Genomic DNA, 72,089 nt, shown 5'->3' on the forward strand with positions numbered 1-72,089 from the left:
ACATATATGCATACACCCACATACCCAAAATAAAATAGTTTTACATTATTATTTAAACACAAAATATTATTATTGTTATTTTAAAAATTAAGGTATGTTAAGATTTTGTTTTAAAATGATTTTTGTTATTATGGCCCCAAGGACAAAAAAATAATATTTTCCATTGCTTTTTTTTCTTGTCGAAGATTTTAAATGATTTTAAAGACCAGCATGTTTTGTCAAAATCATTTTCTGAGAGACATTTAATACTATCATAAATATTATTGTTAATGCTGGCATAACTTTACCGGCTTGGCCCCCCTGCATGCTGACAGCCGGTGCACCGATAAAGACACATCATCACTGTGTCTGTGTCGATGACCTGTCCACGTGAGGCGCTCGTTACTCAGACATCAGCCGGCTCGTGATGAGGTAGATCTGCGGCGTGTAGATCTGCGCGGCACCGCGGCGCTCACCGCTCGTCTACCCGCTGTGTTTCTGTGTGGGGCGGTGAGCTCGGCAGCGTCGCGCCTTCCCACCAGCTCCAGGAATGGACTGACTTTCCAGCTTCACCGCTGCTGACAAATCCACTCTGTTTCTCCACGACTCCTCGGATAAACGTTCAGAGTTTAACTCCAGCCTGGGGGTCATTTTAATCTGAAGTTGCCATCTGAGCGACAACACAGATTTTCCTCTGCCGTGCGCGACTTGTTTGTAGCCGTTGGACGACACGAACTTAAACGAACCCGCAGACATTTTGTTATTTCTGAGAATTACACCGTTTTTTTTTTCGCCTCTCCTCTTACTTTTCATCAGTGTAGTCGCAGCTGGCTGAAGCAACTGTTAAAGGACCACCACAAGGCGAGGAGGAAACCATCGCGTCCCTCTCTGCTCCTCGCTAGCTAAACCCAAGCACCGCTGTGTGTTTTTAATTTACATGCGTTGAGGTCGCTTCGCTGCCGCTCGTGCGTTAAAGCGGAAGGCTCGCGCTGGAACAACGATGGATCATTTTGACTGACAGCTTTTGAAGAATTAGCTAGCTTAGCACCGATGGTGGTTTCCTGTTCACACACACAGTAAATACGGGGTCGGGACAGGTACAGCTGAATGGTCTTGCATCACCCAGACAAGACAGCGACTCTTTTACCTCGCGAAGTGCATCACTTATATTCGGCTTAAATTTTTTTTTTAGGGGGGGTCGCTAGCTACCGTTAGCTAGTCATCCTGCTAACGCTGGACAGCTCCGGTGTAAGGCAGGGCTAGCTTTGGACAAAGGACCAACGCAAGGAAAAATATAAACACAGAGCACTCAGTTGATCGTGTTTGGGAAGGAAAGCAACAAACAAGGAATTGACATGATGTTTCCACAATCAAGACACTCAGTAAGTGGCTTTTAATTTGATATTTGTCCAGAATTTTTGCTCTACAGGAAACTGATATACCCAGGCAGGTTAGTTAGGTAGGGGAAATTATGCATGCAACTTGTTTTTGGCACTCATTAAATAAGAAGTATTGCATATTTCTTGCATTTTAGTAAAGTTGTTTTACAACTGCAGTGTTTAGCTTGGGTAAATTCTGCAGAAGATGTGTGATTTGGGATTATAAAGATTCGATGTGAAGGAAATCTTTTTTTCCCCCTCTTTGGATTTAAACTATGAAACTTTTTCCAGATGAAGGCAAATCAAACACCAGTAACAAATGCAGTCATATTTCGCAACCATATGATTTTTTACACCCGTTAGTGGTGGCTGTAGCCCAAATGACACACAGAGACAATGATTCATTTTTAAGACTAGTATGTTTTGTCACTATCATTTTGTAAAAGGCATTAAACACTCATAAAGCCATAAACTGTTAAAGCCATAAACCTATGAAAGGTGTATAATATTATATAAAATAAGATTTTATTAATTCCACACTGGGGGAAGTCAGGCATTACAGCAGCTCTAGAGTCAGAAAAAGAAAAATGCAAAAAAAAAAAAGTGATTTGAGTGCAAGCAAAAAGGACGTAATATTACAAAATACAAACGAGTTAAAAATAAAATCTATACACTATATACTTTTTACTTACACAGATACTGCAAGTCCATGATAGATAGTTGCAAAGGATGACTGAAATATACACACATGGTGTGTGGTATATTTACTGTAAAAATATAGAAATGCAGCCTCTAAATATTATTGCACAGTAAATAGTAAGAAAAAAATATAAACGCAGGTCACCCAGTTGATGGTGTTTGGGAAGGAAAGCAACAAACAAGGAATTTACATAATGCTCCACATTCAAGACACTCAGAAAGTGGCTTTTAATTTGACATTTGCCCAGAATCTTTGCTACACAGTAAACTGATATACCCAGGCAGGTTAGTTATTTTTTCACACACACACACACACACACACACACACACACACACACACACATATATTTAACTTTTTACTAACAGTTTGGAAAACAATGCATTTAGTGGTAAATATAAAATAAAATAGACAAATATAAACACACATGGGGGTTTACCTAATTAGTTTTATATTAAAGCTGTATGATTTTAATAAGTTAATAGTTTCAATACATTTTTTTAATTACATACTTTAAGGTTAGATATTGTTTTAAGATACAGTATATATTTAGATCGTATTTTTTGAAAGTAGTATGTGAGGGCAATTTCTACAAAAACTTTATCTTATAAATGTGAAATATATAATTATTATATAAATATAATAATAAGCAAACTGTTAATTCAGTCTATCCTAACACTGGATTTTTGAATATCAGTAACAAATCAAGTTCTTTGAGTGAAGTGACCCAAGCAGGATAGTTAGGTGTGGATTTTATGCATGCAACTTGTTTTTTGGTCGTCAGTTAATTAGAGGTATGATAAGAAATAGGGTTTTCTTGGATATTACAATGTTTTCTTGTAACTGCCGTGTTTAGTTTGGGTAAATTCTGCAAAAGATGTGTGATTTTGGATTATAGAGACAGGATGGGAAGGAAATCTTTTGTATTTGGGATCTTAACTGTAAAACTTTTTCAAGATGATGACGTCCTCCAAATCAAACAACTCCAATGAATGCTGTCATATTTCACAACCACAGTATTTTCACACCCTTATGTGAGTGTCTTTCCCCACAATGCCAAAACCACATATTTATTTTTATGGTTTTGGCTGTGGTCCTGTTATAACATGGCTCAGAGGGGACAAAATACAGTGGTGTTGTCACAGTCCTGGTGTGGTTACTGAACCACTCAAAATTCACTGTACACTATTATGTGCAGGTGGGTGTTTTTATGACTGTAAAAAAAAGCGCACATCTCCTCTATTCCCCTAAATCTCAGGTTTCCATGGTAACAGAAACTCAGTCCAGGGCATGTATTCATCAGTGATGAGGGCGCTCAGCCCATTGGTCCAGCGTTTATGTTAACTGACTGGCAGAACTGTGTTTCTTGTCACTGTAGAAATACCAAGTTGTGTGAGTGCTGCTTTCAACCAAGGTCCCAATTTTAAAAACAATGTTTTTTAAAGTGTTGGTTTGGATCTTGCTGTGTGAACCAGACTCTGATACAGATTGACTGGATACAGAGTTGGGTATTGGCTCACTGATAAATCAGTTGGAATAGAGGCACTTAATCTGTCCCAGTATTCTCAAAAAACTCATCATGGACAGTGTGAAGCATTTATAGTTAACAAGTTAAATAACATTTTTTTCCCCAAAGTAAACAGTTTGTTCTCACATGCATCTACCCAATTTGGACATTTGCAACATTTTCTCATCCCCAGTTGTCACATATTGCAGCTTTTCAATGGACCTCTGCGTCAAAATATCGTGTTTAAGGTATCCTCCTGGGATGTCAATGAATGCACATGGTGGGATTATAGTGCACGTGGTTATGTTTAGGCAACAACAGCACATGGAAACCAATGCCAGGACGTCAACAAACTGCTTGGACGGATGGTTGGGTTTAGGCGACAAAGTCATGGATGGTGAGGTTTAGGGGAATAAAGCACATAGATAGGTGTTAAAAAAAAAAAAAAAATCACATGCCGCCCTGCCGTGTTTCGTGTGAATGCGACAGGTTCCATTCAGGCACGTCTGCAAGTGACGCTGCCTGTGCGTGCGTCTGGCAGATGTGGCAGGTGCAGTCCGCCAGCATATAATAACACCGCCACTGGTTATTTCTGGCCGCATTCTCACCTGATGGTCTCCTGCGGCGTTTCATGTGCACACGAATAGTGCCAATTGACCTCGCACTCTTACGCCAAAAGCACTGACAAACGCCGCTATTTTATGAGTTTGGAATGAGAACAGACTGGCATTTGCCGCAGCACTCACCACACCTGGTGAAATACTCGCTCCCGACTCCACCCTCACTGTTTACATGCACCTAGCTTCACACGTGCCTGCTGGCTAAACAGTATGAAAGAGGGGCACAGGCGCAATGTTGGTGTCATTGAAAACAAACTTTGTGATGCTTTTGAGAACAAAGATTGATATGACAGAGATAGGTGGTTAGATAGAGAGATATTTGGCCAAATAGCATGCACAAAGCTAGGTGCATGCAGTCAGCAAAGGTGGAGTCGAGAGCGAGCCTTACACCATCTGTGGTAAGTGCTGTGACCAATGCACATGTCCGAATTGTTTAGAAGCATGTGTGGTCATGGAAATGCAGAACTGGAGAACAGACAAATTAGAGAGATGTATTTCATTATGTACTAAACTATGCAATTATATTTGGAGAGAGGAAGCTTCGGACTGTCTGTGGTGAGTTTTTCAAGAAAACTGGAATAGATTTAGTGCCTCTGGGCACATTACAATTGATTTGTAAATGAATCGATACCTGACTCTACCCAGCCAATCTGTATCAGAGTTGTGTTCACATGACTATTTGGGATCCAGGTTCAAATTAAAAATGAGGGCAAGAAACCTGCCTTAAAACCAGAAAAGGTGGCTTACCTGTATTCTTCTAGTTTTGGCTGCCATTTCACCTCGCCCCAGCAAGGGCAAATCGAACAAAAAGGCGTTTGTGTCAGTCTGGCTCAGGTAAACACAACCACAAGATGACTGTTATGTTGCCAGGGACGGTGCCCTCTGCTTCTCCCTGGTAACTTGTCGCCAACATGAATTCTTTTACCGCTTAAAGTGGAAGAGTTGTTTGCTGAAGCTAGAACCTGAATGTCTTTTGTGACATGAATGGGTTTGCCCTTTGGCAGTCAGTCTGTGTGGCAGCCCGATTGTGGTGCTGCTGCTGATGTGTGTTCTCAGACTAGGGAGCAGGATGTGAGGATTTGGGAACCTCTGGCCCGGCTTGTCAGATGAGTGAAATCCTGTATAAGCTGTGCGTCCCACAGAGTTCAACCAAAGTGTTCTGAAACTGATGATCTAAAAGGATGTGTTTTTTTTCTGCAAAAAAAAAAAAAAAACCCACTGCAGCTTTGACTTTATTCTCTGTAAACATATCCCCAATCAAATATATGTCACTATATTAAATAAAATCTTATCATGGCTACTTTTTAGATTTAAAAAAAGGGGAAACCCAGTTGGAATACAAACATTTTCAGGGACTCTATTTTGCACTTTTCATACCTCTGAGCAGCAACTCAACTGTGACCATTTCATATTAGCAGTTATAGAGTATATTTTTTTATAAAGTAAAAAGTAGCTATCTCCTTTTTTTGGTGCCCAAAGTCCATTTTTACTTTTACTTTTACAAATTATTTCATTTACCAGCAATTATCAAATAAGAACAAAGACTTAAGTCAGTTGTCATGTCTAATTTTTTGCAAGTAAATTAATCAAAACAAGGACACAGTGTGTCATAGATACAAACATACATTGTTGCATATCAAAAGTGTTAGGACGATCCCCCCCACTCTCCCAGAGATGGATTCATTTGACGCTCACAGACATTCCTTAAGGCCACCCAACTAAACTCCTCTTTCCAGGATAACTGAAATTCTTGCTCCGCCCTCAGCTCATAAAGTTTGACTTTATCCACCGTCGTTTTCATGCGAGTGCCTAATCGGTACAGCACAGGTGCAACTCTCCTCAGAAATGAGAAGGAGGCAAGATGGCTCACTCCTTCGCTACTTTTTTATTTAAAAAGTAGCCGTTATCAGCTCTGGGAAAAACTGTTTTTAATTCTTTGAGTTGCTAGATGTACTTGCACCAACATGGCATTTTAGTCCTTATTGTTGAGCATGACAGTATTCGCAATTGCCTCCCCAAAGCATTGTTGAATATCCGGTGAATAAAGGGCAAATTCACCCAGAAGCTTTGTAGGGCTTTGAAGAAAAAATAGTTTTAGTAGTGGAAAAGGAATTGAAGTCATCACCAGGTACACTGTAAAAATGAAAAAGCTGGAACAACTTAAAATAATTTGTAACCTGGCGGGAAAAAACAAATCTATTGAATATATGTCTTAGTTCCTTACACTTAGAATAAATAGTCGGTAGCTGATGAATTAGTCTATTCATGGCATGTGGATAAATGCCGTCATTATAGATTGTTGGATCGCTCTTTTGATTAAAAGTACATTATTGGAGAGAGTTGTAGGTTGCTCATTTATACAATGCTTTCTTCAGGATGTGACACACCGAGCTGATGGTTGGCTGTTCGCCCATGTTGGCCCGTCAGCGAGTGTCTGTGGCCCTCTTTGTCACGCTGTGTCCTGCACTGTTGGCCCGCGTCAACCCTCATCACCTTTTTTTCCCGCTGATTCGGCACGTTGAATCGGCGGCCGTGCAGCCTGTCGGTAAATTGAATCACTCTGATTGTCTGTTCAGCTCAGCGCGTGAGAAGAAAACTGTTAGTGACAAATGTAAACAAAGGGTAAAGTTACGAGAGAGTGAGGTCAAAATAAACTTCTTTCATGAGGTAAGATTGCTTTCCTTCTGCCAGTGAGCTCTTAATATTAACATTTCCTGTTGGTTTGTGTTGTTTACTGCTGTATGGTAAATATGCTTTGTTCTTTCAATATTGTGTTGTTAATGTGCTAATTGGCTAACCAGCGTTATGACGGTCTTCTGGTTTCCCAGTTTTGAATGATGAATATGGATGACTGCCGTCTGCTCGTGTAGAGGGGTATTTCCTCTCAAGCAGGTGCAGGACATTCATGTTGGTCGTCGTTTTTTTTTGTGTGTTCCTATGCAAGTTTTTGGTCGAGACATGGCGACATAAGGCAACACAGCACAGGACTTTCATTGGAGCTTTGTTCTCTGACGTCGGTTGGGTGTGTTAACAAGTAAGCCACAGACTAGTTGACATGCCCACATGAATGAATAAGAAGTGGCAGAGCTGAAGTCATGTGATTTGTGCTGTTCCAGTGGGTCTTCACCTTGTGGCCTAAAGGAGGAAACCTTTTGTGTTGATAATATTTACCTGCACTTAATTTCAGTGAATTGATGGGACGAAATGTCACTTTAGAGCCCTGTTTTCACCACCTTCCGTCCTGTGGGTGAGGTGGTGAAGCAGTCACCTCCTGATGGGGTGAGAATTCAGTCACCTTCTGCAAGGTGAGAGCAGCTGGGCCACTTCACTCCTGTCTGCCTGCCTGTCTGATAGGAGGTTATTTTTCTAATCCAATTGAGTGCCCTTATGCCGCTTGATTGGACTATTAAGACCCAACACACAGGATTAAAAATGGGGTTTGGGAATTTAGGATGTCTCTTCGCTCGTTCTGCAGCTGCTTCATTCTTAACCTGCTACAACAAGCCATTTCCAACCCTCCACAAATACACCTGTGCACTGACCCCCCACCTTCTACTGCGGCTTTAAACTTAAACATACGGTACACACACACGTCTTCCCTCTTGAAATCCCTCTTCCTCCTCAGCTGCTGCTGTCACCGGGGCCCGCGGATGGGGAGAATGTGTGACACTCATATAGATATGAGTGTCAGAGATAAGGAGCTGGAGGATGAGAGAGTAACGGTACTGCCTCGTTATGACAGTTGATGGATCTCTCAAACTGACTCAGTCAGCAGTGAATCTGCTTTCCTTCTATTTTCCATTGTTCTCCCTGTAGTAACATTAGTGTTAATGTTCATATGATGTGAACAAAAGCATTGCATTCCCACTATGGATATGCACAATCAAGGATTCTCTCATTTATGATTGGTCTTATTTAAAGTGGCAGGGGACTTGCAGAGAAAGCTGGTCGCACTGCATTAAAATAATGTTAAGGCGTTTCCTGTACAAATCATAGAAAATGTTGGCTTCTCCAGGACTCTTGGGGAGATTTATATCCTTATGTAAAGCGTATGTGAAAGGACCTTATGACTTCTAGCTGATTCATAAAAGCAAGAGAACGACTTTCCCATCTAACACTTTGTCAGACAATTTTTCCCCATGGTAACTGCTTTGTTTCCACATCTTCCAAAGTGTGACTTTTTGTTTTTGTGATATGGGTACATATTGTGTGATAAAACATAAGTCCTGTCAAGTGGAGGTGTGTACTATATATATATATATATATATATATATATATATATATATATATATATATATATATATATATATATATATATATATATATATATATATATATATAAGCCGTTTGTCACAAACTGTAGTAAAAACCCTAATTGAGACGCGTATTCCAATTGTGCTGCATACATGTCTAAACAATTATATTGAAACCCAAATCATACAGGCAAAACCCACATGTATTTACAGGAAAAAAGATACATTCGGAAGAAGTGCTGATTTAGAATATCCAAACGAAATTGATCAAACCTGTATCAAATACAGAATATTGTCTTATCTGGAATAATAGTCGGATATTAATGTGCATGTAAGCCTAGCCATTGTTATTTTATGCAGAAAACAATAAGCAGTGGTTTTGTATTTTTCAGATAGCTGTCCTATTTAGACACAAATAAGTCCACGTTTTAACAAGGATTGATGTGTCTCTTAAGTCAATGGGTGTATTTTAATCCACAGTCACAAGTTACGGGCACAGTTCATTGGTTTAATAGGAAAAAGCCTCATTTGATAGTGGCACAGTGCCTGACCCAGTTGATAGCATTTGCCATATTGTTTGGGTGTTGATTAATCCTAATGCAGCTTCAACAAAGCTGGCTGTGGCATGAAAGTGGAGCAACAGAAAGGCCTAGTGCCAAAGCCGGAGAGTAGCACAAGTAATATGGAGGCGAAATCCCCTGAGCCCATGCTCCACTGTAGAGATGGCCACAGGTTGTACATGCACACACAGAAACACACACACACAGACACACTCCCTCCTCCTCCTCCTTGTCTCCCTTTATCATGCGTTTCCTCCCAGATCTGATGTAGTGGTGGGAGGGTCAGGGGCAGAGGGTGCACAGGCATTATTAAGCCCACTTGAATTAACAGGACAGCCCCCAGCCTTTCCTCTAAAGCCTCCAGCTGGGGGGAGCTTAATCCCCATGGTCCCCTGTCTCGCCCATTAAACAAACTCCCCCCACCCCTTCTCCGTCGCTCTGCTGCACACACATACACACGTGTTTGTGTGTGCGCGAGCAACAAGCCTGACTGTGTGTTGGTGGGGGGCACTAGACATTGAAGCATGCACACACACAGACACACACACACGCACTCACACACAGAAGAAAGCATAAGCATCAAACACACGAACATACACTTTAGCTCTCTTCTCTGCTGGTAATTATTGCTCTAGTACATGCATAGAAATGAAAGGATTTTTCCCTTTCACCCATCAACAACAAGGGCACACACACACACACACACACAGACATTCTTACCAGCCTCAAGGGTCTTATCTGCTTTTTGTATCTGGGGAACAAATTGAATGTGGGGCTTGACACACGCAGGCCAGCAGATGTCTGGGTCGTTAAGGTTAGGCCAGCTGATTAGCATGACAAACAGAGCCCCGCGGAGCCCACAAACACCCCCACCCCGCAGGAGGCCCTGCCTTTGAATGGCCGAGTTGAGGCCACGGGTCACAGGTGATGTTGATTTTTGTGAAGGGCCACAGTGGATGATTGTCAAAATGCTTTGGGGTTTGCTGAAAAGGAGGGGGGCAGACTGGTGCAGCCCTTCTCTTTTTGAACACACACACTGACTTGGACTTAAGTAGTCAGAGAAGATAGCAGACATTTAAATACACATTCAAACACTGACTTATACCCTCTTTATACAGAGGACCCGTGAAACCTAGAATGCACACTTCTGTCTAAGTAGTTTTTTAATGAATTTTATTAAATAGCGTTTAGAAATGACACAAAATGCTGAGGAGAGAGGAATCCACGCAACAAAAGTCCTCAGGTGGACCCTTGATTTTCAGGAACATTGTGTTTCACAATTGGCATCTTTACCCCTAAAACACAGGGTTCACCTGGTACCTGCACTCTGAACCTTTTTACATCATGTTCGCAAAAAATTGAATAACTGTGTTATTCTGACTAAAACTGAACTTTTAAAATACATGTAAGCATGTTAGTCTCGCTGAAATCGTAGTAGGTCGAATTTCTCAAAGGTGGACTCACGCTTACATAATACCTTTGGGGATCAATTTACTCTTTCACGTTTACCCCTCAACCAGACCTGAAATGGCATAGGCGCTCTGCGCATGTTCCATAGTCCCGGTGCCGGGCTTTGACCCAGAAATCAATCAACACAATTTGTAGAAGAAAGCTGGGAAAACAAAATGAAGAAGGGAAGAAAACAAAACAAGACGAAGTGATCAACAAAAAGTAGTAGAATATGGCGACATGTACAGCGCCGAAAAAAGTTATCCATGGTTACACCATTCAACATGCAACCTGACTGCTACGTGCTACGTTATGTGACAAAATAGGTCAACTGGAAGAAGGTCCAGTAACATCTAGCTGAAAGAGGACATATCGCCATCTAGCATGCTGGAGTTGGAGATACTTCTGTTAATAAATCGATTAATCGATCGATCGCTGCTTGTACACTGGTAGAAGGACAGTCATCTTATCAAATGGCCTAATCGAGGTATAACCGCAGCTTGACTTAATTTTGCATGCAAACGTACTAGCCACTTTTACACAGAGATTGCGTTGTAGGCCCGCAGCAAAGTCCCTCCTTCTTACCACCCCTGCATTTTTACAAAGAACCGAACGATGGCGGTATCAGTTTGTTCCAGTGTGTGATTATACGCTGCATCACAGCATCCCGTGATCAAAAGATGCATGACAGACATGATGTTTAACACAAAAGCATCGCCTGTTGCGTGAAAGATAACCTAATGGTTGCATCAACAGCACTTTCTAATCAATAACAAAGACATAACATGTCATTGACAAGTTATGCCATGACAATGAAGACACAAAGGTCCTAAATCCCATTGTTTTCCCAGTTTGTGGACATTAATGGCCACTGTTTTTCTTCTGTATCAGCTGCTATGCCAACAGCTGCTTTTTAAATCCATGTTTTACACAGAGTTCATTACAGCGCTGTTACTACCTCCGTTCCCGGCTATGAGGCAAGACCACTCTGCCCCCCCCCCCCCTTTCTGCGTTTGGACGTTTCATACAGAACTGCATGGCAATATAACATTGTGATATTCCCGCCTTGAACAGGCAGTGTAAATGTGTCTACTGACTATCCTCACAGGTCCTCATTAGTCACGTTTCATCCTAAGTTTTTACAAACTGGATTCAAGAGAAACCTCAAAAGAAAATGATACTTAGTGTGTGTTTCCGTCCTCAGCTATTGAGTGAATATTAGGAGCTGGTTTCATCAAGATCAGTAAGGTTATAGTCCTCTCATCTGTCCACACAGATCTTTATGTCTGCAGCAGTTTTTCATTTCTTCAGTGGAGCCGAGGCTTGAGTGGAAGTCGCATACTTTTTGTAGGTCGTAATATATTTGCCATGTCTGTTTCCATTGCACTTTGTTGTACTTTGCTTTTACCCATGGGCAGAGTATGAGACAATGAGCACCTGGGTAAAGATATGAAAAAGGCATCTTTTTGTGGTTTTGTGTCTCTTCATGGTCATTTTGTGTATCTTTTACTTTATTTTGGGTCTCTTTTGGTAGTTTTTTGTCTCATTGTGCTCATTTGTGATTTATTGAGGTCATTTTGTTTCTATGGTAGTTTTGTGTCTTTTTTGGTTCTTTTGTTTGTAGTCATTTTATGTCTGTGGGTGTTTTGCCAGTATTAGTATTTTTGTGTCTCTTTGCTGTTCCTTTGCATCTGTTTGTGGTAATTTTGAGTCTCTTCCAGGTCAATGTTACATGTTGATTTGAGTGGCATTTTGCAGGTAAAGGCCAGGTGGGCCTCTAAAACTTTGGGCACCATGGCCTGTGCCTCAGTAGTCAGTTCAGTAATGCATGCATTTATCAATATACTAATGTTTTCATCTCAACCAATTGTTAAAACATTTTTGCTAAATTTTTAGCTTTATTTGATTTCTGGCATTTCCACTCAGGCAAGCTTTTTACGATTTCTGTCAAGTGACAGCCTACTTCTTGCAACTTGTAATTCATCTTTTATAAAGCAATCATGATGAAGTGAATGTGTCAGCAAGTGGGGATTCTCAGATTTGGATCATATTGACTCTGAGATGCCTTATATGACAGTCTTATGTCCTCATTTTCAAATGCCTTCTCTTTGGAGAGCATTTTTAAAAAGGTTTGTGTCTGTTGCCCTATATAATAAAACAGCTTCAGGTGTGTTGTTCACATTAATGTGAGTACAGCTAAAGCAAAACAAACACACACAGACTTTCTGCACCATCCCTCCGGAGTTCACAGCGTACACCAGAGCAGCCGCTGGCTTGATGGAAATACTGAATCAAGGCGACAGAAAGCATGTCACCACTATGAATGATGCAGTCCCTGCTGGGCCAATCAGTTACACAACTTTCACCTTGTGTTTATTTATTGTGTTGGACATAAATAACTGAAGAAGCACGTGTAAGGGCTCTTTCAAATTTCAAAAAGTAAATTTAATTTGTTGCTTAAAATCTCACACATTAAGCGGCAAGACCATGGGAATACATGACCACTTGCTGTGTGGTTCATTGCTGTCATCAGAAAAAAACATGAAATTATTAAGAACTTGTAATTATAGCATAGAAATCAGAGCTTCACCCTGAATATTGTTGAAAATAAGATTTGCAAGTTGAATCTGTACCTCTTTGTCTGCTTGAGCTGCTTTGTCTTACATAAAGTACCACAGCAAATTCACCAGAAAGAACGTGAATATAAATGAAAACAGATGTCAAATGGGTCGAACCATGTTTTTGATTTTCCTCAAGTCCGTCGGAGCTACTGATGTGGACATCTGTATGTGTATCTGTGCCATTTATGGACGTATATGGGCTGTATGTAAGTGAGTGCAGATTTGTGTGTGTATGCACGTCCATGCATTACTGAAGGATGTTGTGCGTGAAGAGAAAAAGTAGAATAGCAATGAATTTGTGCTCGTGTGTGTGTGTGTTTACGTGCATGTCCACACACGCAGTTGAGAGCTCATCGGATGGTGTGTGTGTGTGGGAGTGAAGACGGGGGGGAGGGGGGCGGGGTGTGTGTGTGTAGCGGAGCGGCTGCATCAGTATTCAGCAGTGGCTCCCTATGAGGAGTGTGTGGGAGGTGGGAAGGAGGAAGGCTGGTGGTGGTGGTGGTGGTGGTGGTGGGTGGGGCAGCCCTTCCTCAGAGCAGAACGGTGCGATGGGCTGGAACAAAGCGGCTCGACGGGGGGCTGCCGGATTGGCCTGCCCTGGCCAGGGCCCCTCGCCCTGCCAAAATGCAAGGCACTGCACCAGCTCAGACAAGAGAATTAGCTGCTCTGTTTGTGTGCCCAAGAACAGTAACGCCAGGACTGGAACAATATGCCACCTCATCTCCAACAGGATCTCATTCAGACACCATGAGGATTCACAGCAAGGCAATGAAAACCTCCATCGTTCAGGGAGGGGGGAGATGGTGAGGACAGACGTCCACTATGAGACAGGACTGGTTCTATCAGATTGTATTTAGAATCCATGTTGGCAGGTATTGTCACCACCCTGCTGCGAGGTCGGAGTCTTGCCAGTCCTGAGGGCAGCCAGTCCCATCCTCACTAAACATGCTTGATATTTGCAACAGGATACCCCATCAGCTGTGCCGCTCAGGCTAATGACATTTTCTTATTGTGAGCAGGTATTCAGACTGAAAGTAAAACTGGTTTTCAAACAACACTATAACTTACACTGCTATAGGCGTGTTGCTACAGGTACCAGTGACAACGCAGAAATGATCCAGAGGTCCAGATTAAGTAATATTTTGATTAGACTGAAGAGTTTTCAGACAGTGAACAAAACACACAGTGGTATCTGATATTACAAGACGTTGTGTAAGTATACCATGCAAGGTTACCATCAGTAATTGCGTATAGTGATCGAGAGGGAAATGGTAGAAACAAATCAGTTCATGTCATAAAGTGTTCCATCAGAAATATGTACCTGCATGAATTTGGCTAGTGCAGAGGGTTGCTGGATGAAATTGGATTACATTTTTGCAAAGTTTTGTCTTTATAGTTGTTCCAAATGGCCAAACTTGTAGGAGGAGTGAAAAGCCTGCTGTTATAGAGAGGGGCGAGACGTGATAATCATTCAAATCTGGGGATAACTGCACACACTTTGGAGCTTTCTGTTCTTGAAGGCGTTCATAGTGTTGCTCTTGTTTGTACATACAGAAATTGTCAGAAGCAGTTGTGTAAAGAACTAAAAAACAGTATTAGAGAGAAGTTCATATCCTTACTTTCTCACCTCTGTATTGCAGTCTACTTGCTGCATGAAGGGGACTTGCTTGTTGGTTTGTTGGTTTCAGAAATTTACAAATGTCTGACGCATATTTCCAACTGCAGATGTAGGAAAGTGGGTGGGGCTTCAGATGCTGTTTGACCATCTCACAAGCACTTTGGTTGATTCATTCTGAAGCTACAACCTAGCTTAGCTAGTTATCACCTAACTAGCTTTGTTTACATTTGCAGGAATGGTGTTGTGTATAAAAGGGGGATAGAGTTGTCTCACCATTAAGCTGTTAGAGGAGGTAGTAACAGCGCCAGATTGATGTAAAAGGAACAGCCGGCAGGATGGGTCCATGGGCGTGTTGAGTGTGATATTTCGACAATGTAGTATGTATGGGGTATTTAAAAAGCAGGTTCGAGAGTTCCTTACCCTCAGAGCGGAGGACAAGTTCAGCCACAACATAACAGAGAAGGTTCACGATTGTGATTGACATGTTATGCCTTTGTTATTGTTTAGAAAGCACTGCCTATATTATTTGTCATGCTAGAAGGGGATGCTTGTGTGTTAAACGTCATGCCCGTCATGCCTCTTTTGATTTTGGGATGCTGTGATGCAGTGTAGATTGACACACTGGAGCAGAATGATGTTGCCATTGTTTGGTTCTGTGAAAGTGTAGGGGCAGTATAAAGGGGGGGATGTTGTTGTGGCCCTATAGGGTGATCTCTGTGTAAAAGTGGCTGTTGTTCTAGAAAGCACTGTCTGACACATATGTTACATGTCAAACAAGAAGCCAATGCTGTTGTGTTAAATGTCATGCCTCTTTGCTTCAGGAATGCCGGCATGCTGTCTAAAATCACATTCTATGGCAGCATCATGACACTGTTGTTTGGTTCTTTAAAAAAGGCAAAGATGGGTCTTCCTTGTGGCCCTATCACAGGATCTCTGTGCTAAAAGAGCTACTGTGCTTGTCTGTGTTAACATGGCCTAAAATGTGCTGAATTGTCATTATAATTTAACATATTATAAAAATTAGGCAGGGACTTATGCATAGAAATAAACGTCTTGGATTGGAGTCAAGGGAGAAAATAGCTCTATGTTTAACGTGCGCATGTTAAAACGTTAGTGCTGGTGCTTCAGTTGAGCAGATGAAACAGAAGTTCCCTGGTGTCAGCCACAGGCCGGCACTCCAGCTTTCTGCTTTCATTGGCCACTTATTTGTTGCGAACTTTGGGACTAATCTTCCCTTCCTCCCTCCATGTCTTCTCTCCTATGCTGGCTGTTGTAAGTAATAACCTTGGTTTTTACAAGCAGGCATCAATCATCGGCATAACCGTACTGGGTGTAATCTTAAAGCCCCCCTTCTGCGAGGCTGGCTTTAATCTCAGCCATGGTCTCCAAACCCACAGCCCTGTCGGCCTCACCACTTTCCCCACTCTTGACAAATTGCCCATTTCCCTTGGCTTTGCAATCTCTGCACTATTTTCCTGTGTGTGTGTTGTGTTATAGCATGCCTGCCCCCACCTTGTGTGTGCAGTGTTTCTGTTCATGCCTGTGTGTGTGTGTGTGTGTGTGTGTGTGTGTGTGTGTGTGTGTGTGTGTGTGTGTGTGTGTGTGTGTGTGTGTGTGTGTGTGTGTTGGGGGGGGTAAGTGCACTACATTTTTGTGCATTTGTGTTTGCAGGGCAGTGTGCCTTAAGTGTCATGTTTGTGTGTGTTAGTTCTGTGCGCTTGGCTGGCCTTGCACAGGGGGTCAAGACAGTTCTGCAGAGTGGGGAGGGAGGCCGAGCCATGCCAAGCCTATGTTTGCAAGGGCACTTCACTCGAAGTGATAAAAGTAGAATAATCCCTTTTAAAGCGTCTTAACGAGGTCAAATCTGTTGGGCTGCAAGGGGGAGGAGTGTGTGTGTCTGTGTGTTTGTGTGTGTTGTGGGGATAACGCTGCAGAAATGGGGGTAAGCCTTGGCTTGGTTCGTGAGAGATAATAATCAAAATCTAATTCCTGGCCCAAACAGGATTAGGCTCTCCCTGCGCTCTAAAGCCCCTGTCCAGAGCGGCTGAAGACACAATCCTATTCCTCAGCCTCGTCTCATACACACACATAAAACATACACACACACACACTGAGCAGCTAACATAGCAAGGCAGACTTGGCCCAGACAGAGTTGGCGGAGGTGAGCTTGGATGCGGGCCAGTTAGCCCTGACCCTCTCTCAGATCACTGGGCACATACGCTTTAGTCCAAACACTAATCTGGGATATTTAGATGGAATTGTTTGGTTGGAGCTATTCTTAGACGGAGGATGTGATCTTGTTTGGTGCTGGTGTATTAGCAAAGGGCTTAAGCCCTCAACGTCTGGCTCGGTGAATCATGTCATGATGGATTTTTGTTGAGAGGTTTGCCCACATGTTAAACACATACCCCACGTGTTGTATTCACCAATCACAGCGCCAGACATCCCCTTCAGTCGGTTGAATGCTAGTTGTAGATGCGGGCTTCAGTTACTTTATTATTCTGAAAAATTACAATATTCCTAATTTGATGTGGGTCATATTAATAGCATTTTCAGTTTAAATATTCTGAATTAAGCTGTTTTCCGAATTAAGCATTTTTTGATCAAGACATGGGATATGCCAGTAATTTTCAAGTTTTAGGAGCATTATTTGGACATGTATACAACATATTCTGAATTTTTGTCTCAGTTGGGGTTTTTACTGCAGTTTGCGATGCACAGCCTGTTTTCTGTTTACTGTTAGTTTGATGCATTGTTATGGACATGTCATACTAACACGTTCTTATCTGTCATCACACACAAGTCATTGTAAGTTACCAGCAATGTTTCAACCTGATGCCATCCAGCGGCATTTCATGCGTATTCAAAACGTGCCTTTTGGCATCGTACTCTTAAATCAAAAGTACTGAAAAAGAAGCGCCGTTTTACAAGTTCGGAATAAGAACCTGCTGGTTGTACACAGAAGAAGGAATAAAAGAGGGAGGCTGAGCTTGCATGGTCCAACAAGTCCCCCACTGGAAGAAAACTGAAAAATCCTATTTTGATGCAAAGGAGAAAAATGACAAGCGGCTCTATTCTACTTTTCCGTATTTCGATGTGATACATGTTAGGGCAAGTTAATCTGAGTATGCACAACCACATATAAACAGGAATATTAGTAGAATACTCGGTTTCATTAGCCATCTAAATAGTGTAGTAGGGACATTGTCTTTTTTTGGAATAAGGGCAAAACATGGACTGTTTTGTGCACGTAAACATACTCGCTTATTTTAGAGGAAATGGGAAAATTTTTGAATTGCAGAGCTGTGTTGAATTGCTCCAAATGTATTGCAATAATGCATCACATTTAGTCATCACTTTCTGTGCCTGCTCTCAGCACTTTTCACATTTTTCTAAACCACACACATGCTGCACTCACATCTTTAATTTACCCCTATAATTTCTAATCTCGCCGCCAAACTGAAAAAAGCTAGTGATTACTTTGCTTTCAGCAGACGTACTTTCCCTTTTTCTCAGTCATTGCGTTATCATTTGAATAATAATGTGTCTGTGTCTGAGATGGTCAGAGGAGGTGGATGGCTCAAATGGCATCCATGCGACTGTTGCTATGGAGCAAACAGACAGCTTGGCGATGAGAAACAGGCCAACTGCTCGTCAGAGTAGATCCTCTGCATTCATTTAAAAGTGGGAGTGAGATAACATCCAGTCATTAGTGAGTGATTACAATGCCAAGGCTCCATCCTTGCCCCCCCCCCAACACACACACACACACACACACACACACACACGCAAACACACATACAAACACACTCCAACTGAGATGTAAACAGTTCGGCAGTGCTCCAGGAAATACAATCCCCACACTGCCGCTACCCTCAGGCAGGATTTATACTGAGGAGGATGTTTTCCAGTGTATCCTGCTGTTATTGTCTGTGTGTGTTGTAATTGTGTATGTGCTCAGCTTGTGTATCCAAATGCTCTACTGGATATATGTACTGTATTCATGCGTTGTTGGTGTGTCTAATCACTGTAGTGTGGTCGGTGTGTGAAGCCGAGCCCCCCCCTGTAATCTCCATCCTTTCCCGTCGCCTTTGTCGACTGATCTATGGAGCAGAAACAGCCTTAGCTTGATTCTTATTTAAAATAGACATTATGTTTCACAGTAGATTTCACATGGATTGGACCAGATGATGAGGCCAGGAGGGATGTGAGTAGGGGGGCGACGACGAGTGGGCTTTGGGGTTGGTGGGTGGGGGATGGGGGTGGGGCAGCAATTTCCTGAAACGATGAATCCCATTTATTCGCTGAAGACTGTCTCAATTGCCTCACCAGCGCACAAAGCTTTTTAATGCTTTAATTACGTCTCAAAGGAGCAGGGCAGAATCAAATTAGAGATTGTCCTACATTTAGGTGCTGTGTGTGTGTGTTTCTGTGTGTGTGTGTGTGTGTGAGCGCACTATGCAAATTTTGCATGTGAGGAAGAGTGTGTGTGGGCTGTTGTATCCTTGTGTATGATTCATGGCAGTGAATATTTGTTCCTCTGGCAGCCAAGCATCATACACAGAGGCTTATCACACCCCACACACAGATGCACACACACACCTATTCAGTGTTAAGGCTCTCTGTTTTGCTCTAACACACATATCTTTCTCCGTCACATTCACACTGTCTAGGCTATTTCTCTGTAACACAAACAAAAGAGCGCACATATACACACACACACACACACACACACACACACACATATTTATGCGTTAGCCTAGCCACTCTCTTGCACAAACACATTTTCACTCGCACAGCATGTAGGCACCTTTTTTGTCACAACAGATGGCATGTGTCACAATATTACGGCAGTATTTCATTAACATTATGGGCATCCATCTGTTGTGGGCTCTCAGGCCCCCATAGAGCACCTTGTTTTGGTCACTGACAGAGAGAGGGATAATAAACATTGTTAGCTGTGTATATTGCTTGCAGCGAGGAGAGGCCTGCATAGTCTGGTTGTATGGTGGCAAAGGAATCAGGGCAGCACTGTGAGAATTGTCCTTCAAACTCCTGCACTTTGCTGGATCCAGGATTTAGCCTGCTTTGTAATGACCTTGATTAGTAGAGTGCACTACATGTTTTACATCATTAGCAAAGCAAGAGAATTCCCTGTTTGACGACATGTTCCTGCAGTTGTGTGTGTTACACATGTCATGGTATTTTCTCATAGGTGTACAGGTTCTGTGTTTAAAGATGTGTTTGTTAATGTTCACTTCCTGTCTTGTTTAGCAGAATCGTGATCTAGTATGTGTGTTAAAATCACCTCCAGCCAAGCTTTCAAATTATGCCAGCCATCAGCTAAATATGGCTGCATTTAATCTGAGGTCAGCAACTTCATCCTTTTCGATGAAGAGTTCTGATCTATGTAAGAAATCTCTTAACATCATAAGTTGAAGGTGAAGCGTGACAGTTATCTTGTTGCCCCAGGCAACCAGATGTTTGCTGCCGCCAACTACTTTCTTTATTCTGGTTGACCCCTTTGGCAACCATTACACCCACATTAAAACATGCCCTGTAACCATTTCATTATATGTGTTGAACTATATACACATTACAGCCAAAATGTAAACTAAAATATAAACATATGTTTTGCAGAACAGATTTTTAAAATTTTAATTATGGACGGATCTTTTTATTGGTGACGGCATCAAGGATAATGTTTAACATCGTAAACATGTCCTTCCAGCATGCTCTATAGTCCTTGTGTCGTCTTCATAAAGCCATATTGCCTGACACTCAGAATCTCAGAAACATTGAAGCGCCCGGCTAGGCAGAAAAGGCATCGCCATGTGTCTTTTTGTAAAGCCTGTCTAACCTAAGAGTAAATGAGGGGGTTTGAATATGGGATCGGTCAATTAAAAAATTGGAACCATTCTGTCTCTTGAAACACACAAAAGCTGATGGCCCTGGTAGCCAGCTGTAAAACTTATTGTTGGGCCCCCCTTACCGTTATGGTTTCTAGAAGTCCTTCCCAGGATATAAAGGCCTGTTCCCAACTATAATGAAGCCTATTAATATCATAATGTACTATAATAAAGAGTTGTTCAGGAGATCACACTGGCATAATATTACTCATAAAATTCCCAGAAAACAAAGCCATCGCTGCAGTGAGTTTACAAATTCTTTCTTTTAGACACGCTGGCAGCGTGGATGGAAATGTCAGTTGGTCCACCACTTTGTTACAGACTGAATTAAATCAAACAGTCCATTCTCTCCATTTCTTGCTTCCTTTTCTCTTGTTTCTTATTGTCTGTCTTCTCCGTCTCCCCCTCTATTCCCTGTGGAACAGGACGCCCTACCTGGGGCTGTTGACTGAGAGAAACTTTGGTATTTTAAACGTTTGCATACTGTGCTACACAGAGAGGAAATGGGATCTAGGGCAACAACTCTACCCTCAGGCACAGAGGGTAACCTGTAGGCAGACACACACACAGACACACACAGAGTGTTCAGAAACCAGTGCAGGAACGGTTACTGCAGTGTGAGTTAAATGGCTGCCTGTAGCTAAGTGCCTCGTGTTGACACAGGCTCTGTGTGGCACAGACCCATATAGCCGAGCTGTTGTTTGCTGAGTTTGGTCCATGCCATATTGGCCGGAAAGATAATGGAAAAGGTTATTCCGCTTTACAGTCAGAGCCTCTGTCTCCGAGCAGCGGCTTGGTTTGTGAGGATTGGGGGTTTGTGTGTGTGGCAGCAGCATGATAATGTCAGCACTTCTCATGACATTTGAAAGTGTAATGGCTGAGGTCACAGTGCTTGTCACTGTTTTCGGGACTGTACATTTTTTTTTGTTTTTTTTTTAATGACCTCCAAGATGTCCGTCTTTCTCTTACCTCCTTAATGCTTCTTTTACATAATGTAAAATATTTAAGTCAATGTCCAAACAGTGATGCTACCACCTATGTTTACCCTGGGAGGTTTTAGTAAGAATTCATCCCCAAACCTTAACCATGTTAGAGCCACAAAGCAAAAAATTGTTCAGCCTTTGAAGCAAGCAGGTTCACTCCTACAACCTGAAGCAATCCTGTTGCTTAGCATATTCTGTGGCCGTGGTTCTGTGAATGCGAAGAGCCTATTTGTAGTTAAAAATGAAGCTGAGAGACATGCCGTGTGGGGGGGTGGAGGTGCAGGGTACAAAGCGACAGGTCATTCCTAACAGCGGTGGGCTAGCTTCTCGTAAGTGCTGCAATCAGATTTCTGATGGTTTTTTTATGCTTCCTCAATCGTGGTGGGAAAATGTCGATTTTTTTTTTTCTCTTTCCCCACCTGACCCATTATGCAGCCTGCTGAGAAATAATGAGATTTTGTCCCTATTTGGGTTTGATGCTTGCTGTGCTCTAACACACAACCAGGCCGTCCACTGCTGCCTGGGGAATGTAGTGTGGACAGAATTACAATAAGGGCTAATAGCAACATCCAGGCTAGGTGAAGGAGCGATGATGTAGCTTGCTGTGAGGCCCATACAAAGTCATTTTGACATGACATGGGTGTCATTTGGTGCACAGTTTTATCCACTTTAACAAACTTGATTTTTCAGTGAACATTGATAGTATAGCAGGACACATAATAAAATGAACCGTTAACCCCCCAGTAGGCTAGTGCTTGGTTACACAGGACCATATTGGACATCAAAGCAATCATTATCAAAATAACCTGCTAACAATTGTTTTCACTATTGATTAATCTCCAAACTGTTTTCTCATAAGTGACAATAGTCAAGAGAATATAGGAAATTGTGAGAAGTGGTTACCACAATTTCCAAAAAAAACCAAGGTCGAGTCTTCAAATGTGTTAAAGAACCCAAATTTTGAGTTTACTACAAGATAAAACCGAGAAAAGCAGCAAACCCTTACATTGGAGAGGCTTGAAATGGCAAATGTCTAGAATTTTTGCTTAAAAAATGACTCAAACAATAACAAAATGATTGCAGATTAGCCTATGACTTTGTCCAGAGATTAACCAACTAATTGTTTATCTTTATATCAACCCAATTGATTTTTTTTAGTTTGCTCAGTCACACATTAGAGCTGCAACTAATGATTATTTTCATAGTCGACTAATTTGACACTTATTTTCAGGAATAATCAATGAATGAGCCTCTAAAACAACATAAAATGTTTTAGTCTTGAATCTACACAGGGTTTTAGGCACTTGGCACCTTGTGTGTGGAAACATACTTGTCAAACAGTGTCTTTGTAATGTCATACCCGTCGGTCTGCGTCAGATTGAAAACTGCTTGTTTTCGTGTTCATGTTTTTAATTATTTCTCTCACTCTGCTCTCTTTCTCATCTTTCTCTTTTTGCTCGTTTTTTAAAAAATGTTTTTCTCTTGTGTTTTTCCTCTTTGGCAGGCTTCATCGCAGCAGCTGAAATTCACAACCTCTGACTCCTGTGACAGGATCAAGGATGAGTTCCAGTTCCTTCAAGCACAATATCACAGGTGCAGACAGAAACACTTTCATGCACACAGACACACAAACACACACAAATCTAAAAGCAAAGCAGTTACATACCACAGTCTGATGAGTGCAGCTTTTTCTCATGAAGAGCATATCTCCAGGCTATACATGTATTACTTAGTGTTTTTCTGTTTTGAACACAGTTTTGTAACAGTAGCCACAATGTTAAACTGCAGTCTAAAGTTGCAGTATGGCTGCAATATCTTGGCCAGAAATGGGTTTTTGATGGGAGTGTATGGCCTTTTTCAATACTAATTTTCCTTGAAGTTGTCGCATACACACGGAAAGTAGCCTGCTTTTTATTTAACAGGTCTTTCCTAGGAAATTCCCTGGAAAGAAATATAGAATTTTACACTATTAATAGGTAAAATATAGACACTTCCAACTAAAGTCTGAGTTAGTCGGACTGAAATCGGACTAACTCAAATTTCTCGAAATCGGTCTAACACACCTGGATTGTAGGACTGGAAGTTAAGCTATTCCGTCATGTATAGACCTTAGTGGGACTTTAACTGGACTAGTCATTCTGCACTTGCTCCTAGTCACCGTGCTGGCCTTCCTTGGTGTTAATGGTTAGGGACTGTTCGTCACTTTTAAGAGGGGAAGGGGTGCTGCAAAATGGGCCAGGCATTTGAGGAGGGACTTGTGTTTTTAATTTTGGCTTAGGTGAGGGACATACAACTTAAAACAGTAGTATTTTATATTTAGTTTAAATAAATTAGTATAATAATTAATAATCAATAATAATAAATAATTAATAAATTAGAATTATCTGCAGAGGTCTCTCCTTCTCCAAAAACAAAGAGTCCGTGCTTTAAACTGATAAAAAAAAAACCGAAATAAATCACTTTTGCGTCAAAAAGACGGCAGAGGGTTTTTAGATGCTGCTTGTTGCAGATGAGCTGCTAATTATAGTGGCCAATACAAAAATGCACATGGCCCTATCCAGAGTTTGGTTTGTCCGTTTTTGGTTACTATACAAATATGGCAGTGCTGCATAGCAGACTCCGTTGACGGTCACCCTATTTAGATATAAGCAGCTCATCTTAAGGTAATGAAAACACAAGGATTATTTTTTTCAGGTAATTGTACACTTAAAAAAACAGACTTATTATATTTCATTTCTGCCAGTATATCTCCTAAATCCCACACGCTAGACCTTTAACTCAGCACAACTAGAAACCTAAAATAACAGTCTGAAAACTGAGTCTCTATTTCCCCAAATTTGTGCCCAAATTTTGTTCGCTTCTCCCAAAAACCTGAAAGAAATGACTTTGAAATCATTAGGAAATAAAAGAAAATAGTCATGAAATAAAGCTTTGCAGAAAAATGTAGCTCGAGCTTGACGGATGCCTCAGTGACTCAATGAAGACGTCTGCCTTTGTTCCACTATTCCTCAACTCTACCTCCACACTGCACACTGAGGCAACATCCTTTATTGACTCATACCTAAATCAATCTCGTTTACCCTCGGCCATTGATCTCCCTTTACTGCTTAAATACCGCTACAGTGCCAGAAGTCTGAGGCACTTCCAAAGTGCCTGATTCGACCTCAGCTGATCTGTTTGATAGCAGTTATAAAGCGGGGGGACGCCACAGGGTCTGCGTCTCAGCGAGAGATCCTCTCTTTGTGAGTGTGGAGTCTTTGAAGCCCGCCTTCCTTCCTGAGGAGGTTGGTTTGTTCTTCTGTACCTGTTCTCCCAGAACCTTCTAGAGGCTTTCCTCTGCCGGTTACAGAGACAGGCGAAGGCAGATGAAAGCCTGGCAAATTGTGTGCAAAATCCCTGCTCTGGTCTGATCGCTCTTGTTTGCGGAGGATTCTGAAGCAGCAATAACACCCGGCGCGTCTTTTTCCTCGCCTTTGGTTTTTGTAATTCCCACAACGGTGAGCAGCACCGTTTAACCCTCTTCAGAGAGCCAGGGCGCAGTTGAAAGAATACCTTTTTTGTCTGAGCATACAGAACATGCATACAGTGCCTATTGACTCAGGAGGGGGGCTGGGATGGGGTGGGGGGCTCGGGAGCCACAGACGAGGCTTTGTAGCGCTTTGCTGCTGCGCCGTGCTTGTCTGTTGCCGAAGCTTTTAAAAGGCAAATGCACCGCAGGCGTTCCCCGGGGTATAGTAGCAAGCATTGTAGCTGTCGCTGTCTTCCTCTTCCCACCCTCCTCCTCTTCTCCCACCCCTTCTCCCCTCCCCTCGTTCACATGCATAAATAGATCAGGGAATACATAAATCAAAATAAAGATGACAGCAGGAGCGATTTAGAGGCGGAAGAATCGGCAATAAAACTCCATCAAAGTGTCGTTTGAGAGCAGCGGTGCAGGCCCGGGGGCTGCTGCGCACCAATCAGAGGCGGCACAAAGCCAATCCCAGGTAGGCTGGCAGCGGGGAGGCCTGTTGTCATGACAACCCACCACACAGCCTACGCATGTACACCGGGATGGCAGGAAGGGTTTTATGTAGGAGGGAAGGGGAGCGTTTTGGATAAGTGGAGGTTGCTCAAACACCCAGAATGAAACTGCCCATCACCCCCAACAAAGAGGCACACCCCTCCCCCCAAGACTGTTGATCAGGTTGGATATGTTGAGTTCAATGGTGATAATCCTGTAAAGTGGACTGACTGTGTTCCCAAACAGTAGAACTCACCCTCACCTTTTGTGTTGGGCCTCAAAGCTTTGTGTAAGCACCTTCCACCTGCACATCTCAGGGCTCTACAGTGCGAGTAGTTCACTCGCAATTGTGCCTAAAATTGTTATAAACTGGAAAAAATAATTTAGGAGCACAGTGTGTGTGAGTAACAGAAATGCCTTAACAGAAACACCTTTTTTTACAGGGCTTTTAATTTAAAATAAGGAATATAGGAAATGGCAAAACCTAAGCGAAACTAACCTTATCACACAGTCACGGAAAGACGACATTTGCTTGCAAATACTGTAGCAATACAATAGCTGACATCACGGATAAAAATGAAGCCCATTAATTTCGGAGAAGAGAGGAGGAGGAAGAAGAATCCGGCATGGGATATTTGCAAGCAGGGTCCAAAATGAACACCCACCAAGCGCCTAATGGGAGTAGATTTTCTATTTGCCGAGTAAATCTCAGAAGGCCATCTGCCACACTGGCAGCTAAATGTTTGTACCAAAAAAATCATGTAATTAAACTATGCTGAACGTCTCTGTTGCGTTTTAGTGTCATTTAGGGGCGCAAGGCTCTGCTGCTTCTAAGCTGTTCCTACTATCTGTCACACTCACACACACCTTCACCGGTGTGGCAAAAACTGACCATCTTGGGCACTACTAATTCTGTGGCACTTTTTACTGTAAGAGACATCAGCTGTTCTGTTAAGTTATCACCTGCCACACTAAATAGCGTTTCACGCATGCTTTTGAAGGCTATCACATAATAGCACAGAAGCCCCATAAACTGAACCGAGACTGCAAACTCACATAATCAATGGCAACACATTCACTTCTTCTGTTTTTACCTTTCACAGTAAAAGCCCCATACATAAACAGTGTATCACTGCTCCCAGATGGAACTTATTCAAATGCTGAAACTTTGTTGATTAGTTGTTTAATATATTTAAAGAATTTTACTTCAGATTTTGCTCTGGCTTCTTGTTTAAATATGCTTTTAACATAGTGCACTATTATCTCAATGAAATGTATTGAAACACATGTATATGTGAAACAAAAAAAGGCAATTTATAATTTTGCCTGGTAAAAAATATGTCTTAAACTCTATTTCAGAACCAATACAATACATGAGAGGAAGGAACACACGCACGCAAATGTTTGCAATCAATGGTTTGATGAACTCTGTGTCTGAACATTTTGAACTATCCTCCCAATTTTCTTTGTGTGCTCCTAATTTTTTTCATTAAGCAGCACATGTGATCCAAAGTGTAGACCCCTGCATCGACATCAAACTAGTTAAGTTTTGGCTGCATCTGTTCTCTGTTCCTTCCTGAAATTATTAAAAGCTGATCCATAATTTTTCTTAAACTACGTTTAAAAAAATGACAAATAAATCTACCTTGTACCTTGTACCATATCTATATGTAGATGCAGTTTGTTTTAAGTAGGAGTTAACCTTCAGGCGCTAGCCTTGGTAACTGAGTCACCAAGTGACTGTAGCTTTGCAGTCAAGTCTTTCAGTGCTTTACTGTTTCTTTAGATCTTTTAAGAATATAAGCATTAGGTGCTTCTTAGGAAACAATATCATGCCACCAAATTGATATGTTGGGTTTCAGCAGCAACAAGAACAGTTTATTAGAAATCAGCAGAGAAAAATCCGGCAGTTAGCATCAGCTGCAAACTCATGACCACATATATACACGAGAGTATATAAATGTCTATTATCATTGGTTTTACTCCATTATTGCCAACACATCTCTGGTAAATGCAGTGCAGAAATATCACAGCAGTAACTTCTTAAAAACTATGAAGCCAACACTGCAATAAATTTGTTGCATTTCTGTTAAGGAGAATAATTACAGTATAATTTGAGATCTTTAAAAAACTTGTGTCTCAATTAAAGATAATTTCTAATAGGGATAATTGCACATGAGGCCACTGCTTGTCCTCATTCAATTTCAGAAGGAATAAAAACAACTCCTGGGACTTTGAAGGTAACAGATCACAGCAAATGAGAAACCAACAAGTTGCTTTTTGCAAAACTTCAGGATGGTAATATTAATTTTAACATTAAGAAAGAGGGTCTGTTTATTGAGTTGACTGAATAATTAGAGTTTTTGGTAGCACCATGAGAGCAGACTGACAGATTACATGATTTCTTTGGGCCCTTTTTCTGACTAAATATTCCAAGTGATAGTTTCCAAACTGCAAGGAATAGTGACACTGTCAACATACAGATAGTAGATCTGGTATGTCACATTTAATTTTACAAACATCCTGGAAAAGGTTAATAAACAGTAGAAAACAGTACGGAGGCCCGTGAAAATTTTATTACAGCCATTAATTCTCTTTACTTTGTGTTACTCATTCAGTCTCTCTTTCAAACTCGCTGCCAACTAATTTGTAACGATGTTCGAGCACTGCTTGGATGGAGACAGACAATTTTGTGGCTAAGATGACAAAGAGCCTTAGAAGTTAGTCATGTTGAAAAAAGGGCAAACATTTCCGTTCAGTCACAACCAATCAGAGATGAAGCCACTAAATACTCGTCACTACTGCAGGGTCATTCATACCGTGAATAAAAGCCGTTTGTTACCTTTCACACTGAAAACAAAAGACCAGTGTTGGTTGGTGTTAGCATACTTGCCAACACTCCTGATATAGTCTATTTTTAACCCTTTCTCCTGCCCTACTCCTGATTTGTAATTTCTCCCGCTAGTCTCGCGATTTTAGTGTGGTTCATAGTGGTATGACTCAAATGGATGTTTCCCAGTTTCTCTGATATGTCTAGCCTGCAGTAGGATGTGTCGTGGTACCTGGCAACCCAACCCAAACGACCCGCCTGACATGTCATTCATCACTCATCACAATGCACGTTCAAGCTCACTGCAGACTGTTTTCCTGCATCATTTTATCCTTCCTGTTTTTTTTTGTTGAAGGTGTTCCTGGCAATAATGGCTCCTCAACAAACTCATACACTCACTGACACTCTTGTAATGTTTGCACTTGATATTTTTTGTGATGTAAATTTTAGTACATTTTATTGTGAGCTATGAATTTAAGGCTCATCAAAAGTAATTTAGTTTTAAACCTTGTATTTATTGTATTCATTTGTGGATTAGGGTTATATGGGGGCGGGGATGTAGGTTGTGAGTAGGCCATCCCTCTTTTTCACAGCCCCATGTTGGCAGGTATGTGTTAGTGGGATTTTTTGTCTAGTGGGAATGGGACTTTAAAGTGTTCTTGTTGAGTTAGCCCCAGGGATGTAATGATGCATTGCGAGGCAGTTAAAAATCGATACAATACAAAATATGTGAGAATCCGATACTAGAGACAGCTTGACAACATAAATAAGATAAGATAAAGCAAAGGCCCCGTGAAAGGTGACATTTATGCACCCTCCAGTTTCAGAAGTGTGGCTGCATTTGAGCTTCCTTAAGTCAGAAAGTAATACAGGCAAGAAGATAACAGAAAAGACAAAAACAGTCTGCAAATATTACAAGAGGGTGTTGAACTACACAAATAGGATAACTAACATAATGCAACATGTGAGCCGGCATCATACTGAGGAGCTTCGGTCAGCCCCGCCTACGCGACAACTACACTACATCTACATTCATTGCATAGTTTGTGTTTTGACTTTGTACCCTCCCTCAAAAATAAAAAGGGATTCTTTAATTTGATATAGAAAAGAGGATAAAATGCAGTATTTTGTATAATTTTTGTTTGAAAAAATTAATTCATTAATCAGTCATAAATTTTCTGTTTCTTACAACAATTGTGAGAAAATCTTAGTGTGAACCGTATCGAATCATGAGTTGAGTGAATTGTTACATCCTTATTAGCCCCTAATACATGCAGAATTAGGCTCCAATCCCTCTCTGGAAATAGAAAATAGATGTATTGATTATTTGAGTGTGCACAAAAAACAGATAAAATAAATACTGATAGATATAAAAACATAAGTAAAAGCATGAACTAAAATCGAATGATATATTTGAATCTATATGATTCAGTGTTGTAATGTCTATCAATAAACAGGGATGAACACTTAGCCAAATCTAAATTTAACTCGAACAAATACTGCAGCTGCTGTGATAATTATAGAAAAAGCACAATACCGTACTTATGCATGAGCTGACATTATTGGCCCTGTGTAACACTGTGTTCAGTCTGCCAGTTAAGACTAACAGCGATGAAGATTCAGCCAGAGCTCGCTGTAATCGAGCTGTCATTCCCACAGACAGCTGAGAAGAACATCCCAGCATAAATATACACACACCATCAAACAGGTTTTAGACTTATCTTAAATCTGAAACTATCCACCGTGTGCCTGCGCATATCTTTATTTGATCTGAGTCTTATTCTGTCCTCACATCGGATGATGCCTTCTGAGACTGGCATGTCGGAACTGGCTGCTTCAGTCAAAAGGCATCGAGGGGGATTTTTTTTCTCCCCCTCTGTCTTTTTCATTTGACGATCAGGGTGACTTGTTGACGCGTCCTCCTTTGTCCTGTCGCCTCGCGTGACATCAGGGCTGACATGATTACAGCTAATGGCTGTCGCAGAGACTGGGTCGCAGGAAACGTTCCCAAGACTATATTTAGACTTTTTACTTCACAGCCTCTTCTCAGATTTTGAAAGTAGACATTTTGGCTAGACAGCACCTCTGGAGTTTAATTTGACCTCCACCTGTCAATCGATAGCCTGTCGAGCTTGGTGAAAACGCCGCCAATGTGACTAGTAAAGTTGAGGATGATGACGGCAGTAATGATGATGATGGAGGCGGCAATGGTGATAAAGATGGTAATGGTAGCCTGAGATGATGACAATGGAGGTGGTGCTGATGATGATGAAAGTGGGAGGCAGTGATGGGGGTTGAAGTGATGATGAAAGTGATGACAGTGTCGTTGGTGATGATGATGAAGGGGGTAGAAGTCACCTGGTGTCAGCACTTTAGAGGGAAGACTGTCGAGCTGACTAACAAGGTCTGACTCTCCCCTCCCTCTCTCCCCCAGTTTGAAGCTCGAGTGTGACAAGTTGGCCAGTGAGAAGTCAGAGATGCAGCGCCATTATATCATGGTGAGTGAAGCCACACGCGTGCGTGCGTATTTTTGTGTGTGTGTCTGTGTGTGTGTGTCTGTGTGTGTGGTATGCACAAGAGAATGTCTGTGTATCTCTGTGTCATTTTTGCCGTTTGTTTGTGTGTTTGACCAATGTGACATTTGATTCACACGTAAAGATGTTGATGTTTCTGTGCAAGGAATTGTTTACTCTCTTCGTCTTCTTGTGTTATCACTTTCTCTGTTAACCCTTTGAAACCTGGATGGACATAAGTTTTTCTTGCACTGCATTCAGATGGGTTTCACAAGTATTTAAGCCTTTGAAATGTGAGCAAATAGGTTTAATTCTCTTCATGAACACTGGAAAAAGGCAGTGAACATATTGCAAGAAAATGGTAAAAGCTGACAAGAATTCAACCACAAAATTAATGTTAAAATAAGGAAGTAGAGCAAGACAGAGAGAGAGAAAATGGAGAGAGAGAGAGATAGTCCAGAAACTACATTTATGGTGATGATTAGAATTATATATTCAAAATATATATAATATATATCACTTGTTTTAGGTCATTTCCTTTTTTTGGGTTTTCTTTTTCCTTTTTTGCTAAGTTTCAGGTATTCTTGTAACTTCTTACTAATTTGATTTTAAGTTGCTCATTGTCGTCTTCCTGTGTTTTTGAAAGAAATCAAGCCGATTTGCTCAGGTTTGAAAGGGTTAATTAAAACTCCCACTCATCCACCACCTTCCCTTTCCAGCACAATTGTTCTCTTATGTCTCTTTTCTTGATGTTCATTTTAAAAAAAATTCTCTCTTAAAAGGTAATTCTGGTTTATTACAACTTGGATCTTATTTTAATAGCTTTGGACATTTTTTCTTTTTCTATTTCAAGCACTCACAAAAATTGCACACAGTAATAAAATTGCTGAGATGTTGGAATGTGTCAACAGTGTTAAACACAAGTCAGACTGAGCAGAATGAAACACAAGTTGTCAGACAAACATACGTGTTCTAAATAAATCCAAACAAGGGCTGAAGAATATATAGTTTCAGCTTCCACAGTGATGTGTGCATGCACAGTAGTTGTCAAGTGAGGCAAATTAACTCAAAAATGTCATGCTTTTAGTTCAGCAGTTTAATACAAAAGTAATCAAACCTTGGCTCATTTTCCTTGGCTGATGTTACTGGCAGTGTTTGGCAGCAAAAGTGACTATACGCCCAGATTCAAGTATAATGACCGTAAAAAGGGCAGTTTTTTTATTTTTTTCTGCACAGAAGAAATAAAGCATATGTTAAAGCATTATTAGTACAATGCCTCCTGACTGTTCTTAACCTGAAGCTGCCAGACTAGAAAAGCTGTTCGCCTGCTGTGAGCCAGGATAAAGCTTATTGGGTTAGCCTAAAGAAACCAGAAATCACCAAACTACCGTTCAGAGCTGCATGACTGTTAAAGTAATGTTAACAGTAAGGAAAAAACACAGGAAAAAAAATGGAATGAGGTCCATTAGTTTGTTTTACTGTCTTACATACGAAGATATAAGTGATGTACTTTGGTTGGATGACGATGAAAAATTTGATTTATGTTTTAGAGGGGGAACTTTTTTTGTGGCAAAGTTTGTTTGTTGGGCCTGGGACAGGAAGCAGAGTATTTTGTTTGGCGACTAAGCAGTAAAATAACGTGTATTTTGTATTTATCACTGCAACATTATTGTAATGGTGTCATGAAAACCCATGAGGGTTGGGCACATGTTTGTGTGCATTACACAGAATAAAGAAAATCAAGCAATTGACCAGTCAGACAGTTAACCCTTTACTCTAGTGTAAGAAACATTTCTTATTAGTATGATCAATGTTCTAATATAACATATTAGAACATTGAGCAGATGTATGAATATGCAGATGCAGTTCCCAACAAAATCACACCAATAACTGGGGAGTGAATAATTATTTTCAGTTATATGGTGAGCAAAAAATTGCAATGTCATTAAAAAAAAAAAAAATATATATATATATATATATATATATATATATATTGTGCAGCCCTTATCCAAAGGATTAATAAGGGGTCGGAATCTCACAAATCGTTTTTTCATAATTCTCACTTCAGAAGTAATTATTAATTAAATAAACAGGAAATGGAGAACTCTTGCTTCAGTTTACTGTGTGCCAAGCCATTCACTTAGATTTTCAGTTCACTGAATTGCAACATGAAACACAACTGGCAGCCCAACAGTCTGACCTTGTCACGGTCTGACCGAACGGACAAAGCAGAGAAAAGTGTGTGGGAGTGTGCTGCCTTTTTATTGAAAAAGTTCACAATGATTTGGAGGTATGTTACAGTTGTCTGCCTGTATGTGAATAATGAAATGAAAGAGAAATTTACCGAAAGCCACCTCTGCTGCCAGGAATGTGTGGCCTCTATTGTAGAAACAGAAGTTTATGAAAGTGTTGTGCATTGGGAGCACGGTGCTGCTACTAACGTCATAACTCAACAAAACCCAATGCTTTCCACTACACTGAACAGGTGCAGGTCAGCATCAGGACAGTGTTATTTCTTTGCCTAATTGGAGACGACTAGAAATTTGGGGAAGTGGTGTGCATTTTATGGCCAATTTGTTTGTTAGTGATGCTCAGTTTCACCAGTGTCGGTTTACCTTCATCTTGCAAAGCTAGTTATTAATGTTGATGATGGGTGGACAAACAAAATATGGGACTTTGACAGCTTTTTCTGTTTCATCAACATACGAGAAACTAGAAAGCAATTAACATGTAAGAGTCCATTTGTATTTAACATGTGAATTGATTCAGCATTGTTGAAGACGAGAATCACAATTCTTTTGTCAGTTGACGATTGTGTGTTACTGCCACCGAGGAGGTAATGTTATCAGTTTAGTGCGTTGGTTTGTCAGCAGAATTACAGAAAAACTATTGGCCCGATTTTCTTGAAACTTTGTGGAGGGGCGTTGCTTGGGCCAAAGATGAGCCCATTCAGTTTTGGAGAGGATCAGTATCAATGAGCGTAAGTTACATTTCACTGTTGTTTAAATTGATAGGGCATTTGGTCTTTACAGAGGTGTGCACTCTCTGAGTGCCCTTTTAATTTAACTGGTTTTTAGTAAGTTTCGTGTTTTCACAATGATGGAATTTCAAACTTTGATAGAGATACCTTAAATATAATATTTCTATTCAATTCCATTTTAGATACCACAAGGAAAAACTGAAATCTTTATAAAAAGATAAATGTAACAAAGCAATGACTTTTGGATTGTGTCCAAAAACAGCAGAATGACTGCAATAAACATAAAACTTTTTTTTTTACAGCAATGAAAACACTATTCTTCTTGTTGTACTGTACACATTCAAAAGCCTCTGAGATTATCAAACTGCAAGTAAAAAGTAAAAAATAATTTTAAAAAGTGCCATGAAAGAGTACACACAACTGAAGTGAATAAGACAAGTAACAAGATGACAGCACTGTGAGCGAGTTAGAGGAGATGGCGCTTTGGTGTCACTCGACAGTGTGTTGAGTGAGAAATTTGTATCCATACTTTAAAAAAAAAAATAGTACTGAAACCGTTTCAAATATTTAGAATCTATGTATATTGATAAATAGATAGTTTTGACAAAACCACTCAAGTTGCTGCTCTGAGATCTCAATAGCTCACTTGGTCGGGACAATGGTACCAACACCAGCCAAAGCTGCAAAAACAAGGCCATAGTTGCAACAACGTAGAATTGTCCTTGATTATTCATTCACTTTTTGTTTCTGGAGGAACTGTAAGTGTGCTCTTTATCTCCCCAACCCCCTTCATTTCCTCTCTTTCCCCCATCTCCCGCCACACATACACATTCACACACAAACACGCACACACAGATGTGCTCGCCCGCTCTCTGCTCCACCTCAGGGCTAATCTCATTGTTGCTGGCCGTGGCTGTGTTGCTGTCTGATGTTTTGCCTCTAATTGATCCTCTGACTGGCTTTAATCTCATCTAATCTGTGCCGCCGCACTGCTCTCTCTACCATCAGCCAGCCAGCAGGCACACACATATGCATACACTCGCATACACACCACCTCTCTGTGTGTCTCAGGCAGGCATGAGTGCATACAATCTAACACACACATTTAGGCATTGTTGGCCTGATAGCAGCTTTTCACAGACATAAACGCACACATTTTGGACAGAAAAGCACAATCATGTAATAACAAAATGACGACACAATTTTTTTGTGTCTAAATTTAAATCGATGTTCACAATGAAATGTATTTTTCATATGCATTTAGTATGTTTAATCATTGTAAATGATCCAGATGAAGGTAATGGTTGAATTGAGCTTTTAGATGGTTTGCAGAAACCTAGCTTCCTCATGTTTAAATGATTTCTTTGATGGTCGAGTTAATGTCCGGCAGGATGTGTGCTAGCCTGCAGGCTGATATTATCAGTAAGGAAGGGAAAATGAAGGGTTTTCATCATGGTTTGGTATTTGCACTGAACAGTTTGTAGTGCACTGCAAAGTGTATTTAGTTTTTTCTATGGCTGCTAGTCATGGTATGTGTCTTTGCTTTTTTAAAGCTTTGCTTCCATTTCACTCTTTGACCTAATGTGCGTGTGCCAAATCAAACCGCTGAGAGAAACCAGACCATGCCGTATACATGCAAAGACTAATTGAAAGGTTGTTTGAAAGTTCAGCTCTGTCAGTCGATCTTTCCTGCTCTGTGAAGGATTTTTAACCCCTAAAATGTTGTTGCATCACCTCATCATTCATGCATTGTAAGCTTTTTCAGTTGTCCTCATTAACATAAAATGATGGAAACAAGTGAGCTGTGCTAAACAAGCAACTGAGATATCAAACCATCTGAGAACTAATGTGCAGAGGCATTTTGGATTTAAAACCACAGATGTCAAAAATCGTGGGTAAACATGATGCTGTTTGCTGCCTTTTAAAAACGCAATTGCCTGCAGCACGCTTACCAAGACAAAAAAATCTGAAGTTGCCTGCTATGTTGTCATTCAGTGAGGCAGCAGAGGCAACATGAATGAATAACACTTTTCTGCAACATATTTTACGATAAGGTTATGTACCAAGGCCCCAGGAACAGTGCCAGTCTTTGAAGCCAATTTGATGTGGTGGCCAAACCATGGAATTACAACCTCAACTTCAGTCACCTGATACCGCTGGGCTCAAAAAGACTTTTCCCATAGACCTATATTGTAAAAGAGATGTCTGTCAATCAGTGGCTAAATTGTTTTGAGCATCACAACTCCTGCAAAATGACCTGTTTCACTATCTGTATATGATCCATTCAGTCTAAAAACATTTTGAAAGTTTAGGAGACCCGCAGCATTAAATCATTATTTCTTCATTCAAATTAGTTAGTTAAAAGAGAGTATCAGTAGTAAAGTGCAAGTAGCAAAAAGGCAGAACTGAGTATCTGTTTACTTATCACAAGTAAATTTCGCAACAACGTTATCACTTGTCACATATTTTCCAAATATAATGCTGGTATGTGACATTGTGACATAGCATTATGACCCAGGTTTTATTCCTGTTTTGACCTAATTGTGCATGGATGCTTGATTAAGTTTGAGTCGTCAAATCTTTGATGTGTAACATTATTTGTATTTTCCTTTGAAATACAAAAAGATTTTAGTCAGTTGAAACCATCTTTAGATTCAGCTCAAAATGTTTTGATAAAATGGAACTATGAATGCATTATGGCTTATCCCTCCAGCTTCACATGCACACTCCCTGTGTAGATGCACACACAAACACTGACACACCACGCACACACACACTTTCAATTGCACTTCCACTCCATCAGTGGCAGGCCCGGCCTTGTATCCCCACAACGACCACCCCCCCACCCCACAACTCCGTCTCTAATAGCATATCAGGTTGCCCCACTCCCCCAGCCAGCGGCAGCACCTCCATTTCCCCAGCGCTGTAATTACTTTAGGGAGCTTCCGCGTGGGCTCTAGCAGCTACAGAGAAAAAGAGTGTGTGTGTCTGTGTGTTTGGTGTGTCTCTGAATGTGCGTGCACATACATTCACGTACAAGATAGTGTCAGTGTGAGATCGAACAGAAAACAACAATGGCGAGTGCGTGTGAGTGAGAGCAAGAAATGTGTGTGTGTGTGTGTGTGTGTGTGTGTGTGTGTGTGTGTGTGTGTGTGTGTGTTTGTGCATGTGTGTGTGCACATTTATGTGTGTGAGATCTGTGTGTTGTTTGTTTTGCAGTGACAGAGCCAGTCCCCCCTGCAGACAGAGTGGGTGATTAACAGGGTTGACGCCTAGAGGGTGGCCCTCTCATTAACTCTGAACTTGTGCACACACACACACACAAACGCACACACACGTACACACATGCACGCACACACAACAGAGGCTCTTTCTCTACTGTCTCGCCTTTTCTCTCTCAGTTCCTTTTCCTATTAGTAGCTGTGTCTCTTCTCTTTGTTTGTATGCATGCAGGTGTTTTTGTGAGTGGGAATACGTAGGGAGTTATTAAGATGTCAAAGATGTGTCGTGTTAAGTTGAGGGTCTACATTGTGCTGAAGGATACTTTTATTTATTTTTCGCCTTGACTTTTATTACCTAGAGTTTTGCCTTCATTATTGGAAATCTTCAAATTTGTGGCACGTTTTCAGAGTTTGTGGGGAGCACTTCATTCAACTGTGATAAGCCATTACTAAATCATGCATTTATTTTTTTGAGAATGCCAGCTAAAAACGAGAATTTTAGTGTTATCCAAATGCATATCAGCTGTACAACACATGATTTGGCTCTCACAGTAAATGTTGCATAATGAAGTGTAGGCATGGGGCTCTTGTGCAGAAGATTGCCTGGGAGCAGTTATTTGATGCTTGTGTTTGTGATAACGTTTTCTTTTTGTCTTTTTGTCTCCTTTTTTTCCAGTACTATGAGATGTCCTACGGGCTCAATATTGAGATGCACAAACAGGTGAGTCTACATTTAATCCTTTGAAGAAAAAAAAAAACTCCTCTGTTCCCATCACATGACACACAAAACTGTCTTATGTCCACAAACAGTAAACTGCTGGTGCAAAAACTATTGGAACACTGAAGGATGTGCTCAGTGCTGTTGGAACGTGCATGTTTATGGTGCAAGGCCTGAAAAAATAACATTGCAGTCTCCTGGCGTCTGCATGTTAAAGGTGTTTATATTACTGTAGTTGATTACAGATGTTGGCCTGTTGTTCTTGCACTCTGCGTGCCAGTGCATACTGTGAAGCTTTCAATAAAATAAAATTGTAGAAGGTACATTTTTCCAGATTTCACTTCGCTAGTATGCCTGACACTTATTTCTGTCGGCATTTGTTATTCAACATATCAAGTATGCAGGCTTTAAGTTCCAAGTAAGCAAATGACTGGTTCACAAGACAAAGCTGTAAATTATTCCACCAGTTATACCCTTTTTCCACCAAAAATTACCATGAGTATGCACCTAAAAAGGAAAAAAAAGGCAATAGACTCCCTTCCTATTGTCAGTAGACTAGAGTGTGCAACTTGTACTCAGGTACACAGCTCTGTACTAGACCAGTATGCCCTTATGTTTTGCTTTTTTTCTTGTTTGTTTTTTTTTCTGGTGTGTCGCGTGTCATGGACAAGCCGGAAAACAGGTTCCCAAACAGTAGAGAGCAGCTTTTAGGCCAGTAAAAATATTACGGTGGTTACTTTTTTAAAAATATCTCTTACTTATTCAGTCCCTAATAATGTGTGAGTGCCACTTGAATGGAGACGGATGGTATTTTCTGGCGGGGCATCATTGTATTGTCCAAGAGATTAATAATAACACATTAGACTTACAGTATATTGTGCTTTTGAAAGTCCTCAAATATGCTTTACGTAATGCAGGATATATGTGTAAAAATGAAAAGAAAGGAAACTGTAAATTTGTTAAAAGGAAACATTGGAATGGATTTAGTCGGCTTGGGAATTAAAACATGGCGCCGCTGAGGGGGTTAGCCGGGGAAGGCAAGTCTGAAGGTGGGTTTTGAGTACCTTGCTGAGTGCTAACAGTGTACGGGCATTTCTGATGTGGTTAGGTGGTGAGTTCTATAAAGAGGGGGCTGCAACCAAGAATTAGTGCATCCAGCCGGGTGTTGTTTTTCCATCACTGCCAATAGGAGCTGGAACGGATAAATGCCTATAACTGCTGCAGAGTCATTTGTCCCGGGAGTGAATGCCGATTATAACCTTCCCCTTTAAATGTATGTTTTTTTTAGTTCAGTAGAAAGGTGCTTTAGAGTAGCAACGTTTTCTATAAAAATACAAGCCTCCGGGATCCTTGAACCATTAAGTTTGTTTTGGCTGTCAGAAATATTTCATAACTTGGGGTGACCTCTCTCTCACCTGGTAGAGTGTGCACCCCATAAAGGTGGAGGCCTTTGTAGCAGCACAGGTTCGATTGTGACCTGCAGCCCTTTGCTGCATTCCATTCCCATTTCCTTCCCATATTTCCAGTCTGTCTTCTGCTGTACTATCATTAAAGACATAAAAAATGATGTTAAAAAACAGAAAAAAAATATTTCAAGTTAGTTTCTCATGAAACAGTCTTTTGTCAGTTTGTCTGAATGGCTGTAAACTCTACAGCACCCATGACGTTGTTGCCAGGGAGAAGCCAAAGAAAAGTCTGCGAGTAAAACATGAGTAAAGCTTTTTCAGTAAACTTAGTGCTGACAGTGAGCAGGAAATCACTACTTTCTTTGGCATAACTTCACTCTCCTACGCACCTGTCCACCAGGTGTGCATTAGGCAATATTTCCTTTGACATGATATTGAGAAACCATGAAGAGGCACAAATAAAAGCTGCACCAGTTTCAGAACAATTTGATGCCGGAGTCAGGAACATTTGTTGAATTCATCTTATACTGAAGTAAGATTTTTTCTTTATCCCTGTCCCTGCTGTAAGTGGTGCAGACAGCATCATTTTGAATTTGGTGATTGGATGAAGTCTCAAGGACTACCAGTCCTTCATAGCAGTCCGTAATTGCAGTTGTTCATAGTGGTGATTCAACCGGGAGAATTTCATGGCCATCAAAACCTTGGAGGTGTTCCAGCTGCCAGTCACTTAACATCATCTATGCAAAAAAAAAAAACCCCAAAAAAACCTTGAACGTCCAAAATAACTCCTCTCACTTTGTTATTCTGTTGATGCAGACACAGCTGTGCATTCCCAACCCCATTCCCCCACTGTACACCTGCAGCTCACTGATTGGCAGGTGTGAATTACAGAGATAATCTCCCTTCACTTTGGGAGTGTTCAGAGACATTTGAATGATGTCACCTGAGGCTGTGTGTAGAAAAACAGGCGCCAAGGGGGTTAGCTTTTCTGCTTTTGCCAAATCAGTTTCCATTCACCGTATGCCACAGTGATGGTGAGCATGGAAATGTGCATTGGGAACTGAATTTTATCTGCTCCAAGTCTTGGAAAGTTTAGTTTATTTTAGTTTGTAGGTACTGATGTAGCCATTCATCTTAAATTCCAAGTAGGGTTGGATGATATACTGGATGTATCACAGCTTGTTCCTCTCAAGATGTATAAAATTGCTGATTCGCAAACATTGAGTATAAATTATCATGTCAGTTTTTTAAGCCACTGGTTTAAATATTATTAATAAATGAACTGTATTTTTTCCAGCTTACAGTGAACAAAGCATCATGTTTAATGGTGCTGTGGTAACAGTCTAACTCAGTGAGTTGTATTGCCATTAGCGTGAGCAGGTGAAGTCAGTGTTTTTGTATCTGCTTAGCTCCGATTGTGACTATTTAGTCACATTGTGCAACCATGGAGCACCAGTGTGACTTGCAAATCTTTGCAGTTTATGAACTGGAGATCTGTTTGTTTGTTTCCAGCTCACAAAGGTGCTTCAGTAATAGTTTAACTGCCTGTAACAGTACCATCTGTTGACCAAAAGCTTCACGTCCGTAGCAAAAACATCAACACTTCAGGCCTTAGACGAGACGGGTCCTTCAAAAATGAAAGCACCATGGGTTCCACTTTGATTTATTTAATATAACAATACTTGTTATGTTAAGTGTAGGACGAAAGATGGAAATTAGTGTCTTGCTAAATCTGGTGCAACAATGTTTTGTTATCTTGTAAATGATCACTGTCATTGTACTCCGTCTTTTTGATAAGTTAAAAAAACAAAACTAAACTTTATTTAACTTTACTAAAACAATTATATTATAATTATAATAATTTAATTATATTTTAAAGCCATATCACCGAGTCATTCATCAGCAGAAAATCCGAGGAGCAGATTCCCCAAATCTTCAAATCCAGTGAAGACAGTACAGCCAGAATTAGTTGGCCATTTTGAAAAAGAAAAGAAAAGGCAGGGGAGGGGTTAGTCGCCGATATCCATACATCAGTTTGTGAGGCTGAAGCTGGGGGAGTAATTTATGCTCAGCCTGTAGGAGGGAGAGAGCGATGGGCCTCCAAAGGGCCAGCCCTTATCGGTGACCTCGTCTGGCGCTGCCCGTCCACACACACAAACACACACACACTGTCTTATGATTGACGGCGCTCACTGACAGCCATATTGGAAGAAGTGAGTGTGCTTTGACAAATGAACACACACACACACACACACACACACACACACACACACACACACACACACACACACACACAGAAGTAGCAGCTTCCATGATTTAAAGACCTTCACATATATGCACCCACACAACTCGGAGGTAGGAAGCACAAGACGGCTGTGATGCATACGGAGCGCACACGCACACTCACACACACACACACACACACACAGAGCAATATGTGTGCAGTTCATCCCACCCGTTTCCTTTATCTGATGGATGAAATTCATAGTCACAATTGCGGTTGCGTGTATGTCGTGTCAAATGTGTGTGTGTGTGTGTATATGTGTGTGATGTTGAACAGTTGCTCATGCATTTTTCCGTCACAATTTTCTTTTTTTTTATGTGTGTTTGTGTGTGTGTGTGTGTGTGTGCTGGTTGAGACTGCCTGCGCGAGCATATTTGTGTGTGTGCATGTGTCTCTCTCTATTAGTGCATTATGCTTGTAATTTTGTGTGTGTGTTAGTGGAACGTGTTCATAAGCAGTTGTGTGTTTCTGTTGATGTGTGCATCTGTTATCCTGTTTGTGTGTGTGTGTGTGTGTGTGTGTGCGTGCGTGCATGCATGCACGCTTTCTTTGTGCACAGTATGAGTGGGTGCGGAGAATCTCTAGTTCCATTAGAGAGTTGAAATTGAAGGGGATGTGTGGAAACGAGTGTCGAGGAGCATTCATGTCTAGGCCTATTGTGCACAGCCAGTCCCCCCCTTCTCCACCCCCGCCACCTCCTCCTCCTCTGCTCCTCCTCCTCCCTTTCCACCTCTGTCTCTATATCCCTCTCTTTCTTTCTCTCTTGCACTCTCACACATTCAATTGCTCCCTCTTGATCACTCTGTCCCACTCAATTCAAAAAATGCCTCTCCACTCTGTCTGTTCATTCTCTCTCTTCACTCTCTTGTCTCTCTCTCTCTCTCTCTCTGTTTCCCCCTGTTTTGTCTTGGTGAGTAGAAGTATGGTTGAGTTTTGTATTGAACTGGGAATATGTTGTATGAAGCTGTATTGTTTCTGGGTCTCTCTTTGTCTTTCTATTGTTCTGTTTCTGCACCATGTTTTTCTTTCTGTGTTGAATGCGTGTCCTGTCTGACATCACAACTCTTCATCTATGTTTTCTTTATGTTCCATATAGTGTAGGCTCTTTCATTGTGTGTCTAAATAATGTACAAGTAGTGGTTACTTCACGGACAGTACAGTGTAGTTAACTCCCAACATGTTCATCTATAATGAGCAGACTTACAGGTTGAACTGTAGGAGACCTCATGGTGAGTAATACTTAATTTATACCTCTGCCGCTGTGTGCCTCCACCCTCCGTGCAGGCACCTCTCGGGCACAGCAGGCATATAGTACTGTGACAGACTGAGTGTAGCATGTAATTTCACAGGTGCATGCTGGGACAGGAAGTGTCCAAAAATCCAACCTCTCAGCTCTGATGTTTAATCAAACTTGCCTGGTGCATAGACACATTTTGCAGGAGGTGTGTGACACGTCTCTGCGACTCTTTGCGATGCCTGCAAACCATCTCTTCAATTCTGTGCTATCACTAAGGCCTTACTCTTGTTAGCCATGGTGACAGAAGTACCTAGATCACTGGCTCCCGACCTGGCAGTCCCGACCTCTATTAGGAGTTGCCAAAGCTTCACAAGGGGTCACAAGGCCTCCTTGATTTTAAAGGGTGTAAGAAAATTAATAGTATTAATAATAATGCATCTATTTTTTTATTTTATAATAAGTTTTGTATGTTAAATTTGAATTTGCAAAGTAACTAGTCAGAATAGTTGTCTCATCTAGTTAAGTTAGAAGAACAATATTTGCCTCTGAAATTTAGTGACGTAGAAGTATAAAGTAGCACAATGAGTAAATACTGAGTTAAAGTACAAGTACTACAGATTTATACCTACGAGTACATGTTTGCACTTTTTAATGTTCTAGATTAATTTCTGCTGTTGTCAGATTTAGTATAATGTCCAGTTGTATTCCCAGCAGGAAGCAGTAGCTCAAGACACTCAGAGAGTGAAGCTCCTTCAGGGACAAAAGCAGGACGCCCTGAGGAAGTCTGTGAAATGTTAGGTTTGTTTAGGCTGCCTTCAGTGCTTCCTTGAAACACATTTTAAATCAACATTTTTGTATCTGTATTTGCTTTCCCCTTTGAGTCTACATTTTCAAATTACAAAAGATAAAGCTTATTTAAATTGGCAAAAAGCAGCAAGACATCTCCAACAGCAATGAATTCAGTCTGTTGCACATCCTTGATGTATTTGTTGAGTATCCCGGCACAGTTTTATTATTATGTATGTTTTATTTTCACACACACAATGCTCTTGTCAGTGAATGTGTGCTCCAGGAGCACTTGAGGAAAGCTAGAAAGAAGCAGAGTGAAATGTAAAGGCAGGACAAAAGAGAGGAAGAAGCGTTCAGACAGATAAAAGCTGAGGGAGAGAGACAGAGAGGAGGATAATAGAGAGCACAGATAAAAGAAGAAACAGAAGCTGGGTTAGGAAAAAAGAGAGAGAGAGAGAGGGAGGCAGCATAAAGGGCACTGAAAAAGAGGAAGAGCCATAGTTAGCACGGAGCGAGTCCCGCAGAGACATTTTAGAGAGACATTTTAGAGATGTCAGCGAGTGTGTATGTGTAATGATGAGCGGATAGGAGTGAAGCGCTTGATGGGGAGCTGTGCTCTGCATGCCTAATGATTGTTAGGAGGGCCCCTCTCTCCTCATAGCGCCACGAATTAGGCTCTAACACAATTACTGCTGCTTTGCATATCTCAGACGGATTGGATGATTACCAACCAAATGTGATAATAGACCTGCATGTGAGAAAGATAGGGAATTTGCAAGACGAGAATGAGGAAAAAGTGTGTATGTGTTTGCATGGGTTATTGTTACTGCCTCTGTGTGTGTGTGTGTGTGTGTGTGTTATGTGTGTGTGTGTGTGTGTGTGTGTGTGTGTGTGTGTGTGTGTGTGTGTGTGCGCACGTGCATGCGCATGTCCAATTGTTTGAGAAAGAGTATTAAGTACAAGCAACTTAATTAATGAGGTGAATAAAGGGGATTCTGATATCTCTGATATGTGTGTGTGTGTGTGTGTGTGTGTGTGTGTGTGTGTGTGTGTGTGTGTGTGTGTGTGTTTGAGAAGGTCATAGCAGATGTTTCCCATACCGATGAGAGCGTGGTGTGAATCATGAGGGTTTAAAGGATACATCTGGTGATATGCTATATTTTTTCTTTGTCAACAAAATCCCACGAAAAGATTAAAACCAACAATGAATCAAATCATTATTAATTTTTATTTTTTTTACAGGTGTGTGTTTTATACTGTGACGTGTCAAAACGTCCTCTGTGGAAAATAAGGCTGGTAGATGCTGCGCTCTCATTTGGATATGTATAGTCTTTATTAGAGTGGATGCACACAAAAAGTCACATTCTGCAAACACTGACAATCAACGGCTCTATGCGACATTTAAACAAAATATTACATGTACCAACAGCATCTAAACAATACAGAGTAATAAACACATTTCATATTATTTGTGGCTTAAAGCAAATGGGAAAAAAAAGGCACTGCATTGTCTCTGACAAGTGATAATGTGCTAATCTAACGAGAGAGTGAGAGAGCCGTCAATCATGCATGGTGTGTTTACACCCACTAGTCCCGAGACGAGGTCTAATCAGGCACAACACGTGTCGGCGGACTAAGGGTGCGTAGGGGCTTTAAAAACACAAAGTGAGCCACGCTAACCCTTTTTAAACAAAGAATTGCCAATACTGCTGCAAAGACGTCCTTACATTAAGACAGCTTCGCTTTTTAACATTGAAACAAGCTATGCTGGAATCAGGCCACCGTGTGATTCTACATAGCATGCCGACGTTCAGGAAGCAAAAGAGGCGTGTCATGTAACACAACAGCATCAGTGTCTAGCATCTCAACAGAAATGGCAGATGAACTGAGTGTTGAGGTGCCTTTTGCTAGCTGGGTACTTTCTGCAAACTCAAGCCAAATTGGTGAGTATAGTTAGCTGTTTGATGCTTTTTAAATCACCTGGTGATGGGGTGCACACGCAACACCTGTGTCCTGCCGGTTCCCTCGTTTTACTCAGACATATAAAAAAACATCAACAGCCACTAGTATCTGGCTTTTGTATTTAATGGGAAAAGTTACAATTGGCATTCACACCTGGGACAAATGACTTTGCGGTAGTCACAGTATTTATTTGCTCAATTTTCAATCGGCTCTGATCGGCAGTGATGAAAATAAAATACCCGAGTGGATGCGCTCACTTTAGCCCCTTTACCAGCAGGATGCAATTATCAGCCACCACAACATATCGTCTGTCTCCGCCCAAGCAGCAGGGGGCATAAGAGGGGCTTCTGTTGCTCTGGCTGAATTGATTCCTCATAACGATGAACATGGGCACTGAAGTTTATTTTTAATCAGTGTCATCCACACCGTCCTACTGCTGTAAATACTCACTAGAGCACTGAATGTGTATTTATCTGAAAATAGTCTCCAGCTAATACACTATTTACTCCAGTTCGCATTACATGTACTAAAAATCAGTGCCCTGCTTTTTTTTTTTTTTTTTAAGAGTACTTAGGCTTAAAAAAAATAAAAAAACAAAAACAAATATATATTTATGACCGGTTTATATAGTTAACATCTTAAGTAGAACAACTCTACTTAGGACTGCATGCCACAGACAGGAAAGAGACGTTTGAGTCTAACCCAATTGATTTTGGTCTTTTTCTTTGTCAACAGAGTAAGACTGGTATTACCATTTAACTAAAAATATCTTCTTCCGCAGGCTGAGATTGTGAAAAGATTGAACGGGATCTGTGCACAAGTCCTCCCCTACCTGTCTCAGGAGGTAAGCACACACACACTCGCACACACATAGACACGAAGACATCACTAACCCTCTGACCCTCTGCACTATTCCTTACATCCTGGAATGAGATCACCCTCATTCCCGCCTCATTACCTCTCCACCTCCGTGACCCCTCGCTCAGCATCCCTCCCTCCTCCACTCTCCTCTCCACGTCTCTCCTCCCATCATTCATCATCAGTCGCTTCCTGTGTTTCTCTCCAACTCACTTTCACTTTACTCCTCCCTCCCCCACTCTCCTCTGCCATATTCAATCTGTCCTCCCACTTTTCCCTCCCCCTCCATTTTTGACCTCCTCCTCCTTCTCTCTTCTCCTTCCCTTTATCCCTCCTCCATCCCACTCCTCTCTTCCTTTATACATGTGTGTGTTTGTGTGTGTCAGCGTAATAAATGGTTGTGTGATTCAGATAAGCCGTGCTCTTATCTGCCCACCAGGGCGTTGACCTCCACCCATTACAGCACACCAGCCAACCATCCATTCACCAGTGTCACACAAGGCTTTTGTGCGTGTGTGTATGTGTGTGTGTGTGCGCGTGTGTGTGTATGACTGGATGAATAGCTGAATGGCCAGAGGGGGGGATGCATCACCAGAGAGGGTTGTCGGGTCTCTGTTGGGACTATTGATATTGATCTAACCTCTCCACCTCTCTCCCCCCGAACTCTCCTCCCCTTGTTTCTGTCTCGCTTTTATTGTCTCTCTCACTTTCCTTCGCTCGTCTTCACCCCCCCACCCCCCACCCCCTTTCCTCACACCCCGACCCACCAATCATCTCCAGCACCAGCAGCAGGTCCTGGCAGCCATAGAGAGGGCCAAGCAGGTCACCCCCCCAGAGATGAACTCCATCATAAGGGTATGATGTTCAGGCCCCGCTTGAGGGTCTTATGACTCTAAAGCATGATTATTGATCATTATTGCAATTTCTATTGTTTTCTTTAGTGACCTTCATTTATTGGCTTTTAGTTTGTGAAATTAGAGAGTAAGTTTACTCTACCGTTTAGCTATAATCATTAATTTTGTGAGATTTAAAGGGATATGTTAGATTTTTTTGAAGTGGGGTTGTATGGGATACATATCCATACTCACGCTGTCAAAATGCTCTTGTCAAAACCACCAGACTCTATTGACAAAAACAGTGACAGGGTTCTCACGGTCATGGAAAACCAGGAAAAGTCCTGGAATTAGAAAAATAATTGAAATTTTTGAAAAACGCATTGAATTTTTTCAGTTTTAGGAAATTGTGAGAGTAATCTTCTGTGGATAACCTGCCATGTAATGTAACATAACAACAAATTTATTTTCTTTAGCTGACAACTTAAGGTAGCTCTAATATGCGTTGATATTGTGACATTTTGTCAACCATCACGTATATTTCTTTATTGTCCCTGGCTCCGTCTCTCTTCATGAATCCCAGCTAGCTGAAATCATGTTTTAATAGAGTTTGAATCTGATATGTTTGAGAAACGTTAGGCAAGATTTAAATTGATATTATAGGTCCTTGAAAAGTCATGGAAAATTTCTGAAATTTTGTTCATGAAAATGTGTGGGAACCCTGCAGTAATGTTAGCTGAACACGCAAGCTGCTGCTCTACTGCAGCCTGGATTTAAAAGCTTGTTTTAATTTTTGACTTTGTTTAATCTGAACCAACCTTTTTAAACACTGAAGTCACACAACAACACACACAAAATAATCATTCGAGGTGGCTGTAGACCAGCAGCTCCTGTGCTGACCAGTGTTGAATCACTGCGTTTCTCAATGAAGTCCGGCTTTAAAGAGAGCGATACAACGGCATAATTTTCCCTCTGGAGCTCACTGTCTGACACTGAGGTAAAGAAGTGAAAATACTCTAAATAAAGCATTCACTTGAACTAATATTGATTTTTTTAAAGTGAGACTTTTTGAGATGGCTAAAATACATTTTGTTGCTGACCCCTCCATAGCTGTACATTGCTTATCTTCCATGACACCAGCCTGCTTCTTTAAACCAGGGGCGTGCTGACTGATATCTATTGCATGTAAATACCCTCCACTACATGGGCAAAATTTTGATAATTAGAATAGTAAGATTACTGGCTAAAATACTGAATCATTATAGATGGAGCATTAGCCAGCTAGCTGTAATCCTTCATCTCTGTGGCTTTAATGTTAGCCAGCTGCACTTTATCAATATAAGCTTTGTAGTAGCTAGCTTAGTTACTCCATCATTTTACCAGAGGTTTAGAATTAACTAGCCGAGCCACTCCATCATTTTACTATGGTAGTGTTAGCTAGCTTAGCCACTCCATCACTGTGATGCATGATTCAAAGAGGCGTCTTGCTATTGTCTTTTGTCTGCTGCTTCTTTTAGATACAGAGGATACTGGTCTGTTTTTAGGACTGGACCTGCCCCTCATAGCCACACAATTTGGTCCATTTTCTGATGCTTATCTATATCTTTCTTTCATACTTTTTACATGAAATATAACCAAAAGGCATAGATCTTCAGGTCTGAATGTGAAGCGAAGCTTCAGAGAGCAAACTGTGGCTGTTGGTTACAGTTTACGAGAAGTCAGTCAGGATTGTCATAAAATCACTGATGTGTCATGATGTCGAGTGTGTGTACAGCAGGGAGTGATGAAAATGAACAGGCTTGGCAGTAACAATTTTTCTTTCTACACATTAAAATGAAACGTGTATCCTGTGGTGTTTTTATGTGTTATATTAAAGACAAGGTGTGTCCTCTGTAAGACGTGTTTTTTTAGTGTTCTCCCCTCTCACTTGTTTTCTCGGGTTATATAGATTGAAAATTGCATCTGTCATAAATAAATTATGTGCTGCAGACTTTCCATCTCCTACCAAACATGTATTTTAGCCATGATATGTGCCTTCCATCTTTTCTATTGTGCCGGATCTATTAGCGCTGTGCCTCAGGGGTTATATATTAAACATAATTTGCGATGTATAATAGGTCTGTGCATTGCAGATTTTTGCATTGCCCCCCTGTGTTTTGCAGTGATTTGTGTGCCGGGTCTTTCCTGCTGTGCCTGAGTTGTGTCTGGTTGTCTTCCATGCAGCAGCAGCTCCAGGCTCACCAGCTGTCTCAGCTCCAGGGCCTGGCCCTGCCCATGACCCCCCTGCCGCTGGGCCTGAGCCAGCCAACCCTCCCGGCCGTCACCACCTCCTCTGGTCTCTTCTCCCTCTCCTCCCTGCTGGCCTCTCAGGCCCAGCTGGCCAAGGAGGAGAAAGCGTCACGCGACGGAGTTGACAGCCACCGCGAGGAGGACGGAGACAAGTCCGATTAGATGGTGTCCCCATTCAGCTCTGTTTTTATCCAGAGACCTGAATCCCCAGATCTGAGCTCCCTTGGCCTACAGCCTCTCCCCTGGTCTCCCTCTCTCTATGACCTTAGCTAACATGGGCTTTAATCCCATCACACAGCTCCAGCTACAGACCCCTAACCAACTCTCTTTACTGGGAGGGCTTTGGCACCTGCCCCCTCATGTCAGACTGGTCCTGATTGCTTCGTATTTACCATCCATGGGTTGTTCCTTTACCCTCCTTCCTCTTTATCACCATCAAAGTGTCGCCTGCGTCTCTTTTTTGTATCTGATCAAGCTTCATTTATTTTATCTTTATTTTTTTATCAGGACTGCTTTCTATTTCAGTTCCTTCCTGCCTTCCTGTTGCTCTGTCTCTCAGCTCTTATTCCTGTTTAGTTTCTGTTTCTCTCTCTCCATGGCTCTCTTCCTCCCACTCTCACCCACCTCTCGCCTCTGTTCTGAGCGGGTTCTTGTAATGCAGGACTGATCTGTGAGACTGAACGCACCGTACAGTAGGTGTTAAAACAGGCTAAACGTTAAACACAGGGATTCTTTGGCAAGCTGTAACACTTGTCAGACACAACACAGGATTCCTCCAAACTTCAATTTTCCTAAGAAAGAGGTCTGACAAAGATCAGTTGATATTTTTTTGGCAGTACAGATCGCATGCATTCATTCCAAGCTGGCTTTGAGTTTAAATGGCGGATTGTTATGGATTAGAGAAGTGTTTTAACAGTGTCCTGGCTAAAGAGAGACACATCCCAAACACACACATACACACACGTCCTAACCAAAAACTGCTGCTTATGGAGCAGAATTGATGCGTTGAGAAGACGTCAACAAACGAGAGATTTTGTGTATAATCCTAAATTTATATTGAGAGAGGAAAAAGCACCTTCTTAGAGCAAACTTCATGCTGAGAGCTGCCAGAGTAGATAACAAACCCACATTAGTGAGTAATCCCCCCCGACTTACTATCCTCACTTGACCCTGTGAGGTTCGTTAGATAAATCCGCCCAGCACCTTAACTGAAGGCAACATTTTCCTCAGCAGTTAAATGAACAGAGATGCCGCTTGACTCCTGCACCACCCCACCCCCCACCACCGCCACCACCTTTTGCATCTTTAATGTGAACTTATATCAGAGGCACCGGGGGGAGAGAGTGTGCATGTTGTGTGTTTGACAGCAGAGGGCAGTGTGTGTCCTTCTCCTCACTGGGTCCAGAGCAAAACAAGGACAGGACAATGACAGAGTGCAGGCTATGTCACAAGGGGGGAATGGCTTATTTATCCACTCTGTGTGTACTAACTTAATACACAGAGACTAGACTGAGGACATTAATCTCTGCATGAGGTCAGTTGCGGTCTCTCTCTTGATCCAGTTCTTGAGGAAAAAGTCTGTTTTAAGATAAAATGGACCCGTTTTGATCCCTTTGTAAATTCAGATTTACAGCCTGTACATTTGTATTCACTGTACTTATAAAGGTCTGTCACTTATCAGACTAACACTACATTATTCAGGCCATTTAACACCTACGTACGACATCGAGTGGGCAATCTCCACGACCTGACAAAATTATATCAGTGCAGATCACACGGATGAAGCCCGAGCGTCCTCCACAGCTGCTCCGATGAGTAGAAACTCCCCCTCAGCCTCACAGGACCTGTTTTCAATTAGCTTGTCCGATTAAACCTCTTTTCCGGTGGAAGCTGGCTGAAACTATGCTGAGAGAAAACTCCTATTGTGATCAAAAGCAGAGTTTCACAACTTTTTAGGGACCCCAAAAATCTTCACTAACAAAAAAAAAAGGCCACGAGAATCCTTTAAGGTACTTGTGTTATTATGTAATGGAAAATATAGTACTCTTTTCATTATATTTAGGTTTAATTTCTTAAAGTTACAGTTTTGAAAATGTATGTTTTGTTATCTTTCGAAGCACCTATGGCGATAAGCAGTAATTGCAGGTGGATTGCACTTCCCCAGAGATCCTAACAGTGTCGCCTTCTTCCGAATGTCGACTTTGTTTCCTTTTCTTTGGATTTGTACTTCTTTTTGTCTTTTTGAAGATTCATCATCTTTATTCATTGCTTTTCTTTGTTTGTTTAGCCGTAATAACCATTTACTTGTAACGCTAGCATTGACTGAAAAAAAAAAAAACTGCACGCTGCTTCACACATAAGTGAGTTAAAGAGCGAGTCTCTTGCTTTAGCTCCACCTACCCTCGCTGGTGGACCAACCATTGTCGGGTGATGGATCACGCTTCACTAACCGTGCGCCGCTTTTGATTTTAACTGGGAATTACGCCATAGACACCCAGTTTGTGATACTACAAATTCAAGGGCTTTCATCAGTAGACCTAATAGGTCCGTTTCATTTGGCGATAGATTTAACAGAAATCCAGAAATGTATTTAAATTCAAATTTTTGAGATTATTACTTTAACACTCGCTTACGTGGCATCCAATGTTTTTGTTTTGCTTTCAGCCCCTTCTGTATTATTGAGCTTTCAGAAAAATCTCCTTGGTCCTAATTACAATGTGGACGTTGACGTTAAAACTTTTTACAGGTCAAAAGCTGTAACTTCAATAGGACAGAAGCAGCAAAACCACTAGACAGCTGCGTTGCAGGCAGACACTTTTGGTACAGTTCCCTTAGAACGGTACATAACCCGTGCGGACCTAAACCGTAGTTCTGTATTGCATTTCCACAGTAGACAGCACTCATGCAGGCTGTGCTATGTCCAGATGAAAATAGCTGCTCCATCCACCTCTCACTGCATTTCCTTTTTACCGATGATACAGAGGAACGTCTGCACCTCGCTGATCATCCACAGAACATGGTTGGGTAACATTTGCAGAACAAAAAATAACAGGCTAGAGTGTTTACAGTCTCTCTCTATGTTGACCAGTCATCGGACTGCAGTGTTTCTACGGCAGCGTTTTAGTATCGGATCAGTGTGCTAAGTACCTTAACAGAGGGGTGACAAAAAATGGAAAGGATCGCAACGGCTCTTTTGGTACCACTCACAACTTTTGAAAAAGTTAACAGCTCTAATATGTACTGAACTGAACTGAACTGAACCGGACAGCTCAGTGGAAAGAAGGTTTTAGTGTGAGGGAGATTCTTAAAAGAGGTCTAATCAGGCAACGTGTGTGAACACCTGTGGGGGTGGAATAGCAGCAGCCATTAAACGTCTTCTTTCGATGAGATGAAATTGACCCTGTACCCCTCCTTTAGGGTGTTTTGCGGCACTCATACATTTCAGCAGAGGTAGACTCAGTGCTTATGGGACCCCCTGACCTGGCACTGCCTTGTTTGTGTTAGTTTGAATACAGCCTGTGTATAATGTTGTTTTATACAAACCCCTCACACATAGACTGACACACACACACCCACACACACTTTCTTAGCCTTCTCTCTCTGATTTAATGGCTACACTGTGAGAATGAATTGATTTGAAGTGTGAAATCTTTTGATTTTGAAAAAAAAAAAAAAACACCACTCAAAATGATCTTTGGCATGATGATGATGATGATGATAAAGCACATTTTATTGTTGAATTCATTCAGAAAGCAAAAGTATACAACTTGCACGTTAGAATAAAACCCTCCATGTCTTCTAACAGTCCTGATGGCTTACTGTCGGTGACATTGGCGGGACGACTCCTTCGATGATGCCCATTGTTGTGTATGTATGTGAATACATAAATGAGGTGTGTATAAGCAGTTGTACAGGTTTGATACACACGGAGCTGAAATGCTGTTCTCACTACAGCTAAAGCTAACGCGCTATTCTGCTTGTGAATTAAGCTCGCAGCACACTGTCCTCCCACATACTTTATGTGTCTAGCTACAAACTGTACTCGTCGTAGTGATATGCAGAGCTTGTAGACAAAGCGGCACACACACATACACACACACACACACACACACACACACACTCATCAATGCATGTCTGCTGGGGAACCGATGATTGATTTCTTTCTAGTCGAGACATTTTTCAAAAGAATGTTTGGTCCAAACTTTCTGTGATCAATGCACTTGTATTTTTTTTTTTTTAATCCTCTTCTTTGTTTTTAAATATTAATCGATATGAACTAGAACGAGAGTTACAAAGCTGACGTTATAAACATACAAATGAAATTCTATGTATTTGTTAAAGTAGTTGGAGGTGCTCGCCTCTGTATACAGTTATACATAGAAAGCTTTATGTGTATATAGCTGCATCTTTTCTTGTCTGTCCTGGATGATTGTTGTGCTATTGTGTTACAAAACTGATGTGACACCAGGGGGGAAACTGCAGTACGTTGACCTTTTGCCCTTTGATCCCTCCCCTCTTCTCTGACCCCCCTCCCCCCGATCCCTTTGACTCCCACACCTCACCTTCCCAACTTTTTGCCCCCATAGCGTGAAGCATTGTAAGCGTTTTGAGCTTTGTAAAGGTCTTTTTTTAAATACTTATTTTGTGCATAATGTAAAACCTGAAAGTGTGTACTTTGGCAAAAAAAAAAAAAAATGTTTTGTGTCTGAAATCATAGCTTCATTGAAACAAAAAAAAGGAATATAAAAAAAGTACAACAAACATTTACTATAAATAATATGAAATGTTCTGCAGTAAGGAAGGACTTCTGGTGCCTTACAAATAAAGTCAATCAAATCATAAGAAATGCTCCTGCTCTTCTGTAACTCTTTCAATGTCTCATTGTGGTTTGGTGTCTGGAAATCCTTTAATATGAACACCTGTACACTTCTTTTAAGTTGCTCTGGTTACTACAGGCAGTGTGGTGAACTTAATTTGGGTGACAGTCCAAGCAGAAGGCCCCAATTTATAGGTGAGTACAAATGCCTCTGAATGTTTTAAGTTGCCTCACGAAACGGGCCAAATAAGATTTTGTTACATATTCGACCTTTCAGGCCGGCGTTGGTTCCAGTTCATCTCATCAACATGTGAAAATCAGCTTGCAGAGATATAAAACTTGGAAGAGGTAAGGTGAAGATTTCTTGTCCTTAATTTCTTGTTGAAGTTATATGATGTTAATGTAGTTTTAAGTAAGAGCATGGCAATTTCATTCTAGCAGAGACAGCAGGGAAAAATCCAGCATTCAAGGCAGTCTAACATCCCCAACCTCAATAATCCCACCTGGCCATCGAGAATGTTAGACGTTGATATTTGGTTGAATTTAGGTTGTGATGTCAAGTGGCCAAAATTCATCAACAGGACAAATTTTAATGCCACTGTCAATGTGATGTAGAATACTGATGAAAGATGATGTTGGCATTTTATTGGTTTTAAGTGTTGTTGTTGGGTAACCAGAGTCTAACATCTTTCATGTCTCCTGCGAACATCATTTTGATGATAAATCTTGAATTTAAAGTGTTCAAAATGGTCTTTTGCATCACCATAAAAGTGCGTGATCAGTCTGGCCATTCATTATTTAAACCCACTTCTCGCTTAAGCTTTGACAGAAACCCCAGCTAAGTTGCATGTTGATCTTTGTAGCTAACTGAAAATGACGGCCTGAAAAGTGTGAAAACACCCTCAACTCTTTAAGTATAAAAAGCAAACATTTCAGAAGACCCATTCAGCGGCTACTGTGGAGCTTTCGCCATCACACACAGTCCTCGGCAGATAGTTACCCAGTTACAGTGAAATTGTAGAGGTTGATCAAATTGTAGTGCAATGTTCAGACACCTTTTACAAGGAAAAAGGCAATGAGCAATTTGGCAGAAAAAATGTCTAGCAAACTTTAAGAAATTAAAGTTAATTTACTTGTTTTTGTATTGGTTATTTATTTATTTATTTATTTATTTATTTTTCTCCCTCCATTGTTGGTTTTTGTTTGTTTGGGGCTGGGTGATTTTTTTGATAATTTTTGGGTCATGTCCTCTGAAGTTGCTCATTGTTTCTTATGTTTTTCAAATAAGTCAAGCTAGTTTCCCAAGGTTTCAAGGGGATAATGGGGTAAACATAAAAAATAAACCACTAATCTGGACATTAAAATCCCTCTTTAACAGCAATAATTCTTTTGATGAAGGAGGTTTTTTTGTTGCCACTTTGTAGTAAGACAGGCTAAAAATAGAAAACTAGTTGAGTTATCGATGCTTCAGGACCAGATGATGGCACAGATACAAGGTCAGGTTTTCAGTGATTTCTCCTAAACTTTCAGCATAAACCTGAGTTTGCATGTCGTGCGGCTTTGTGAGGGTGAAATTCACGCACACGGAGCACAGAGGTGCTATCTCCATATTTAGTCCACCTTGTTTAGGACCCAACATCGAGCTTTAAAAGACACGACCAGTGTTTTCACATCCATGATTTTACTCCTTTTGTCCGAGACAGAAAGATGAGTGCCTTCTGACTGCTGGAGGGGTTCCTGTAGTTCACATCAGCTCCACCAGGAGGAAGTGTTGATTTACGTTTCCCAGCAGCCACTCTCTGAAACCAGCAGGTAATTGCTCTGAGGTATTCTCACATGTGCTTCAGTGTTTGTGTGTCACATTCGAGAGGGAGCTTCCTGTTCTTTTGGCTGCGCTGATGAAGGTTTATCTATTCAGCACCGCATGTACCCAGAATTGATGTGACATCTCGGAGACAGCGGATCACGGCCTGTTTGGCACCTGCGTGTAATCCTCATTTAGATGCTATGCCTATTAAACCCGAGACATAACTCTGTTTGTTGCATTTACACCTCACTGCAGAGCACATGCACATTTTTTTTTTTGATCTGCGTGTGAATGACAGCACATCTTTCCTCTTCTATCTCCTTCTCACTTTCTTCCTGTCCCCCTGACTCCCTCCTTCTGTTTGCCTTTCCCTTGTGTGTCCATGCAGGTAGAGGAGCGTGTGTGTGTGTGTGTGTGTGTGTGTGTGTGTGTTCAGGGGTAGAAAAGAGATAGAGGAAGACTTTGTGAAACCTCAGAGTTCCTGTGGTTGCAGCCCTCCTTCCTCTCTTCCTCCCTTCCTCTCTCTTTCGCTCTCCCTACAGACAGCTCTGGATCTGACACTTGAATAAATATGAAAGTGCCCTATTTTTTCTCTTTCTGTCTGAGGATTCACACGCTCCTCACAAGCTGCGACGCAGAGGCAGCAGAGGGGAGGGTTTCTCTCTCATCCACTCTTTTTCTATAGAGCACATTAGAGCCTGAGGAAAAAAGATAAAGTGCCACAATCTCACTCGAGTTGTTTAATTAGTGGCACCTTAAAGGATGACGCTGGTGATATTCTGTATTTTTCTTACTGCCATGAAAAGAACAAAATTTGACAATGAATTTTTCTAACTAATGATTTTCACCTGATATTCGTCTGTGTCATAGACATGCAAAAAACTATAAAAAACACAATGAGTCACGTTGTTGACGCTGCTCATTATAATAAGCACAGACACTGTTGTTTCACCCACACATACACCATCCTGCTGCTGTAAATAGCCACTAGAGCACCAAATGTGTATTCATCCACATCTAAAAATAGCACTAAATGTACAATTTACTCCTGGTTGATTAACAGTAAAGTTTTTCTTAAATTCAGCTAATAACTCCACTAACTCATCGTTGTCTGTTTTGTGTGCATTGTAAAAAAAATCTGGGTGTTCATACACAGCCTTCAACCCAATCGCCAGGTAACTTTTGGCATTGTACGTTTCTATAAATTTACGATTTGCAAAAATGTTATTGTCCATAAATGTGGAAATTTGCCTTTAGTTTTACCATGAAATACATAAAAGACATGCAGGTTTCTGCAAACCAAGGATGCGTAACTTTTGTACATTATTATGTAGCAGGAATGTTCTTTTCGTTTCAACACCATGCTACATGTGTGGTTATGTTTATGCACAAAAAACACTTGGTCACGGTCAGGAAAAGATCATGTTTTGCCTTAAAATACACGGCTTTGATGGCACTAACCTGACAGGAAATGTAGCAATGACTCAATAGTAAATCTCTTTTGTTTCGCTATCCCCGGTGTTAAAATTCACTAAAAAAAACACCTACTTTGGAGGGCTAAAAGTCACTGGAAACTCAGTGATGACTTGCTAAAACAAAACCAGTTTTGTTGTTTGTTGGTCTCAAACAGTAGTCTGCAGCTTGGCTTCTCACCTTGGTGTCACACCATCACCTCTGCCTCCTGATGACAAAATCAGCCCATATGTGTGTAATCAAAACTATGTCTGTATAGAAAAGTTGACATAATGTTTATAAAATATAAAAATGTAAGGTTTTCGTGGTTTGTAGAAATGTACAATGCCAACAATGTCTTGTAAAGACTGGTTGCAGCCCTGGCTCTGTAAAAGAGACACAAACAACCGAGACACACAAAAATCCAGTACATCAGCAAGGGCTGATTCATGCTCGTGCACAGGACAGAGCAAAGTCTATGGATGCATGAAGAGAAAGGCAGAATTTGGCATGCGGGACAGTAAATCTGGCACATGCTTAACTTTTCAGGACATTATCAACAATCTTTCTCCTAAATCATCAGACAGATTTCCATTATAGATTTGTGCGAAAATTAAGCGATATTTTCTAAATGACGATAAAACACAATTGTTCACAATGTTCGCGATGTTATGCCACTTCTCCTGTCGCAATAACTTTCCAGGAAGCATGGCGATGGATGTTCAAAACATCAGCAGGTTTATTCCTATTGCAGGCACCGCACTAGACGTCATCATTTTCCGTCCCGCCTACTGACTCCACCTTGAAATTGCTTACAATCCTCATATCCACACAACCTGTGATGAAGGCTCACAGGCGGATGTTAATGATGCGAAACCTTTGAGCCAGTTCGTGCAGACAGCTGGAGTCAGCCTCCACCTTCACGTGACATACAATAATACTTAAAGCAGAACTTTTCCCACCATGCACTTCACACCACAAACCTGAAATCAACACTGTCACATAGTGTCGACGCTGCTGTTGGTGTTCGTGTAGCATTTAAAAAGTCCCACCTCCACCACAGCATCCACCTGTGCACTGAGTGTTACTGTGGCTCCCTGCTGAGCTGAGGCAGGTGCTTCCTCATGGGGGGCCACGAGGTCAGAGTGCAGACACCAAATATCACTGCTGCACATATTCTACTATTATATTGTGCGTTCAGTGTGTGAGCTGGCTGATTGAACTTTATTTTCACATGTATATAACTTTCACAAGCAAATAACTGCTGCCTGAAAATACAGGAATGCATGTGTAGTGTGTGTGTGTGTGTGTGTGCAGTACTGATGGAAATGCGCAGGGGGCCGCACTGGACGCTTTGTGTGTCTGTGTGTGTTTGATGATGATGATGATAAGTCTGAGAGAAGAAGAGAGAGACGGCGAGAGAGGGAGAGAGCGACGGAGAGCGAGAAGCGTCTTGATTAATCATGATTGACTCATTCAGAGCCCACTCGTCTTTTCCACCTCGCTCCCTCGCTCCCGCTCTCCTTTATGGCTTGATTACGGAGACGTACTCTGTCTCTCATTACCCCCCTCCCTCCCTCCTCCATCCTTCACTCCTTTTCTCCATCTTTTTCCTCTCTTTCCATCCGTCGCCGCGCCGGTTTATTCATCCGTCCCCGGGAAAGGAGGCTGTCAATCTCCGTCTGCCGCCTCGCCATCCTCTAACCCGCCTCACGTCCCTGCATCTATCCCCTCCATCCATCCATCTATCTCCCCCATCCATCACTGTCACTCTTTCTCCTCTCTTTCCTCTTTTTCTCTCCCCGTCTCACCCGTTCCTGCCACTTCGAGACTCTTTTATATATAAATTTTCTCTCTTTCTCTCTTCAAAGGCTTCCTCTATTTATCTTGGTCCCCCTCCCCTTTTTTCCCTCCTCTGCTCTCAGAGTGATCTGTCGTTCCCGTGTGTGTGTCTGTCAGGCACACTCAGGAATGGAAAAAAAGCAAACATTTTACTGTCTCCCTGTCTCTCTGTCTGTCTGTCTGTCTCTGCGTCTGTGTCTCTGTCTCTCCCTCACTCTCAGCCTCAGCTGGAGGAGCAGTCAGTGTTGACACAACCTGGTCTAAGACAGATGCTTCCAGAGATGCACCATGGGAACCGTCTCTTGGCCTGCTTTACTAATCTTGTCTTCTCTCTGCAGTTCACCATTGCACGCACACACACACACACACACACACACACACACACACACACATGTCATGCTCCATGCACATTTATTTATGTCTTTGCTTTATGCACATGTGTATGTGTGCATGAGTTTATTGTGTGCATTGAGTGCATGTGTGTATAGAGTGTTTGTGTGTGAGCTTGCATCTCAGTATGTGTGTGTGTGTGTGTGTGTGTGTGTGTGCGTGTGTGCGCACAGCTGGGTTTAAGGGAACAAAAAGAGAGATGAGAACTATTCAAACTTTAATGGAGTCATATGAGATACAAACAAGCCCTCTCTCCCTCCTTCCCTCGCTCCGTCCGTCCTCTCCTCTGCTGACCTTCCTCGTCTCCCTCATCCTCTCCCTCTCTGATATTTTCATCTTTTTTTTTAAAAAATACGCTCTAACCCCCCCCCTTCTCCCTCCTCTTCGCTCATTTGTTATTCTCTTCATCATCTCACCCCATTTCTCTCACTCCTCCTCTTTTTTTTTAGTTTTATCTTTCATCTCTCATCCCGTCTTCATATTTGACTCATAACTGCTCTGGCCCTATCTCCATTACTCACCGTCTATCTGTCGCTTGTTTCTGTCTCTGGATCTCTCTTGTTCTGCTGCCTAATGACTCTGCTTTCTTCAGCCAACACCTCATCGCTTTCCTCTTCTGTCTTTTTATCTTGGACATTGGCTCAGAAAATATTTGTAACCAATAACTTCAAACCCTTGAGCATGTGCATGGGAAGGAATACATTTTGAGAGGTACGCTTATTAGTTGAATTCGTATAACGGAGCTGGAGCCGGACATGTTTAGCCATGAGGACTCCCTAATAACTTTACCTGGATGGGCATGGTTTTGCAGAATGCAGCAGTGACACTCCAGAGAGACGTGACATTATCAGGCTTATTTGTTTAACCTGTGCATGAGCAGAAATTTAAAAAAAAGAAATAGTTTCTAGTTTTTCATGCTGGTGCTGGTACAGGACAAACAAAAGTTTATGCTGCCTCACAGCAGTCTCCAGCAAGCATGGGTTGTTGATTTATTTGAAGATTACATGTTCGATTTAGGTGACTGTAGCAAACTTATAACGTCTCGATAAAAGTCGACTTCATAAAGCTGTGCATAGTGCACCCAATAAATAATTTCAGCATGACACTTGGATTTTTATAAAAGAAAATACTTTTAAGTGCAGAAAATTGAAGGAAATTAAAGCCACACACAGCAGATGTTAAGCTCAGCACAAAGACAGAAAACAAGGTGAAACAGCTAGTCTGGCTCTGTCTAAAGGAAGCAAAATCCATCTTATTGTAAGTGTCATAAAATGGTCATTATCAACCCATTGTCATTCTAAACTGTCAATGCTGTTGGCGTACGAACGTGACACCAAAAGCCGACTTCCGCATCCAAATGCAAACGCTTCCCGTGTGTTTTGTGTGTATGTTTTTTTTCCTACACTTTACCATGTGCCTCTTTTGCCAAACCTAACCATCCGACCTCATCTCAACCATCCTGACAGTCCGAGCTGTTGTGTAAATATAGGGACTGTGCTGCTTCATCCCACCACGTGCATTTGTTGACATTAGCGTAACGGCATCCCGGCGTGTAAACAGCTGATGCATATGATACCTTAAACGTTATTGGTTGAAGGTCCTGACAGAGCGGCACCATGTGTCGAGTTCAGAGTGAGAATGTGACAGATTATCATACATTATGACACTTTATGGCAAATTGATTGTGCATCATACAGAGGGCAAAATTAATGTGCAAATGAGATAATTATCATACACATGGCAACACTGATCAATGTGTATGGACCAAGTCCATACTGACCCCCTCACAATCAGAGGCAAATCAAACTCGTTTATTTCCCGAAATGTTTGAACTGCTCCTTTAACCCTCGACCGTTCTGTATAGAGAGCATGTAAGGATACTCTGAAGTTATTTTTCTTGGTTTAATAACAGCAAAACAAATATCCTTTTTACTCTCTGTCCTCTTTTTTTGTCTCTATTTGATTTTCTCCTTGATTTTTTTTCTCTCCTCCATAGTGTCTCTCTCTCTCTCTCTTTCTCTAGTCTCTCTATAGTCTCTCTACTCCCACTGGTAATGTTTTTCAGTGTAGAGCCCTCCCCTGTGTGGTTAGTGGGCTGTTACCCAGCTGCCTCTGATACTTCCTGCCTGTCACTTCCAATCCTGGTGACAGTGCGCCTAAAACACACACACACACACACAGACACACACACACACACACACACACACACACACAGACACACAGACACACACACTCGCTTGCCTTGTCTTTTCCTGACACACCAGCATTTACGAACATTATTTAGTCGCCTGTCCAAAAGAAATGCATAAACACGCACGCTAATGTTTTTCACACACATACTTGCAAAACCATTTGTCTATTAAGAGACACATGCAAATACACACAGAGACGTACAGAGACACACATTCAGCTGCAGGTGCACACATGCAGGGACACACACACACACACACACACACACACCCACAGACAACACTTCCAGTGCATGCTGGCAGTGGTGCATGTGTATATATGCATGGAGACACATATGCCTGCACACAGACACACACACACACACAGACACACACTGACACAGCAGTGGAGTAGACTCCCCATTGCTGAAAGCCAAATTCATTTAGCAAGTGCCCCCCCTCCCTCTCTCTCTCCAGCTCTATTTGCAGCCTGCCACACTCCTCCACTCCCTCCTCCTCCTCCTCCTCCTCCTCTTCGTCTCCTGGCTGCCAGAGGAGAAACCAGGTCTTTTTTCCTCCTCTTCTATCTGCTGTTTTTCTCATCTTTTTTTGTTGTCATTTTCAACGGTCACTCTCTCTTACTGTCTTTTTTCATACATTTTCACTCTTTTTTTTCATCTTGGTTTCTCTGCTGTATGAAACAATTTATACTCACCCTTACAATATACAGAAATAGTTGACTAAACTGAGTGTGAAGGTTCAAATACTACTACTGCTACAAACACTACTTACAAGCAAATTCTGAGGCTTTCAGCTGTGTCTCATAGTCTTCCTCAACAGGTGGAATTTTCTCACTTCACACGGAGTCTGTTAGTATTTTTGTGATGTGATTGCATCCAAGCAAACTCCTTCCACTGAGATCTGGTTGAAAGCTCCTTGAAAAAGCTAGTGAGTAGACCTTTGTCTCTGCAGCTGATTTTTAACCCGAAACTTGAACACTGTGATGCACCCCGTTTACACTTTGTTTCAAAGGCTCAGTGTGTAGATTTTAGGGGAAGGTTTTGGCAGAAATAGTATATATTATGTATTAAATTTCTTCTTTAGTGTAAAATCACCCAAAAATGAAAAATTGTTGTTTGCGTTACCATAAATTGAGCCATTTATATCTACATAGGGAGCATGTGTCTCACACCACCTCGGCAAGAGGTTTGTGTGATCAGGTCACAATGTTTCTACATGGTCATTTACTTTTAAGGCTTTCCACTTGTGATCCGATTGCCCAAGACACATTTTAAAGCTAAGAGTAAACAGGACCTTTGATGTGTTGTTTATTAAATGTGACTTTGCTTGTCTACCTCAGTACATTTTGCTACTACAGATACAGCCATAGATATGATACATTTTATTATGCTAGGATTTAATTATTCATTTATTTGTTTGAATGTTTTGCTCAATCATTTATATTTCCATTTAGGTCATGTGACTTTTGAAGTGAGCATTTCTTAAAAACCCATACTTGCCCTTATTTTAAATCTTTTATTCTTTAAAATAACCTATTGTTTCTTGTTGCTTTAAAATAATTGTACATGAAACAATTATTATGCAAAAAATATCTCTGGTCCCTTGTTGTTGTGGTGTTTGTTATTACTGTAATGGTATGTTTATTTCCATATATCTGACCAAGCCTAGACAACAATACTTTCCCTTTACAAAGTGTGACAGTTAATTTATTTTCAGCTGCCTAAAATGTCAGCAGCAAACCTCAGACTTTGACGCCAGCTGAGCGTAATCTATGAGCGAGGTCAAAGCTCATCAGCCGCTGTCAATATTTTAAAATAATAGACAAAGAATCCATCATAGAGGAGGTGGCTATCACTTTTCTTTCCACTGACAGTAGCTTCAAAATACCAGAGCACAGTGTAGCCGAGTGTATATTTAGAAAAAGGCCCTCCTGCGATAAATGCATGCCAGAACAAGTTGGCAGGAACCTTCTCACCTGTTCTCTCAGTGTTGTAAGTTTTTCTGTGAAACACACAAAGTGTGCTAACTGAGTACACCAAAATACCCCCCGCCGCCCCCCAAAAACACTCCTGAAAGTCACAAACTGATATTGTTATAATATTACAGACTATCTGGTGATAGTCACAGACTGTAGTGGATATTTGCTGTAAACGTTCATGTAAAGTTACAGATATTTTACTACAAATACAAATGTTATGTGATTAGTATCTCTTTACCCTTCCTCTTTCTGTCATTGTCTTCTCTCATCGTGGCTCTTTGGAACGACCTGCTCGAGGAACTCAGGACGGATAAATTGATTCATTTTTAAATGTGTAGACTGTAGGATTTAGTGGCATCTTTACTGACACACAAGAGAAGCGTCTGTGTGCCGAGTGTGTAGGAAGACTATGGTGACCGGCGAAAAAAGTGAATAGCTCTATCTAGAGCCAGTGTTTAGTTTGTTTGTTTTGGGCTATTGTAGAAACATGGCGAACTCTATGCATGAGGACCCTGTCCATATATAGATATAAACAGCTCATTCGAAGGTAACGAATAAACAATTTTTATTTTCAGGTGATTTTAAAGTAATGGAAACATATAATATACCCATTCTGCCAGTAAATCCCCCTAAATCATACACATTGGACCTTTAAATCACCTGATAAATGTGATAAAATAACTCTTAAACAGCGAAAACAGCAACATGGTCTAATAAATCCAACACAATATATACAAAATGAACATGTTTCCTTTTTCTAAAAAGTCATTTTTTCTCCTAAAATCGTGTATCTATAAAAGTGTAGTTACTGACTTTTCTTTATGTAAAAATATTCATAAAAACTCATTCGATGTGATTACTTGGGATAAGAATGTTTTTGTTCCCCAGATGGCTTTTGTTTGCATTTTCATTTTCTGTTACTCTGATGCTCTCCAAATACACTCCACTCCATTTCCATTATGTTAGATTATTTTAAAGGTCTAAAAAAGTTTGCGCCCCGGGCATATCCCTATGTCGTCTGAAGGAAGATCCGCCTCTGCCAATATCAAGCTAAAGCACTCACATAGAGGAAAATTATATTTTAAAAAAGCCTGTGAAAACTTGCAGCTGGAATACAGATTGTTTAAAAGTGAGCCAGCATTTACACTGACAGCTCTGCAGATATTACTGGAGTCTTGTTGGCATGTATGATATGTCCTGACAGTTCATGGGTTCACGGCCGGGCTCGTCCCGTCTATCACTCCAGCCTTGCACCCGCAGCACTACCTGTCCCATGTGCCCCGGCTTTGTCTGGTCGGCCCTGTAGTTTCTGGAAAGCACTTTCATCCTGATCCTCATCACTAATTCATCCGCTTACGACCTCCATCTATCAGCGCTAGCTCAAGTATGAAAACACCTCGGGCTAACTCACTACAGTAGTGGTCTGGCTTCCTCCTCACGCTATGAAACCTACTCTGTTTCTTTTCTTTTCCTCTGATACACCTGAAAAAAAATCCTTCTCCCCATCTCACTTTTCATTTTCTTTCTAATCATCCGTCTGTCTGTTTCTGTCTCTGTCCTTTGTTTCCTGCCTCTTATATTGTGTGTTTATACTGGTTTTTTTCCCTCTCTTTCTTCCCCTCTCTCTGCTTTTATTTCCTAGTTGCATTTATCTGCACTCGCCCCTAAAAGCAAGCATTACAGTGAGTGCCAATGACAAGATAATGGTCTGCTTGTAGTTACTCTCCTAAACACAGTAATGCTAATGTTAGATCCTCTCAGCTCCTCTGTGTGCTTCACAAATATATTTCTGCCAACTTCTTCTTCAGAATTATAATTCTGTTGGTTTTTCCTTTGTTGTTCATTTTAAAAATTTACATGACTGTTGCAAAGGGATCAAGGTTGCAAACTGCTCATGCAGTGGAAAGCATTTAGTCATGTTTGAATTTTTAGACTTTTTTTTCACATCAGGATAATTTAGTCTTTCAATGTTTTTTGAAAGAGTAATTTCTTTATGCCAGCTACAGTCGGTGGGAACCATTCAGAGTCTTTGTATGACTTCATAAATACATGGCTGTCAGGCTGTTAGCTTTGCTCAATTGCTGGAATGCTGATTCTTGTGTGATACAAGTGTTTTCAGCTGTCATCTGTGATATGCTACCCAGTGTTAGCTCGCCAAGCCCACATCCCAACAGTTAGAAATCCATCTGAGTCCGTCCACACTGGTTTTTATTCACGCCAGTGGCACAGCTTCAGGGAAGTCAGTCTGTTGGTCGGCCCGTTGATCCAACACATTAGTCTAGAATAAATTATCTCAACAATAACCAGATGGATTGCCGTGAAATTTAGCACAGATATACACAGTGCCCAGAGGAAAAATCCTAATTATTTCAAAGATCTTTTGACTTTTCATCATATATATGACATTTATATTACTGATTTTGAGTAGTGACTCACTTTCAGGATGAGTTGAATAACTGGTCATTCCCTGACATTTCATAGCTATCATCCAGTCGATTATTATTATTTTTACTATTTATTTGCTCAGTGACCTATTAGTTGAAAATTTGGCTGCTCACTGCAGTCTTAACCAGCTTTTTACTTGGAGATTACTAAATGCTGATCTGTTTCATCCTTAGGGGAAATAAGGAGCAAAAAAAAAAAATCAGCAGGAGTTATTTTGCTGTGCTCATAGGCTTCTCAGAGGTTTCCCAACACTGAGTACAGATGAAATTTACAGAGCTGAGACTTGTTCAAGTTTTCTTTGGGATGGTATTGCTATCGGACAATAAAGATTACAGCAGTGAAAAAAGAAAAAGAGCATTTTTAAGATTTAAAATTGGGCTGAGACAAGAGAAAGGCTATTTCCCAGGAGCTCAATTTAAGAAATATGAGAAAATAGCCAGTTATGTCCATGAAAAATTCGCTGAAAAAGAAGACCTCCTTTGTTGGATTTTCCTTTCGTTTGGGGAGGTGCACCCCACACAACCATAGGACGATGTGCGATTTGATGTACAATTAGTCAACTAGTTGATTAAATGTGCTACCCTCGCTATAAGCACAAGAAATAATTGGGTAAAATTACTATTATTTTATGCAATTATGTTAACCCAATGAAAATGCCTTTGTGATAATCAATTTAAGACTTTTTTAAGTCACTTGAATTGAAATTTAAGACAAAACTAAAGAGAGAGATTTAAAAAAAAAAAAACATGAACCAACATCAGTTTTTAGGGTCAGGGACAAGGGAAAATTTTGCCCAAATGAACAGAAATGGGAAATGCCTGGCATTTGTTCACAAGTTTTAATGGCAATTTTGTGTTTTTCACTCTGCATGTGGGATTTCTCTGTCTTGATTTGTAGCATGTCAAGTTTAAAAAAACCTTTTTCACGAAATACACACAGCCTTTCAGTCATGCTGCAATATCTTCATTAAATGGGCAATTTTGATCAAATCAAATTTTATTTTCCTAAACATAATTGTTATTTGTTAACTTTTATTCAGTGGGTTGTTGTTATGCTTTGTAATATAATGGGCAATGTTCAAAATGCTCGGTGCAAAGTCCCACATATATCAGGGGCATTTAAAATAATTATAGTTATTAAAAATCATGATTAACAATTTCAAATGGCACTTGGTATACACATAATGGGTTTGGTAAACTGTTGAGTAAGGTTTTGTTCAAAGGCTGGATTTGTTGCAATTTAAGAGCAAGATGCTGGAGGGGTCCAAACACAACACAGTGGCACAAAACCACTTCTTTTATTTTTGTTTCACATCCTCTGAGTTGGCCTTTCAGGACCACAGTTTCAGCTTGAGACTGAAACACGAGACTGTGTATGCATGTACTGGTAGCATGTCCCTAGCAATGTCTAGTTACCTGTGAAATCTAACGTCAAGGATTGTATGTAGGTGGCTATTAAAATAAATCGTTTCTCCACGGTGTCAGATGAATGACTCGGTTGTCGGTAGTAAATATAGGAGATTCCAGACAGATGGCATAAAGATGGAAGGCTACATTTTTATTTATTTTTTTGAAAATGCTTAAATTGGGCTCTTGGTCTGTGTAAATACCTCCTTCGTCTTTGCTTTTCTGCTTGTCTTTCCTCCTTTTTCTCCATTGGCACGTCTCTTGTCCTCTCGTCGTTCCCTCTCCTGTCGTCCTCACCTTGTGTCCTTCACTTTTTACTCTTTCCTCCTTTAGACTTCACCTTTTCCACCTTCTCTTCCTTCCTTTCTTCCTTCCTTTCCGTCTCTCTTTGCTGCTTTCCCTCCTTCCTCCCCCTTCCTGCAGACGGCCATATGCAGCGCTGTAAATGGCAGGGTGCTGTGTGGTTGTGATGTGGTCCGACTGTGGTCTGTTTGCACTGCCACTGCGGTTCATTCTGCTCACCCGCCTGCTGCTTCGCCCTGTCTGGACCCGTCTGGCTGGCCGGCCAGTCGGTTGGTTGACTGACTGAGGCGTAATTGAGGCGGTAGAGCAAATGCACGCACATATACACACTGCCACCACAAGCCCGTCATAAACTATCCTTGTGTGTCGCTGGAGACACAGGCCAGCCATCAGTGTCCCGTCACTGCTCTGCTTCCAGCTTAATGCTTCCTGTAGTATAAATACTCTGACAATACCACCAAATGCCGTTTATCACATGATAATTGCAACCTGCAGAAAGCTGGTCAGTGATAATAAATTTGAGAATGATTCACGTGATGACTCATGGTACTTTTAGTCCGGCTGATGGGAACTATGATATATTTGAAAGAGGCAGAAGGTGCGGCCTGTGTCTGCATGTGGGTAAGAGTGTGTGTTTAGCTGCATGTAGCTGTTAGACAGGTAGATCTTGCATTTTGTGAACGAAAAAGCAAAAAGGAGATGAATGGAAAAGGTGGCTGCAAAACAGGAAAAAAAATAGTTTAAGGGTTTTTTTTATGTGGGTAAGTCAAGGGGAAAAGTGCAGAAATAAGGTCATGTTTTGTGCCTAAACGTGTGTTTGTGCATGTGCGTTTCACCGTATGCGGGGAGGCAACAGAGAGAGAAAGCGAGTCAGACAGAGAGCAGACAGAGCGGCAGAGAGGAAGAGGAAGCAGGAGGAGGGGTGCTGCCAGAGGGTGAATGTTGGAACATAGAGCATGCTGTGTTGATTTGATTAAATTCAGTTCTGTTCTATTTGCAGTAGGCCTAGTTACTCAGCTATATTTGTACAGTGCTGTCTGCTGAGTTTTAACAACACCGACACAGATCTGTGGGAGAACGGGCGGACTGGGATTAGGCTCTAAAAAAGCACATTTAAAAAGAGGATGCAGCAAGTTTTTGGGGGTAGATTAGCCCTGCTAGACAGTTTTATGGTTCATCTATTTGAAACTGATAATCCACATGTCCCTGGTTTGCTCCTTTGCTCAGTGCTCACACTTTCACATACAGTACATAGTAAAAATAGATTATAGCACCAGAATATGGAAAATAACAATTATCCCATTAGTTTGAGATACAGTGGACTGCATCCATAGAAAGTGTGAGTGATGGGTAAACATCGACAGGCAGAGGGTTAATGTGTTGTCACCTGAAACTGAAAGAAGTGGATTTTACTGTCTTTCATGACTGCATTACATTGATGTTTTATGGCTTCTTATTGAGTGTATTAGTGTAAAATTGGATATGAGTAGCATTTATATGTCATTCCCTTTTTCTGCCTGCCTCATAGCCAAGTATTTAGGACCCCACTGGTAATAAGTCATGTGACTTTATTGCGATAAAGAATCAAAATAATTTTAAACGGCCAAGGGCTTGACTAACACAATCCTATTTTTGGAAAACATTTGATTCTGTTTTTACCGCGTCAGTTTCATTTGCGACAGAGAGAGTAATTTCTTATTTTAGTGGTGACATCATAGTGTTTAACAGCCAATCACAGTGCTCGATGTGCAAAAAAGATACAGACTTGTTTGATTTATCTGGGTTTTTTTAAGAAAAGATTTTTAAAAAAGAGCAGAAATCTGTGTACTATGTTATTATAAAATCAATCAGTCAGAAGTGAAGACATAACTTGTTTCCATTGTGGGTATACCAACAAAGATATTATATAAATACAGAAAAATAAATCAACATCAATATGAAAGACAAACTAACAACAAAAAGCATATGAAGGTGCCAAAGGTTTGCATAGATATCTACCTGCATCAAGTTACCTGCCTCAGCACTATGTTTATATTTGAGTTCAGCTGAGTTTATTTAACTTTATCTGTGAACCGTTGACTTTTGACTAAGACTGTTCTTAGCAGCTTCTGTTTTCAGTTAACAAATCTGTAAGTGACTGTGAGTCTTAGTACCCTTTATTTTCTACAGTTTACAGTCATATTTGAAAAACCTGCTGTTGTACTGTATCCACCTACTGACTACATCACATCTCTCTCTCTCTGAGCTTTGTGCATTTTGCATTGAATTGCAGGACTGACAATTTCTCAAAACTGTCTGAAATTTTCCTATGCAGACTTTAATTGGCCAGGTGTGTAGATGAGAAAGTACCTTGAATGCTTTTCAGAAAGACCATCTGTGTCCACCCCGTCTTTGTAACACCAGAAAGATGCAGCCATGAGGAGGCAATAATGGCTTTTCTCTCTGCCCTTGAGTGTGTCCGTTATGCTTTATAGACGTGGTTGAATGACTCATTAAACAAACTTTTCGCTCACATACTGAAACCTTATTTAATAAGCTGCACAGTCACTCACAGACTTGGTAACCAGGGGAAAAATAAGACATATTGAAACTTGTTAGCTGTTAAAGGGACAGTTCTCCTGGAAATAAAATAAAATTTGAAAAAAATTATATAAATAAAATAAAATAAAGAGTTTTCCTCTTACCTGTAGTGGTATTTATCAATCCAGATTGTTTGGGTGTGAATGGCCGAGTGTTGTAGATATCAGCTGTAGAGATTTCTGCCTTTTAATAAAACACAATGGAACAACAAGGCACTCGACTTTTGGTGCTCAAAGTGCCAAAAAAAATACATCTGACAAACTCAACAGCAATGTCTCTTTCCAGAAATTATGACCCTGTTACTCAAGAATTATCCACAGCAGCCAGTTCTCATTCCCAGCTCGTTAAATACTGCCACTTGCTTGGTGATTTGCACCTTTCGTGGCGGTATGATTTACACTGGGCGACGACACTTTATACCTTTTGCAGTGTTATAATGCGTTGCCAGACAGCGTCTGTTTCAAATACCACCAGTAACAATGTAATATAAGGAGTTGGAAAGTCCTTTAAGGGCGGGTAGGAGGGGAGGTGCATGGATCCAACAAACCCCGGACCTTCACCCGGGAGCTCGCTGTGCTTTTTGAGGACTTTGAGCACAGGTAGAGTTCAACTATATTTGAGTGAAGGCAGACATCTCTACACTGATATCTCTTACACTCTGCAGTTCACACCAAAATGAACTAGACTGATAAATAGCACTCAAGGTAAGAGGTAAAATATATATTTTTAGTTTTGGGGTGAACTGTCCCTTTAATAATGAGCTTTCATAAACCAGTTAGCAGCCAGTCATTGTCTGTGAGTTCCACCATATCCTCCATGAGTACAACAAGCAGTCATTTAGCAGATGCAGGCAGACAGAGCAGCAGTGCAGTAGAGCTGTAGCCTGTGGTCTGAATGCACAGTGTTGCCAGTGAAATCACTGAAGCTTTAATAGGACCAAATGCTTCCTGGTAGAGAGTTCAATAAGCAAATATTTCCTGAAAACAAATCCAATTCCAGGCGCAACAAATAAGAGATCTGAAAAATATTGCTTCCTAACATAATTCAGTTGAGCTGAAACCAAATTAAATCAGTTCAGTGTTGGATTCAAAGTTCCTCTGAATGTGTTTATGAATGTGATGGATAGATGGATGGATGGAGCGCGGTGAGTCAGTGTGTCGATGGTGAGTGTAGCGTTCTGAGTCAATGTCTGGTGACAGCTTGGGAACAGTCAGCCAGCCAGCTCCAGTCCCAGGGGACACTCAGACTAGGTCACACACACACACACACACACACACACACACACACACACAGCCCAGACTGGCTTGATGCTCGCTCAATGTCACTTTGACATTTACTCTCTCAGGGAACGCTGCTGTCACTGAGGACGATGTGTCATAAAAT

General features: G+C 41.1%; 1 protein-coding gene across 2 annotated transcripts; it reads left to right on the top strand.

Annotated features, from left to right (window-relative positions):
- The first annotated feature begins 431 nt into the window (after positions 1–431).
- tle5 (TLE family member 5, transcriptional modulator) lies at positions 432–54,344 on the top strand. 2 transcript variants are annotated; one of them, XM_042481352.2, is made up of 7 exons: positions 432–1,361; positions 23,080–23,168; positions 30,843–30,906; positions 37,799–37,843; positions 46,300–46,362; positions 47,157–47,231; positions 49,436–54,344. In XM_042481352.2, exons 1-7 carry the CDS (start codon positions 1,335–1,337, stop codon positions 49,658–49,660), a joined length of 588 nt encoding a protein of 195 aa, XP_042337286.1. In that variant the 5' UTR covers positions 432–1,334; the 3' UTR covers positions 49,661–54,344. The 2 variants fall into 2 exon arrangements, with proteins under 2 accessions (XP_042337286.1, XP_042337280.1); XM_042481346.2 differs by having other exon boundaries at positions 436–1,361; positions 49,433–54,344.
- Positions 54,345–72,089: the final 17,745 nt, after the last annotated feature.

The sequence above is a fragment of the Plectropomus leopardus genome, chromosome 5 (assembly GCF_026936395.1).
Source record: "Plectropomus leopardus strain MGB_pleo_1.0 chromosome 5, ASM2693639v1, whole genome shotgun sequence".
NCBI classification, from domain to species: Eukaryota; Metazoa; Chordata; class Actinopteri; order Perciformes; family Serranidae; genus Plectropomus; species Plectropomus leopardus.

What these genes read in the sequence shown, in the direction of transcription:
- tle5 (XM_042481346.2), top strand. Translation starts at nt 1,335, where the DNA reads ATGATGTTTCCACAATCAAGACACTCA. An exon ending in TTCCACAATCAAGACACTCA is followed by an intron (nt 1,362 to 23,079) that starts GTAAGTGGCTTT and finishes CCTCTTTGGCAG; the next exon opens with GCTTCATCGCAGCAGCTGAA. An exon ending in TGCAGCGCCATTATATCATG is followed by an intron (nt 30,907 to 37,798) that starts GTGAGTGAAGCC and finishes CTTTTTTTCCAG; the next exon opens with TACTATGAGATGTCCTACGG.